Source organism: Cryptomeria japonica, chromosome 2 (genome assembly GCF_030272615.1).
Source record: "Cryptomeria japonica chromosome 2, Sugi_1.0, whole genome shotgun sequence".
Taxonomy (NCBI): domain Eukaryota; kingdom Viridiplantae; phylum Streptophyta; class Pinopsida; order Cupressales; family Cupressaceae; genus Cryptomeria; species Cryptomeria japonica.
In genome coordinates, this window is record NC_081406.1 from 580533270 (window position 1) to 580605358 (window position 72089).

At 37.9% G+C, this 72089-nt stretch overlaps 1 protein-coding gene across 1 annotated transcript; it reads left to right on the plus strand.

The window, feature by feature from the left end:
- Positions 1-22148: 22148 nt before the first annotated feature.
- LOC131051284 (transcription factor IBH1) lies at positions 22149-23387 on the plus strand. The gene has a single exon (XM_057985732.2). The coding sequence runs from the start codon at positions 22378-22380 to the stop codon at positions 22909-22911; it is 534 nt and encodes a 177-aa protein (XP_057841715.2). The 5' UTR covers positions 22149-22377; the 3' UTR covers positions 22912-23387.
- Positions 23388-72089: the final 48702 nt, after the last annotated feature.

Consider the following 72089-nt stretch of genomic DNA (forward strand, 5'->3'; position numbering starts at 1 on the left):
CCAAGGTATGCTACAGGAAGCTTTGCAAAAGATTTTGATACCTTCCTCTGTGAGACCAGCTGCTATGAATGCATTGATGGATCATATTCATGCAGATTCATCAAATATTACCTTTTATCCGCATGAACTCCCACCTCCCTAAGTGAGGAATTTAGCAGATCCATTAATGATCATTGCTCATGTAAATGGAATTGGTATTAGACGAATGCTTGTTCACACAGGTTCGACACTGAACGTTTGTGGTTTAGACATGTTACCAAAGTTCAAGGTGAACCCAAATTGTTGGGCAGCCTCCTCCTTGTTCATTTGAGGTTTTGATAACAGTGGTAAGAACAATGTGGGGTCTGTCATATTGTCCTTTAAGGTTGGACCAGTCACTATTCCAACCCTTGTGCGCGTTATGCCAGGCCCTTTATCATACAATCTTATTTTAGGAAGACCATGGCTACATGCTTTGGGAGTTGTTTCATCTACACTTCATGGATCCATGAATTTTGTGGCTAATAATCAATTTGTCGCGATTAAGGCTGATCCTGCGGATATGCACTTATGTCAAATATCTACAGTCGATTAGGCTTTTGTTACACCTTTGTATCAAAATTATGTACCCACTTTGTCTTCTTCGATCGTAACTTTTGCTTCTCTCTCATCCCCTAAAATGGAAGAACACAAGAAGGAAGAATTCACTAAGGAAGTTATTAAAAAGGAGAGATCACCTAAGAAGCAAGATTCTTCGAAAGAAAAATCCCCAAAGGTAGATACTCCTAAGGTGAAAATGCGGGAGTCTACACCCATAAAACCTTCCCCAACTATATCACCTTCTCTATCAAAAGTGAATGCATGTTTGGGTGATGATTGGGGTTCTTTGGATTTTACCGACTCTCATGTTGGTGAGTACAAAGTGGATCTTGTCCATTTAAGCTTTCCCAATATCTCATTCACCTCGGCTATGAAAGATGATTATGCATCTATAAAGACAGGTTATACTTATCATGTCAATCATCTCTTCTATACAAAACCGCCATCTTTCAAGGAATTACAAAACATCTATGGTCCCAGATACAAGCTTGTGTCTCATCTTGGATATGATGGAAAGGGTTTTGGACCTAATGAGCAAGGCATCTGAATTCCTTTAAAAGGCTAACCTCATTACCACAACACTGAACTAGGATACCGTCATATGGGTCGAAAGGAGAAACCATTGTTAACTATTAACATGATTTCAACTGATCCCCTTCCTTTAAAGCTTGTTCATCCAGAACTCATCGACGTTGGTGTATCATCTAACGAGATTCCATTGGATCATATTTCCCTTCAGAAGAATCCTTGAAGGAATTTTTGGGTGCATATGATAGGATGCCCTCTTATCATCATAAGCATCGATTCCCATATTTCTTGAATACCCAGGTATACTTTGGGGAATCCATTTCACAGGGGGCATCTCTATCTCACAATGAAGAAGAAATGTCTATACCTCATCTAGAAGACCGTAGTGTGCTCCTTAGTGGAGAAACTACTGACATTATCATGAGCAATAAGACTCTCGACAAGGTCATAAAAGTGGGAAAATGCTTATCCCCCGAAGAATTCAAATAATATTTCAACTTTCTACATCAATTCCCTGACATCTTTGATTGGTCTTATGAAGAGATGCCTGACATTGATGAGTCCATTGTGGTACACAACATTGTGCTTAGTCCTAAGGCTAAGTCGGTGAAGCAAAAGATTCGAAAGATGAATCCTAAGGTGGCTTTATTAGTCAAGTCCGAGATAGAGAAGCTCCTAAAAGCTGGCTTTATCCGCCCCATTGACTATTCACCTTGGATCTAGAACATTGTCTTCGTTAGAAAACCCGATGGTCGCATCCGTATTTACATTGATTTTCAGGATGTGAACAAAGCCTCCCTCAAGGATGACTTTCCTCTCTTGAAAATCGATATGATCATGGATTCAACCATGGGGTATGCTTCACTCTCATTCATGGATGACTTCTTGAGTTATAACCAAATCCATATTAACCTAGAAGATCAATATAAAAGTTCTTTCACAACCCCTTGGGGGACCTTTTTCTATATCATCATGTCGTTTGGGTTGAAGAACGCAAGAGCAACCTATCAAGGAGCCATGACCTTGATATTCCATGATTTCATCCAAAAGTTCTTAGAAGACTATGTTGATGATATCTTGGTAAAACCATTAGCATGTGAAATGCATATTGAAAATCTCCATCTTGTATTTGAAAGACTCTGGTTGTATAAAATGAGACTGAATCCTCTTAAGTGTGTCTTCGGTGTTGACGCCAGGAAGCTCCTAGGATTCATTATCTCCCACCGAGGAATCAAAATAGATATGGATAAGAATGATGCTATTGTGAACACGCCTCCACCTAAGAATATATCTTAGCTTCATAGCATGTAGGGGAAGATCCAGACCATTCGTCAGTTTATGGCACAATTGGCTGATCGTACCCTCCCTTTTACATGATTGCTGAAGAAAGATACCCATTTCAAATGGAATGAGGAATGTCAAAAGGCCTTTGATTCCATCCAGGATTACCTAGCTAATCCCCCTATCCTAATGTCATCTATGTTTGATAGACCTTTCTTCCTATATGTTTCAGCTTCATCTTACACTTTAGCAGCATTATTAGCCCAACACGATGATGAAGGGCAGGAAATAGCAATCTATTACATCAGCCACACTTTAATAGAATACAAAACCCGATATTCTACTATGGAAAAATAGTGCTTGGCCCTTGTCTTTGCGACTCTGAAGCTGAGACACTACATCCTCCATGCAAAAACATGGGTCATTGCTAAAAATGATATCCTCAAGCACCTCTTTGCAAAGTCTAATCTCTCAGGAAGGTTGGCCAAGTGGGTGATGCTACTCTTTGAATTTGACCTGCACTTCATAACTCAGAAGTCAATAAAAGGGAAAGTCATTTCCGATCAGTTAGCTGATGCTCCCTCAGAAAGGTCTTTTCCCACCTTAGACCTCTTCCTCAGTGAGGATGTTCTGATCATTAACCAAGACTCCATGTGGGACATGTATTTTGATGGTTCAAGGTGTCGAACTGGCTCAGGTGTAGGTGTGGTTTTCATCTCACCCAAAGAAAAGCCAGTTCCTCTCTCTCTCTCTCTCTTTTCATTTAGAATTTCATTGTACCAATAACATCGCTAAGTATGAGGCCCTAATTACAGGACTCCATGCTGCGATTGTCATGGGAGTAAAGAACATCCAGATCCATGGAGATTCTAAACTTATTATAAACCAAGTGACGGGTGGCTATCGAGTTAAGAAGTTGAAGTTGTCTCAGTATAAGGATTTTTTATTAACCATACTGAAGCAATTCACTACTTACACAATTGATAGCATCTCATGGAGGGAAAATCATCATGTGGATGCAATGGCATACAGATGCTTCCCTTGTAGACCCAGACTTTGGTCAAGATGAATACCGCTTTGTGGTATAATTCCTCCACTCTCCAGTCATATCTGATCAAACTCAATTCGATGACCTTATGTGTGCCCATGTTGATTCAGGAGAATGGTTTGCACACATTTTTAATTATCTAAAAACCATAATTTTTCTTGATGATGCCAGCAAAAGTTCGCACATGTGGATTTGGAATCTGGCCACTCGTTACATTCTCCTATCTAATGTGCTTTATAGGATACCATACAACAGTCTTCTTTTGTGATGTCTAACAAAAGCTAAGATCCCCCTTGCCCTTCAGAAAGCCCATTTAGGCTGTGGAGGTGGGTATTTTCGAGGAAAATCTTTGATACACAAACTAATTCACATGGGATACTATTGGCAAATGATGGAACAAGATTCCTTTGCCTTTGTCAAAAAGTGCCCCCAATGTCAAAAACATAGCAATCTGATTCAAGCCTCTATACAAGAGCTCTGTAGTTAGGTCTCTCCATAGCCTTTCCAGACTTGGGGATTGGACATCATTGGCAAGATATTTTCCCCTTCGTCTAAAGGTCACATCTTCATTATCACTGTTGCAGATTACTTCACGAAGTGGGTCGAGGAAATACCTCTCAGATTGACTACCACTTATATGATTTGTGGCTTCATCATGGATAACATCATTTCTCAATTTGGCTTGCCTGCTACACTTGTTTTTAATAATGGTACACCTTTTAAGAATAAGGAGGTTAAGTAGTTTCTTGAAAAAATTCACATTCAACACTGCTTTTCTACACCTTACTACCCGCAATATAATGGTCAAGAGGAAGCATCCAACAAAACCATTGAATAGATCTTATGCAAGACCGTCACTAAACATGGTAAAGATTGGCATTTGCAGTCAGTATACGTGTTATGGGCCTATCACATGAGTGTTCATACGTCTATAGGAATGACATCCTACAACCTTGTGTATGGTTTTGACACTATTATGCCTCTTGAATTGGAGATTCCCTCTTTGTGGGTCTCCTTAAAAGGGGTTATTGATGATGATTCCTATCACACTCCTCATTTAAACTAGCTTGAATTGTTGGATGAGAACCGCTTAAAGGCCCTTCAACATCTTCAATCTTATCAAAAGTCTCTATCCAAACAATATAACCAAAGTGTGCTAGCTCGGACCTTTAAGATAGATGTCTTGGTTCTTTATGAGAACCAGAAAAATGTTAATGCACTGCCTGACCAAAGAGGGAAATTTAGCCCGAATTGGTTAGGTTCATACATTGCCACCTCTATTTATGGTTCTAGTGCCTATGGTTTATCCTCCATGGATGACACTCCTCTTAAAATGTTGATCAATGTCACACACCTACGTAGATATTATGCGTAGAAGATGCGCAGTATGTTGGCATTGCATGAAGATTGCATTGATGAAGTATAATGTTGTCATTGATGTCAATAGCAACCGGTAATGAAGTTGTATTACAACTGGTAATGATGCAGCAAAGCAACCGGTAGTAAAGCAGTGAAGGAAATTGGTATTGGTATTTGAAACAGAGTGACCAATCGATAACCCTAACCAGTTGATATGCATAACCATAACCAATGAAGCTTGGTGAATCAGTTGTGCTGATCTATGATCAAATGGTGATCTCAGATGAAGATGCCACATAAGCATGATGCACGTGATGATTTTCAAAGTGGTTTTGGTGCGTGAAGATAACCATTTATCTTGGGAATGAGAAAATGCATAGCATGAAGTGAAAAACATGTGATGAGCTACAGGATCCAATGTGTGGTGATCAAGGAGCAATTGAAGTTGTCTAAAACAATGTGTAGTTGATTGCTATTGTAATCCAACGGTTATGATTGAACCGATATGTTTGTACTCTATGAGATTTGTAGGTTTTGTGTTGTGTTACCGACCTATTGTATTTGTATTTAAGGGTGATGAGTTGTTTTTAATTGTGTTGGCAAATTTGGTTAAGTATGGTAGTGTGATTATTGCTAAACCAGAAGGAGTATCTGCATAATGTTGTGAAGGCAAATAGAAGCTGAAAAGGATCTGATTAAGCAAGGAAGTGCTATTACCAAATCAACAAAAAACCTGTTGTTCTCTAACCATTACAATAGTTAAATCCCTTAACTGGGTAAGCTTTAACAGGCTTGGTGTTGTTTAAATCCTCTAACCAGGTGATCCATTAGCTTGGATTTGAAATCCTCTACTGAGGTTACTTCTAATAGGGTATTACCTTTAACAGGGTATTGTAGTCAATCCCTTAACTATGTGGTCCTTAACTGGATCTATTCTTAACAGGACATTATTGTATAAGCTTCTAACAAGGCTTGGCTCATAACAAGGCGAACTTCAGAAGAGTTAAAAATACTTGTGGATATTCATCCCCATCGTGGTTTTTCCCATTCGGGTTTCCACATGAAAAATCATTGTGTCAAGTGGTGAATGATTTTCTCACTATGTTTTGATATGGGTGATATGATTAACTGGTAAAGCCACTTAGATATGTTTAGATGACTGAAAGTGATCTTAAATGAGCTATTACTACTATTAGTAAAGTGGTTAAATGGTATTTGAGTTTTAGATTTGTTGCATTGTATCATTGATGTTTTGATCAACCGGTAAAGTTTGACAGTGCAATTGCAGTTTTTGATACAGTGTCTAAACCGGTTAGTTTAGCAAGTTGTTTCTAAGTTAAGATTAAGTTTGGTGAAATTTTAGGATATTTTCTATCTACTAATTCACACCCCTCTCAGTATTTGACTGGATCCTTATTATTTCATCATATTATCACAGTATGTGTCTTGCACGTGATACCTAGATGCCTATGAGAGGGGGGTCATGTCCTAACACATATCGTTCATTGACATGACATTCATCTTTGTGTTATGACATGACTATGCACTGTTAGATCCACGTGTGTGTGTGCATGTACATGTGTTGTATCTCTACATACCTCATCATAAGATTTAATCATGCATATGACCATATGTAACTTAAATCATGATAAACATTTACATCAAAATCATCCATCACATGAGCATATAAAATAACAACAACATCCATCAATGGGAACACAAGATGGAACCACAATATCGAATCTCACATATGTGTGTGTGTGTGTGTGTGTGTGTGTGTGTGTGTGAATGTATCATATGAATGTACATGTATCACATCACTACAAAAACACGTGATGTTGTCATATGTGTCTTTGATATACATAAATATATTTGTGTATATATACCAAAAACAAAACAATGGTGTACATGGAATGGATCAAAAGTGTGTCATGACTGCTCTCCTGGACGTGTCCCCGAGGTCACTAGCGCTAGCGGATCCTGGTCATGGCATGGAGGCTGTCTAATTGAGGTCGACTATGATCTCGTGGCAGTGGTGCTCAGCGATGGCAGACCCCTTAACTCTCCTTGTAACTCAATGATAATATCTTGTTGTGTCATCGACTCCTCTTGTGCTGCCATCTCTCACTAGCGTGATGCCTTGAGATCTCCCATCAAATGACGCACTCAGGGGTAGTCTAAATGACCTACAATGCCATATTGTGCGACATCCACCAGTCACTGGGGGTCATAGACCTAGCTCTGCAGAGCATCACGTGCCCTCTCGACACTCTCAACTCAAGTCATTGCATGTTCTCTATGTCTGAGTGCAATGCAAACCTTCTGCAAGGCCTAATCTTGCTGCCCCATCACAATGGCTAGTTGTGTTTCTCCCTACACAAGCTCCACTCAAACCTCTTCATATGTTGTTCGTAGTCGTGCTACAAGATTGAACAACTACACATGTCTCCCTGCTGATTGGAGGGGTCGATAGACGTCCAACACAGGACCTCAGGTCTGCACATCATGGATGACCTTTGTAAGTGCATAGAGGATGAATCTCAACCACTCGGCTATGCTCTCTGTAGGCACAAAACATTTTACATTAGTATCCATCATATCAAAGAACTTGTTGTTCTCTAACCATTACAATAGTTAAATCCCTTAACTAGGTAAGCTTTAATAGGCTTGGTGTTGTTTAAATCCTCTAACCAGGTGATCCATTAGCTTGGATTTGAAATCCTCTACTGAGGTTACTCCTAATAGAGTATTACCTTTAACAGGGTATTGTAGTCAATCCCTTAACTGGGTGGTCCTTAACTGGACTTGTTCTTAACAGGACATTACTGTATAATCTTCTAACAAGGCTTGGCTCCTAACAGGGCGAACTTCAGAAGAGTTAAAAATACTTGTGGGTATTCATCCCCATCATGGTCTTTCCCATTTGGGTTTCCACGTGAAAAATCATTGTGTCAAGTGGTGAATGATTTTGTCATTTCATTTTGATATGGGTGATATGATTAACTAGTAAAGCCACTTAGATATGTTTAGATGGTCGGAAGTGATCTGAAATGAGCTATTACTGTTATTAGTAAAGTGGTTTAATGGTTTGGTTAAATGGTATTTGAGTTTCAGATGTGTTGCATTGTATCATTGATGTTTTGGTCAATTGGTAAAATTTGACAGTGCAGTTGCAGTTTTTGATAAAATGTCTAAACCTGTTAGTTTAGCAAGTTGTTACTAAGTTAAGATTAAGTTTGGTGAAATTTTAGGATATTTTCTATCTACTGATTCACCCCCGCTCTTAGTATTTGACTGGATCCTTAATGTTTCATCATATTATCACAGTATGTGTCTTGCACATGATACGTAGATGCCAATGGGAGGGGGGGTCACGTCCTAACACATATCGCTCATTGACATGACATTCATCTTTGTGTTATGAAGTGACTATGCATTGTTAGATCCACGTGTGTGTGCACATGTACATGTGTTGTATCTCTACATACCTCATCATAAGATTTAATCATGCATATGGCCATATGTAACTTAAATCATGATAAGCATTTACATCAAAATCATCCATCGCATGAGCATATAAAATAACAACAACATCCATCAATGGGAACACAAGATAGAACCACAATGTTCAATCTCATATATATGTGTGTGTGTGTGTGTGTGTGTGTGTGTGTGTGTGTGTGTGTGTGTGTCAATGTATCATATCAATGTACATGTATCACATCACTACAAAAACATGTGATGTTGTCATATGTGTCTTTGATATACATAAATACATATGTGTATATATACCAAAAACAAAACAATGTTGTACATGGAATGAATCAAAAGTGTGTCATGATTGCTCTGTTGGATGTGTCCCCAAGGTCACTACCGCTAGCAAATCCTAGTCATGGCGTGGAGGCTGTCTAACTGAGGTCGACTGTGATCTCGTGGCAGTGGTGCTCAGTGATGGCAAACCCCTCAACTCTCCTTGTAACTCAACGATAACATCTCATTGTGTCACTAGCTCCTCTTGTGCTGTTATCTCTTGCTAGCGTGATGCCTTGAGATCTCCCATCAACTGACACACTCAGGGGTGGTCTAAGTGATCTGTGGCACCCTGTGCGACATCCACCAATCACCAGAGGTCATCGACCTATCTCTGCAGAGAATCATGTTCCCTCTCGACACTCTCAAATCGAGTCATTGCCTATTCTCTCTCTCTCTCTGAGAGCAATGCAGACCTCCTACAAGGCCTGATCTCGCTGCCCCATCACAATGGCTAGTTGTGTTGCTCCCTGCACAATAGCCACTCAAACCTCTTCATATGTTGTTTGTATTTGTGCTACATGATCGAACAACTACACATGTCTCCCTGCTGACTGGAGGGGGTCGGTAGATGTCCAACACAGGACCTCGGGTCTGCACATCACAGATGACCTCTGCAAGTGCCTAGAGGATGAAACTCAACCACTTGGCTACGCTCTCTACAGGCACAAAACATTTCACATTAGTATCCATTATGTCAAAAAAATCTCTACATCTATGCATATACAAAGAAAAGACTAAATTACATCTATTGAAACTACAAGTACATACTAGGATCGCCCCTCTGACAGTTTGGATCCTACGGAGGCACCCTGCTGGAGGATCCCTTTGCAACCACTATTGTTGCTAGTTGCACTCGTGGTGGGGCTAGTGGTGCAACTGGTGATGGTGGAAGAGCCTTAGTTGCCGATACAAGTCAGTCTATACTCTGACTCCTCATCCGTCATCTCTGTTGTGGCCTCTTGCCCTCATCACTCGTAGAGGCTTGGTTGTCCCTGTCTCCTCTAGAGCTCTAACGTCTCCTCCCTCTACATCTAGCAGAAAAGATCGATGTTGAACCTAATCTGCCCCACCAACTTGTGAACCGTGACGTGACTCTGACATCGTCTATATCAAGTTGTGGGGCAATTTCATTGTCATCAATCCCCTGCGAACTATCATGTACATCTCCAAGGGTAGGATGAGGCAGGTCCTGAGGTCACAATGCACTCTTGGCCGATCGTACGTAGTTAGGAATAGCAGGTGGAATATTCTGTACCTATTCGAACTACCACATAAATCATCGCCAGTAGTACGACATCACCACATGGTCCTGGTAGCTGAGTAGGAAATGGTCTCTCTACATCCACGAGAGTTGTGTGTGGTATGTGGTTCAGACCCCCATGTCTCGGTATGGCTGCCAGATCACATCTCCGATCCCAATTTGGTCGATGGTGACCCTCCAATAGGTGAGGTCCCTCCTCCACCATCCACCATGTCGTAATGGATGTGCATGTGCCCATGGCATGTCCAAGGGCATCGATGTCGAAAATCCAACTGGTCATGTGCAAGTGATGTGCTTGAATGCCTAGACCTATAGCAACATGCACATTGTCAAGCTCTAGTACTCGTGGTGCACGTACCGAGAGAGCTCGTAGAATAGATGGGCCAACATACTATGACCCCACGCGTACATTGTCTATCTCTCCTCCATCTCTCGGATCAAGGGGACAAAACCTACAGTCAACTCTGAACCATGACCATTTGTCAATACCTATCATGCAATGGTTGCGATCATAATGTGTCGTACCAAGGGAATTGACACTCATCCTTGGCCCAGCGCTCGCAATTACACATAACTTGTAGCGTCTATCCTCCACCCTAGGGCCCACTCCTGTTGTTTGACCAGCTCCGTTGAAAAAAGGATTGTTGGTGACACTCACTTCCCTCGGATGGGAAGCCGTAGAATGTGGTAGATTTAAATTAGTGTCACAATCATCTCTAATGTGGATATCTGGAATGACATGGTGTCCGCGTCCCACATTTGCATCAATGCCTGTAGCATCGAGGTGTGGAACTGAAACTCGGGCAACATGTATGTCCACCATAACCCTACTCTATGAAAGAGTCTGTTGGGACTAATTAAAACTGAGCCAAGTTTATAGGCCTATTTCAAAAAAATTTCTTTGTATGTCAGAAAGGCACCTAAATAAGTCTGTTTGAATGGCCTAGTTAGCAAGGGGGTAAAATGGAGCCAATTGATTTTCAGAGGGTAAGGCTCAGGATTCATGTCCCACACCTTTCATTTGGCCTATTCAGTGATGTGCAACTTTTAGAATTCAATTTGGATAAGTTTATGAGGTACCCAGTTTGAGGGGTGAGCTGAAAGTGCATTTTAGGCATCAAATGCAGATTTTATTGAGTAGCCCACTTTGAGCGATTACATCTTTTTCCCTATTGATCGTCATGGAGAAATTCAAAATGGATTCAATTGTATGCATTAATGTGAGTCAGCCTGCAAAATTTCAGGTCTTGAAGAATCCATTTGCTCAGTTTTTAAAGTCAAATCCGTTTGCAGTTTGTGTGGTTTGACTAGTCCCTGTTTCGACAGCTAGTCGGAGCCCTATTTCGCATAAGTGTAAAAGTTGCCTCAGTAAGAATCATGCCATAATGTTTGTTCCAGGCTAATGTTGGTATAAATGATGAGCTACAATTCAAATTTCAAGCCTCTACCAATCCGTTTGATCAGTTTTCAAAAGAGCTCATTTTTCCATCAAATACAGTTATCCGTACTTTCAGTGCTTTATCAGTTAATGTAGCCATTTTTGTGAGCGCGCCGTTTGCATCCTATCAGTCTGGTGATCGAACTGAGAATTCAAAGATTTAATATGTACTTCAAGGTACCTATGTTTCAAATTTGAGGGCCTACGGAGGTCGTTTGATATTTTTGAGAAAGGCATCATGTGTTGCCAGGACATTGACTTCATCAGGTCCGCAGTGTCGACAAAGCCAGTTGGGCATTTTTGAAAATTAATATGTCTTCGCTCGGGACTCGTCTTGAGAAACCGTTTGGTAGAAGTCATCCTTGTATATCAGAGTACACGCCTGTTAGTTGGCGAGCTCCATAAAGGTGTTTTGACAGGTTTGAAAATAACGTCTTCGCGATTAAATGCGAAAATTGTGGCGTAATTGCCTGAAGGATGTAAAATGCAATTTTATGATCCGAAAACGATGCCGATCATTCCCAGAGGTATATTTGAGGTCCGTGAAGATATTCCAGAGGCCAGTAGCTTGAAAACGAAATTTTTTTTAGTTGGACCCACTTTGGGGCCAGACCTGGCTCATGCCTGTGCCATATTATTTTATTGGCGACTTTGTTTAATAAAGGATTTTTAGAATATCTGAGTGTGGATTGTGATTACGAGACATGTCATGAGGTTTGAAAAGACTGTAGACTTCCAGGCAATTTGAAATTGGCGATTTTAATGCCAATTTCTCCTCCAGCAACAAATAAGAGATTTAAAAAAAAAAATGCAAATGTATTTTGGAAACAGTGTGGAATGGAGAGGGGATTGATCATTCAGCAAATATAATTCGCATAATGAATTCTCTTTCTTTTTGCTGTTCGCGTGGTGTTTGGGTTGAAGAGCCATTTGAAACTTAAGCAATGCTTTTGGCAAATGACTTTACCAGCAGCTCCCCTAAATTCCAGAGAAGGCAAAATAGCTTATGTTTGAATATGCTAGGCCAGATGTTTTACATTGCATGGGAAAGAGTTCATAGATAATGACTTCCTTCCTCCTTCACGTGGCATTGGCAGCCAGTTTTCTTTAAAAAAAAAGAGATGCATATCAGTTGATGTAAAGCCATCTTCCCAAGCTCAGAGGTAAATGTTGAAAGGGGGCAGTGATACCATGTTTTAAAACAAATGCCAATTGCCATGTGCACATGGTGTTGGAAGGGGATGATATTTACAGTTTTATAACTCCTCCAGCAGCCTCCTCCTCACGTTCTCTCCCTTTGTGTGAGTTAAACAGCATGGAAGCTTTCAAGAAAATACAAAATGCAGCAACCAAGCCCTAGCATGGAATGGCACAGGGTGTTGAAAACCTCAGACCCCCCCAGCCAATGTAAACATTTACTCAGTTCTTCCTCCTGTATGGTGCTTGGAAAGGATGTGGAAGTGTTCAAATGCAGCCCCTGCGTTAAATGGAGTGGGCATTCAAAATTCAAATAAACTCCATTAAATGGTGTGAAGCTACAGCTGCTTGGAGATTTAGAGAGTCCCAATGTTAAAAAGCAAATACAATTGGCAATAAAACTAAATCCTCAACTCCTCCCTCTGTGGTGTGGTGGAAAGGCATTGAAAGTTTTAAGCAATCTGGAAGTTGCCATTAAAATTTAGAGAGAAGGCTTAAAAGTGCAGCTACAAGCAAATCGCTTAATCCCACATTGGCTGGGCGGAGGTCTTCTTTAATATTTAAAAGCAAGAACGCACGCATATATAATGTCTAAGCCATAAAGGCTTTTGACGGATGGTGCTTGATGGCACCCAAGGTGGGCCCACATGCGAGCACGGATCCCGAGGCAATGGAGGAGGTGACTGGGCAACGACTAGGTGGACCCCACATAGGCACGCTTCCTGAGGCAGATAGGCAAAATTTTGCAGAGAAAAGCCGACTTAACCAGTGAGCAGGTTCGAGATGGATCGGACGGTCCGCGCGGTTTCGCAGGCCAAAGATGCTTGAATGTTAAACCCTGCGAAATGGCGAAAGGAAAATGGCGAAAATGCAGCATGGTAAAGGTCAAGCATGTTAGATCAAGATCGACGGCCTGCGCGATTTCGCGACCCAAAGATGCACGCCCATTAGAGGCCGCGAAATGGCGAAAGGAAAAAACGCGAAATGGTGAAGTCCAGGTGGCGTACACGTGGTAGGTACGGTTAGATGTCCAGCAGGCAGGTCCCGATGAGGTGGCGATGAGGTGGCACCTAGGTGGTGATAACGTGGCACTGAGGTGGTGTACACGTGGCAGCCAAGTGGCAGTGACAAAGCAAATGATGTGGTGATGATGAGGTGTCATCCAAGGTGGCGTTCGGTCAACCCCATCGACCAATCAGATCCCGCCATGTGGCAAAGCGTCAGGACCAAATGGAGGCAAAAATCAAATTTAAAATGAGTAAATGATATAGTTTAAACTATATTAAATTTCAAAAAATTTAAATGACTGAGCACATTGGGGAATTAATTCGCCCAGGGTCTCAATTTTGGCCAAAATATAAAGTGTTATATATTGTCGAAAAGCTCTCGGAATGAGAAATCTGGTCAGGTAGTTAATTTTGACAAATGTGGGATATTTTGGAAGCAGTTTCCATGGGAATGAAATTCAGTTAGAGAGGAGACACTTGGCAATTCAGTTGCAGATTTGATTTGGTTCCCTCTCTCTTTTTATTCTCAATTCTTCTCAGTTGTAAGGGTTCTAGAAATTTGGAAAATGCTCCAGATTTGATGGCTTCCATTTTCTGAAGATCTTGACCCAAGTTTGTAAATGCTTCTGTTTGGTTTCAGGGTATAGAGATTGCAATGCAGTGTTGTAAATATGGTTTTAGTTGCAGGTCTTGCTTGTGTCAGGCATGAGTAAATTCCTCACAGTATTGTCTCTAGGTATGCATTTCATTATCATAAATTGAATCCTCAAGGAGGATGAAGATTTGTCAATTTTGAGGAAATTGTGTGACTGTTTATAGGTATCCTTCAAGGAAGGTTTTAAATTCTATAGTCAGTCATAAATGATGAAATGTATTTCCAGATTTGATAAATTTGTGAATGAATCAAATAGTGCATTAATATAAGGTATTGGTGCATGAATATTTTGTTTAAGGAAAATAAGCTTGCATATATGATTCATATTTGTAGTTCTATCTGTGACTCTGTTGCCCAATGAACAAGGCACTGGTCTTTGCAAGTTTGGGGATGTTTTCAGATTAAACAAATTAAAAGATAAATCTATGTCCCTTTATGTTTAGGGGTTAATGTTCTATCCTTCCAAAGCTCTATTTCACCTATTATTTGTATAAGATCCAACCCATCTGTACATGTTACCTAATTTGGTGAGCTTGTGGAATGGTTTGTCTACTCATTGTTGATGCAGCCTTATGTTTATGATTGTTGTATTCAATGCATCAAAAGGGTGTCCCCCCTAGGTCTAGCAGAACCTGAAGTGCAGGAGGATCATTAGGATTCTATGTTATGTTGTCCAAGCCCTGAGGTGTTTCATTGATTGAGATTGGCTATCTCATAGATAGATTTACAGGTGTCCTGGGTTATCACTTTTGGTGAACAACAGAGTCATCTATCGTTAGCTAACAACTCATCTGCTCGACTCCACAACATCTGCAAATAGTGCCCTGATGTATGCTCCCGCATCTTGAGAAATGTCTGCACGCAAACAGTTTTCATTAGTTCTAGTTCCTCTTTATCAACTGATGCCTGCGTGCCCAGAAGACGGCATCACGTCTTCTGGATGCTAGCACCCTTTTAGGATGACAATGCATCGTCCAGACAAATGCGCTCGTCTAAGATGCAGGCACGCAGATTGGACGATAGCACATTCCAAGGATGCTTGCACAGTCATCTAAACAAAATTCTCCAAGAAAACACTAAAAATACAAAACAAGGTATGTTTTGAGTTGTACCTGGTTGGGCTCACTACCCTGCTCGACTGCAGTCCGCAACTTCTCGATCCTGCTAGCCCTAAGCTCTCATCTGCATGGAATTTTCACTTGGATTCTATTCAAATCTCAACTAGAACACCCGCAATGAGTAGTGACAATGACCCTTCTTGGGGCCCACTTTTGAGTATATAGCCTAATTTTTGCCCAAAATGGCTTTTGCCCATTTTTGGACAATTTTGGCTAATTTTTCAACATGTTTTCCTCGCCTTGCTAGGGGAAAAAACACAAGGGGGCATATACTCACATTCATCTAATTTTTCTCTTCTATCCGTACTAACGCTCTGTAAGCATTCTTCTCGCTGAAGTAGCTTCCTCTGTTTTCCGTGCTGACAACTTTTCTAGTCTTGCAGTATGGAATTCGTCAAACCAAATATTAGGTTTCCTCATGGATACTTGGGGGCCTTGCTCGTGATCGTTGACTTCACCTCTATGGTTTCTACAATATCCTTTTTGGATAAGTATTTATTGCATCTACTACGTTTATTGCACTGCATGAGCTTAATGAACATATCTTTCCAAACTACTTTAGTACAACTGATCCTTAAAGCCAACCAGTCCACTAAAGTGGGGGCAAAATATAGTGTCATAAATTACACCTGGTGCATTTATGACACTTATGCATGACACCTAGTGCATTTATGACAAATCCATGATCAAAATTATGTTATTTTGGCACCTTGGATTCAAAAGACAAATTGCCTCAGAATGCCTTAAAATCCCCTTTTCAGGCCTACTTTTGGATGGACGACAGCGTGTCGCGGGGACGTCTGTGTGCTGCGCTAACATCTTGAAAAGTTGATGGAATCTCAAATTTTGTAGTTAGTTGGACGCTGGTCGATGCGTGTCCCTTGGCTCGCGTTTCTCCATAATGGCTCTTCGTGTCCCTTTTCGGGTTTAAAAACCCTTCCTAGCTCATTTTGAAGCCTAGTTCCCACTTGGTTTCTTGGCTCTTGGACTTTGGTTTCACTCTCACACTCTAGTTGCTCTCTTTCTCTCTGCATGCTCTTGGATACACACTCTGCTAACATCAAGCTACAACTATCTTGTGGTGACTCTTACCAATGAATACTATTGTAGGATTCGTCACGCTCGCATCTTCAACAAAGAGGGGTTTGGCTTTACACCTTGTCTTCTCTTTTATCTATTTTCATTACATAAAATGAGTCCTTTGCATTATTGATTGTATCTATTATCTAGGTGAATTCATTATTTCCAATATTTCCAACATTTCCAATATTTAATGCATGCAATAGGGATTTTTCTTTCATTAGGTGAAGCATAGTTTCTATTAGCATCTATTTCCAATTTACCAAGCTATCAATTTAATTATCTATTTTCAATCTATCTATGTGGTTGTCTATGGCAATGGAAACACCTAAACGGGGGTCTGACTGAGGCAGGCCCATATACAACGCCAACAATTTTCCCTGTTTCGGTGTGTGCAGGTTATGGATAAATTCTGCGTGTAGGGCACTCTACACAAAACCAAATTTTGATATCTCTATCTGCAGGTCATACGGACAATAGCACGTCACGCTGGTGTCTGTGCTGCGCACTAGCATCCGAAACCCAAGAGATCCCCAATTGGAAGGTATAATCTCCTTTTGGTAATACACTATTTTGTAAACTCAGTTTTTGTATATTTATTATTCTTGCATTGCAATTCTATGTTTTAGTTAGTTTAGTTATTATCCCCTAGCTCATTTTGGCGCTAGTTTGAAGAGGTAGCAGTGCACTGATTTGCCTTTTGAGATTAATCATCTTGGAAGGGGGCAAATCTCCTCCCCTACAAGTATTATGACTCTTATTTGGTTGATATGTTCATATTGAGTGTATACTCCATGTTTGCTCTTGTGTGAGCCTATTACTTCCCTTGTATGAATGTTTGGGTCATGTGACTGTCTCCACAAGCATGGTTGGGTGGACCTAAGGCTACCATATGATCTGGTGGCATTGTCAACCACTATTGGGGATTGAAGGACTTGGATCAGATCGGCTTTGGAGAGAGTTCTTCATTCTTCCTCAACACTTGTTCCTTTTCACTCTTTCATTTCTTCCAAGTTGTATTCATTGTATATTGTATCAAGCATTATAATCATCGATGATTTGTATATTGAACAATGGAGAGTGGTGCTATAATAACCTATTGATATAGATTAGTGTAATCTTATGTGTTCCAGTGTTGGGATCGAACACGATCTATGACCTTGTATTAAATATTGATGTATGATGATGGTCGGTGCTTAAAAATGAACATAGATGTGGTTTATTCAGTCTCAAAGGTTTATTTAGTCATCTCCCATTGTGGTCATGACCTTGACCTGTTTAGTGTGATTTGGAGCATTTCAGAGCCATTATGGGCTCAACCAAGGCTACCCTTGGGGTGTCTCAAAATTGTTTCTTGGTGGTTTGAACATCCTTTAGTGTTGTGAAGTCGATTTTGGAAAGTTATGGGTGCAATAAGTATGTTTTGTGTTCACTTGATTCCTGACTAGTCTTGTAGGTGTCACCTGGTAACTCGGTGGCACTGAGTTTAACTCATTATCTCCCCTTTTTGCCCAATTATCTCAATTTGAGGATTGTATGGGTATTTTGACTTCATCAAGGGGTTTTGGGTGTCTGGGATGTTAAATTGTCCAACTATGAAGCTTGCTGATTTGGACAAACATACATCTGAGAGGATGACAGTGTGGGTTCACTAGTCTAAAGGACGCTAGTGCATCTTAGGGACTCTAGCACAAGTCAGGGACACTTGTGTGTCATGCTAGTATCCTCAAAATCCACTAGTTTCCTCTCAGGACACTTGTTTAGATTCTAGAAAACTATCCTTGGACACTTGCGCAAATTCCAAAAAACTATCTTTTGTTGTTTAGTCAAAAGAGGTTCCTAGGAGTTTGGGGTGTTTGTTTGACGCAATTTTGGATGTTTTGCAAAAGTAGCGACATCAAGGAACCTTTAGAGGTGGTTTGAGTGGGTTTGGTTGGTGTCAAGGGCATTCATTGATGACTAGGGTTTTGTCAAAGCTCATTCATGATGCCTAGGACCTAGTAGTTGGTCTTGTTTATCGATTTGAGCCTTGCAACCTTGGGGATGGTCTTGTGTGACCATAAACACCTCATGGACCTTGTCCTAATGTTTGGAAGACTTTTCCCCTTGTCTATTATTTTTTTGGATGTTTAATCAATTTCGCTTGTGCATTGTTGGTTATCAACAATTTGATCTTATCTTGAGGTTTGAGCATTATGCTTGTATATGTTATGCATGATAACACTTAATTACTTTAGAAAAAAAAAATCATGTATTGTATGTGTTTTTTTCTCTTATCCTCTAGGGTTCCTTGACAAGGAATTATAGAGCTAAAGGAATCATGATAATTGTTATGTTGTAGATTAAGACTAAAAGAGATGGGGAAGGGAGTGAAAGAAAGGAAGTGTGAGGTTAAAGAGACAAAGAAGATGGCATGAGACTAGCTATTAAAAGAAAGACAAATTATGAAGTATCCAACTATTCAAAAGTAAACAACTCGAAGGCTCCCCATGGATGGAGTGTTTGGGATTGGGATTCTCTCTCTTATGAACAAGTTGCCTAGTTTTTATAGCTACTTCAGTGTGATATGGGATAATTATTGTACTTATGGTTCAATTTTTGCTAGATTCATAGGGTTTTGGACTTGTAGGTTTGTTGGGAGACTTTTTTGGCTCCTCCTTGTTTTTCTTGTTGTGATAGCTATGACTAGATCTGCTAATCTCTTTGTATTATATTTGAAACCTTTGATTAATATATTTTAAAAATTTTACCAAATAATAATAATAATATAAAAACTACTTATATATATAATTTATAAAATATGTATTTGTTATAGAGTAATCCAAAAAGTCAAAAGAAAAAAAGTACTTATGAGCATGAAACAACATTATCTAAATATATCATGAGTCATGTGAACACTAATAAATATGATGTACATCATTCTTAAAATGATTTGTCAACAAGATGATAACTCATTTTGAAACTTAAAAGTAGGTAAGAAGGAATAATTTGCTCCTAACATGTATCCATTCAAACTTATTGTATCTATTCACTTTAAAATGAAACATGTATCTATTCAAACTATTGTAAAATATTAAAAGATATTTCACTTTAAAATCATCTATATATATATATATATATATAATGAATTGCATAGATGTTGACAAATTTGTCTTTATATAGTGAATTCCAACAATTTGAATAAACATGCATCTATGTTAGAAAATCTCCTCACTAATCATCAATAAACTATATTATATATTTAAGAACTATAAAAAAAATCTCTTTTTTTATAAAAACTCTTTCATTTTTACTTATAAAAACAAGTTTCCTTTACATCGATGTTAGCATCTTTGTCTTTAAATACCACAGTTTGAGTAGGGATGCATCTACTTTGGCTTTATATACAACAATTTGTGTATCTACCTTATAAATTCGCTTTCACCACCAAAAAAACCATGTACAAAGGAATCACATTCATCAAAGTTGCCAAAATATTAGGTCTTGAGCGTGCTTGTAGAAATTTGAACCTTAATGGACAAACTCTTCGATCACATATCATCGTGTTCATCAATTATACTCAACCAATCAAACTACACCCTAACGACAAAAATCTCACATTTACCTTCCCAAAATTAGAAAAAGGAAAGAATAATCCAGCCATACGGCTCTCAAATTCAGGCGTTTCCGTAAGCATTGCTCTCTGCAATTTCCAGATTCCATATCTGGCCTTTTCAGCTTCCAAAAAGGCATCATTTTTGAAGCGGGAAGTTCGATAAAGTTCATAATGAGGCGTGTTCGAGTCTCGTGAAGGCCTTACAGAAAAAAAAAAGACGTAAGTGTGAGCATGTAGTGACACAGTAGGTAAGAAAAAGGCAGTGATCTGAAAGGTATATAATTACGTGGAACAGGCGTGCTGAGGTCGATGTGGACTAACGCCTGGACCACGTCGACCATTTGTGGTGAATTAGGGCACGCGTCGCAGAAGCAGGTGTAGCATTCCTTTCAACAACGGCGGGCGGACAAAGACGGCTTAACAGATATTGGACGCCAAGTCTTTTATTTCACCTAAATTTTTCTCTACACTTGAATTTCACTGCATCAATTTCTTTTGGCATCATTACTAGGGCTCCATGCCCACTCATTGATGGATAATGAAAGGAGGAGAGGTCAATTCTGAAACCATGCTTCCATGTGCTTCCATGTGCACAGTCGTGGCCCTAGGCCCCACTTTCCACATGCAAATTATCATATAGTTTATAGTGACATCTTTGTTCCAAATGATTTGGGAGATAAGGGTAGGGGTTCAATCATCTTCCTGGTGTTCCTCTTCTATTATTATGGTTCATTTGTTAAAAGTTTTAGTGTGAGAGGAAGCTTATGAGTAGTCGTTATAGTTAACTTTGCACATCCACGCATTCTAAATGGTACATCAGATTTTGATGGCTTTTTTTTGGTTGTCTTTGTATGCAACTTAAGTGCTTATAGCTCTTGTTCTGGGTTTTGGATAGTAAGACGCATGCCGTAGGATCCGTTATGCAGGTAAGGGTAAAAAAGTACACATTTTAAAGTGTCATCCAATACCTACTTAAAGATGCCCCAATAACCATGGCCAACGACTAATCTCCACACAAAATGACACTGTAAAAAAACTCCCAGATCTACAAATCACAATGTTTTTTCACCCAATTTTTTGTGGTTTTACATCAATGGGGATGCAGATCATGAAGATTTAGCTACTAAAAATTTCGCAGAAATCCGTTGTGTTTTGCGGATTTCAAAATCCATACGGAGTGTTGTTTTGTGGAGATTAGCCGCGTCCATAACCATGAACTTAAAATTTTCAATACTTATGGACAAATACACCAATAGTCATAAACAAATGTTTCAGTAATCTTGCGCAAATGAACCAATTATGGTCGAAAAAAAGCTAAAAAGTGAGTGGCTATTGGTACATGTGAAATTTATTAATGGGCTTTGGGTTGACAAGGAGGAAAGGGTCCGATTATCGTTCATGATCAACTATCTACTCATTCGATTTCACCTATTAAAAGTCACTAAAAAATTATCTAGTGGGTCAATAGTTGTTCACTAGTATACTCACTAAAAGAAAAAGTTAGTAATTAGAAGAATTGTGCAACTTTATCATACCAATAGCATGTGAATTGTTGGGGAATGTGTACCTAAATATTGGATCAGTTGTGCAAATTTTATGGTGGTCAAAGTAAACAGTTAACGAGACAATATACCACTTTTTGACCCTTGCCCACATAACATATCTCATTACGTTCATTATAACTATCGAGAAGCCAAAACAATAGCTATAAGTACTTAAGTCGAATACAAAAAAACTCAAAAAACAATCATCAAAATCCAATGCATAGTTTAAGAGCTTAGGGTGCACAAAATTAGCTATAATGGTAATCATTAATTTTTTCATTTTTTTTCATTCTTTTTTCTTTCTTTAAATTCAATTTAACTTTCTCTCATTGTTCATTATCAAATGTTTTATTGTTGTTGTGGGGTTTTATATCAAGCCTACATAATTGTTTAGCTATCTCAATCACTTCGCTATTAGAGATGGGGATATAAGTCATCTAGGACACAATCTCGACCTCATCTCTTATGTGTGTTGGTTCAAGTCCTATTAGGTACAATCTCAACCTCATTCCCTACAATTTGCTTCATCCCTAATGAAATCAGGAACAACCATTCAACTTGACCAACAATTAAAAGACCTGTTAACTTAGTACATCTAACAATGATTGCTATATAATCTAGTTATTATATTTTTTTTTATAGTGGTTGGCATGATTGTAGATTAGCTTTAACACAGGGTATCCTTTTTTAAGTACCTCTTGAAAAGAACAAGATGTGGATAAATATATAGACGCAACTACCAAGAAGTGGTATCATTATATGTTGTAAGCTGCAGGTCCGCAAACGCAAAAATTACCTACCGAAGCTTGTTTGCCATATTTAGTTAATTAAGCTTCTGACAGGTTTCTGACACGAACCTGAATCGGATAAAGAAATGTCTGCATTTAAACAAATGTATTTATTTCGTCTGCTGCACGCACTGCACTGCGTGAGGCGTTCGAGCTTGTGGAACAAAATGCCGGCTTTCAGACGCCGGAAAAATATCAGAATGGCGGCGGATGTTTCTCTAGCTTTGACATGCAAGGGCTCCATGTGGAGCCGCGCTCTTTTTTCTCAGATTTCAAGCCCTAGAACTCGAAAAATGGCGGCCGCCGAGGGTATGAACAATATCCCCCCCCTGCGTCCAATTTGCCGCTCTCCGGGCCTCTGTTCAAGGCTAAGACAGCCCTTTTCTGTGAGAAAATTAGGATTTCGAAGATTCGGCGCTAAAACGGTGAAACGTGTAGATTCTTCGGCAATCGCAAGAAAGATTGATGGAAACCGAAAGGAGATTTTGCAGAGGCTTGTTCCTGGCGGAACATCTATGAATACCTGCCGTTTGCTCAAAGAAACTGCAGATTATATAGTTGCACTCCAAGCTCAGGTACAAATCATGCAATTTCTTGCTAATGCCGTTGTCCTAAACTGATCCATCCATCTGACCTGCAAATAAATAGACAGTATTTAATGTATTTGCTTCCACCGAGTCCGCAAAACATTACATTTAGCCCCCAGATCCAGAGAATTTATTGTACCAAACTGTAGGCTTCAGATTGCTTCAAACAGAAAAATACCTTTTCTTGGATTTAGGTCAAATATATCGGTGGTTTAACAGTAACTTCTTTTCAGACAAAATAAAATAACAGACTCCATTGTCCAATAAATTATCTTTAGCCATATTCTTATGTTGTTCTCTATCAGCTAGAGCTGCTGTAAATACACCCTTTGTTTTAGCATCTTGAGTACAAAAGTGTACATGATATATACCCCATGCTGACTTGTGGCAATCATGCTTTGTACTGGGCTATGATTATACTTTAAATGAGGCTTTCATTTCTCAGATTGTATTTGGTTCGACGTATATGAATGTATATGTGCAACTGGAATACTGTTTACATGCATTAATTTGATTGCACTTTTATTACTAGACGATGAACCAGTAAAATCCGGTAGAATACCTGCATATAACTTCACGTCTCCCAAGTAGAAACTTTTATTAGCAGTCAATTGCTGAAAATATGATTTCTGTTAACGTAAAGATCACAAGTTTTTTTGTTGGTCATATGTTTCTCAATATGTAAGAATGGGCCAAAACTTACAAACAAAATCCTATCTGATTGCATATTTTTTCAAAGTACATCATAACGTTAAGCATCATATTAAAAGAAAAGAAAAATACTGTATTAGCTCTACAGTATAAAGGTGTCTGGTTAGTATGTAGAGTGTATCCAGAAAGAAGAAAAAAGCAAATGCATCAAGAAGAACTAAAATCAGTAGACTTCACAGCTGCTGTGGAAGGGAAATGGGCAGTAGCACAATTCAGCCAGGCGCTGAGTTATAGAGGTGAACAGCTCCGTCACCTGGAAGATGATGGCATTCTCTTGGAAGGAATTTTGCTCAGTACAAGGGGTTGATCCCTCCTATACAAAGGAAAATGCATAAGTTTTCTCATCAGTTTAAAAACTAAAGTAAAATAAGGAAATTTCAGCCAAACATAATTGAAACTCTCTAAAAAAAATTCAAAAGTATTGGTAAACATAAATCCACCAAGAAAAAATCATTGTTATTTATTGGACGCATCCTTGTGCTCAACATCAGGTGTTGCATTCTTTTAATGGTTAAATTTGTATATCATTGTAAATTGACATTTAGTTTTGGGTGTTGCTTGGCTTCTTTGATCTTTCATCAACTCTGATTTATCCAGGCACCCACTTTTCATTTTTAGATTTATGTCTTTAGTCTTCAGATCACAATGTGTGGATTGATTTTCAAATTTCAAAAAATTTATATTCAGAATTTCTTATTTTCTATCTTTTCTTAGTCATTGGGAGTCAATTTGGTACACATTTGTATTATGTATTGTTCTATCTTTGTATTCAAAGGCATTCAATGTGCAATTAATTTATATAAAAAAAATATGTAAAAATAATTTTTTATTGTTTCAATTGTAGAGGGACACTTCAGTTTGGAAGCACTAAATGTGTGTATCTATATCTAGGAAACTTCATATTTCTGAGTAGCATCTTTAATATTTGTGCTGTAAAAATATTTGTTTATTGTTTCAATTGTAGAGGGACACTTCAGTTTGGAAGCACTAAATGTGTGTATCTATATCTAGGAAACTTCATATTTCTGAGTAGTATCTCTAATTGTGCAATTAATTTATATAAAAAATATATGTAAAAATATTTTTTTATTGTTTCAATTGTAGAGGGACACTTCAGTTTGGAAGCACTAAATGTGTGTATCTATATCTAGGAAACTTCATATTTCTGAGTAGTATCTTTAATATTCTTGCAATTAATTTATATAAAAAATATATGTAAAAATATTTTTTTATTGTTTCAATTGTAGAGGGACACTTCAGTTTGGAAGCACTAAATGTGTGTATCTATATCTAGGAAACTTCATATTTCTGAGTAGTATCTTTAATATTTAGCCAAAGTCATAAAATTGGTTTACCAATGGTTTTGCAAAATATTATCAAATGAAACATTTAATGTTCCAAATATAGTTCGAAATATGTTTATATTGATAATAAGAATTACACGTCTCTATCAAAAAAAAGAAATAGACTTCAAAATGAAATATATATTCTACAAAACTTTTAATAATAATAATTTGTTATTACACTTATTTACTGCACATAATATTGTATTAAAGGGGTTATAATGAGACTAAACATGGCTTTCAACTTTTAATTTAATTTCTTTCTACAAAGTAATTTTTTCAAGATATTAGTTGGATACTTTGTAGTTGGTGAATATATCAATTTGACATGACCATCTTTCATATAATGTTGAATCAAATTGAATTTTGTGTTGATGTGTTAAATTAACTTATAAAATATTAGATTTCTTCTCTTTTTTTATCAAGAGTGTTGTTGATAAAACCTAGTTTTTTTTTATAAGTTCTAAGAAATATTTCCGAGTCACGATAGTTTCCTTATTGACTCTAAAACTATCATATATTCTTTATTCTTTCTTGAAAAAAATTACTTCTTTTACTTCCAAGTGATGAATGATGAATATTGATCCAAAATTCATCTAGAAGCCTCAAGTAGATATTCTCATCTTTAAAATCGCCTACATAACATAAATATCAATGCACAACTAGTTGAATATGTTGGCTTAATGAATTTTAGCCCAAATATGTGAATTGCCTTAATGAATTTATAGCATCATTTGATATCAACTTCATTTGTTGTTTCATTTGTTGTTTCATAAGCATGTTGAATGGTTTATATTCTATAATTTTATTTTTTTATAAACTTTCACTAATATACTATTATGGTGTGATGAAAATGTATCCATCATTGAATTACTCATGTCATATTTATAGAGCACCTTTTATTATATCATATTATGAGAAATCACTCACATATACAACTTGGCATCAAAATCCTTTTAAGTTCATACTACTATAGTCCATCTTTAGTTTTTACCATATCGATTTGGAACAAGCCTTCTTTTTTGTTTATCAAATAAACCATCTACTTTTACATTTGTTTTTAAAGGTCCATTCACACTAACATTTTAGAATTAAGCGTAGATCAACTAACTCCAAGTTCCAATCTTAGGCATCATATTTAATTTTCATTTAAAGATAATATTTTCTAGCTTATCTTGAATATTTTCTAGGGGATTTATTTCTTTTTGTATGGATTTATATGTAATTCTAATATTTTTTTTTCCAAATTTACTAGTTGTAACATCTTCTAATGTTTATATGGCCTATTTTTGTATCTCTTCTATTTTCATGTGAAATAATTTTTACCTCATTTCTTTATTTAAAGCTAAAACATCTTTTAGATATTACTTTTAAAATATGTTTTAAGCGTTTGATTAAGTTTAATCTATTTATTAATATCCTTTTCAATTATTAAAGGAAAAGGAAAGATTAAATAGAATACAAACAATATATACTCTTTTATTGCTTATAATATCTATATTAATTTATTTGAAAATAGCATTTTTAAAATTTTCTCAAGTCAACTTAATTATTAATCAATGCTATCTATGTCTTTTTGTTGTTTTGTAGAAAACAAAATCTCTTTCAATGAGAAATTTATTAATACTTTCATCAAATTGTTTTGGTCTTTGAGGAGTCTAACTATCATAAAAGAATCCATTTTTCTACATTTATAGTCCAAATTTTTCCTTTCCTCCAGAATCAATACATAATATCTGAATCAAAATTTTGAAGATACCAAACTAATTGATGATAAATACAACAAATTCTAAATGGATTCTTCATTTGAAGAGTTATTGAAGGTGAATCATTATGGAGATGAACTACAATATAAGTTGCGTCTACCAAGAAATATAATTCACTCCTTTGAGATAAAGTTTTTATTGAACCTTGTTCATAGTAGTCATGTTTATTCTCTCAACTAATCTATATTGTGAGTGGACATGAGGTGATATTTGATCTATTTTTTCTGGAGATAAGATCCAAACACCTTTTATGTGAATTCACCACCATTATTATTCCTCAATGTTCCAATATGGGATCTTATTAGTACTTATTGTTAGGCTAGTACTATTGCAATCAATTGCACACAATTTTCATTAACTCGTGATTATTCAATTGCTTTTCTACCAATCATATTTATGAATTTTTTCATTTGATTCTTTTTTAAAAAATTTAAATAGTTAAGATGCAAGATTTTTAAGTTTTCAAATTACAAAAATTGTTTTTCTTGAATTTGATTGGCTCAAATGATTTGCATCTTATTACTAGATTTCCTGGATCCACTTTCTACATCAAATTTTTTAAAAGTTTTGAAAGATTCTATATCTTACTGAACAAATGATGGTTATGTCCATATTAAATTTTAGACATATCTAAATTTAGAGATGTGATAAAAAATGTAGCAACATAAACTATTAAATTGATATGTAAATGATGCAAGGTAAAAAAAAATTATCACAAAGGAACTTAAGAATGAAAAATTGGATGAAAGTATTTATTTTATGCTAAATTTTAACACAATCATAAAAAATATAGGGCATAAAAGTACTCCAATGATAAGATTGTAGGAAGGATTTGGCAGGTGAGATAAAAAAAATTATACAACCATTTGTATTTTATGTACTATAGTTGTACCAATAAAACAATAACCTAACCCACCAAAAGAAACCAGAGAAGATAACAATTAGAAAATCATGAGAAGATGGAAAAATGGCTACAACAATAAATGCAATTCTTACTATTAGGTGCTTATAAACACATGTAACCACATATTCATAATCCTTTGTATTATGACTCTTGTTCATACACTTCCCTCATGCGCATCTCAAATCTCATCTTGAGAAACCCTAGCTTTCACTTTTCCACCTAGTATCTATTGCACCATCTACAAAAATGGTCATCCCAATGCTCATTTTTATCTCTCAAAACTCTAGGCCAAAATACAAGAAGTTTTGATACAAGGCAATGGAGGTCGACAATGAGGAAGCATTCTAAAAAATTCTCACATATATTATTTATATAGAGGTTATTTATATAAATATATACATGCCCCTCTAAAAAATCATATCATACAAAATTTAAGAAGCTTTAGAAGATACTACTCTAGCCAAGAACAACAAATCATGCTTTTTTATATAATATTAATAGATATAGAAGAAAAACTAGATATGTGGAAAGACTTTCTATACTTCTCAAAAGAAGAGGGATGGATGAGGATAATATTGAGTAGGATTCATGATCTTAATACTTGTACCTAGATAAATCCTATTGCATCACTAAGCACATAATACAAGCAGTAATACACATTAGTGCAAAAGGAGATATTTTACTAAAGAAAGCCATCAATAATAGTGAAGCCCTACAAGAGCGACCCATTGAAAAAATTCATTGGACAAAGAATTGAAATTGTTAGTTCAGGTATGGAACTCTCCTCATCTATCTAATATTCTACTTTTAAAATGCATTGTTAGAATTATGGTATGCCAATAGGCTAGTAGCTACTTAAATCAATGATTATGCCAAAACTTCAAAGATATTGATGAGCTCTAGGATTGACCCTATTTTACTTGTTTTATCTCATATTTTACAAGACGTGTTTTATACTTTAAAGACATTGACTTGAACTTTATTAAGACTTTCTAAGTTTAATGGATCTAATATAGTCATATGATGAATGCATGTGTTTTTGTAAATATTTATGGATGACATAATTTTATGATGTTAGAAATGGTAGTAATGTGAATGAATTATTTTTGAGATGCTAACTTGTAGCAATAAGTTCAATTGTCAATACACAACCAAAGCAGATTACTTGTAGCATGTCATCCCCTATAGCTCGCAAGGCAATAGTTATGGCGGTATCGAATGTGATGCACTTGTCAAGTATGGAAGCAATTCAATGTTATTTATAGTGATGCAATTTGATAATAAATGCATTTGAAGGACATGGAGAAGCTTGTGAAACAAGGGGAATATGGTTCATAATGATATTTGCTTTATCTTGTACATTTCCTATTTTAACTATTTTTAAAATGTAATATGAGTCCAATTGGAATTGTGTTACCATCGACTCTTATTAGTTAGGTTGATTACTATTTATGGAGAAGAATAAGTTGTCCTCATTTTCATGAAGGATCAAAAGTTATTAGTGAGGTTGTTTAGAGTCCTAAGGTAATCCACTCTTGAGATTCATGTATAAATTCTAGATCTTGTCAGAGTTTGGGGATATTAGGAATATATTAGTCATTTAGTTGTTAGATTCAATCTAATAGTTTCTTGTCAAATTAGTGAGATCGTTATTATCAAATAATGTATATATTTTGAATATTTAATAGAGGGTGGAATATTGATGATATTATGAGTTAGACCAAGAATTGTTTACCAGAGATTACAACACTCAAGAACGGGTCACTTATGGTATTGTAACTCTCTTTGTAGTTTTGCTCGAAAATTTTTGATAGGTTTTGTAAGGACCATGGGATTGAGAAGAATAAGACAAGTCCATACACTCCTTAGAGAAATGAAGTTTTGGAGACGATGAATAGGACATTGATGGAGAGGGATCGGAGTATGCTTAGTGGTGCTAGCCTCAAATAAAAATTTTGGGCCGAAGCTGTATAGCCATTTCCTACTATCTAGTAAATAGATCTCCTACATTAGCACTTTTTGATAAGACACGTGTGGAGGTGTGGTCAAGAAAGAAGCCATTAATGAGGAATCTTAGAGTATTTGGTTGTGAAGCTCATGTTCATGTTCTAAGTGGAAAAATATCTAAGTTGGAGAACAAGCTAGTGAAGTGTATCTTTATTAGCTATGGTGTCAATATAAAAGGGTACAAGCTTTGAGATCTAGTGATAGAGAAGGTTCTCTAAAGCATCTAAATGTTATTTTTAGAGAGATGAAACCTTCCAGTGTTGAGCTATGGCTAGAGAAAGAGGAGAAATAAAATAAGGAGACATTTATGATTCCTTCTATTCCAAAGAGAATAACAACAAGCTATTAATAGACCTAATGATGATGAGAGCTCTAGTAGCTCTAAAAGTTTAGAAGAAGATAAAGAACCTCAACCTCAGCCTTTGGCAAGGACTATTAGAATAAGATAGCAACTAGATAGGTTTGGTTATTCATTGTTAGATTTCAACTATATTTTTTCTTTGATTACTAACACTGATGAACCTAGGATTGTTAGATAAGCTATCAATGGGTACAAAATGATGCAAAATCCTAGATGGAAGCCATGAACAATGAGATGGTATCTTCATAGAATAATTTAATACTTGGGACTTGGTACCTTTTCCTAAAGGACGTAAGCCTGTAGGATGCAAATGGGTGTTCAAGAAAAAGTTGGGACCTAATGGTAGTGTTGAGAAGCATAAAGCATTGTTGGTTGTGAAGGAGTATTCCTAAGTTGAGGGAATAGATTATGGTAAGATTTTCTCTCCCATTGCAAAGATGGCATCCATTCGGTTCTTATTATTACTAGCTATAGCTCATGATTGGTAAATCAAGCAAATTGATATGAAGACAACATTCCTTCATGGTGATTTGGAGGGAGATTTGTATCTCATGCAACCAAGGCATTTCATGGTGAAAGGTAAAGAAAATCTGATTTGCAAGTTGAAAAATTTGTCTTTGTATTATCTGAAACAGTCTCCTAGGATGTGGAAACAAAAATTTTATACCTATATGAACCGAGTTTGGGATTTTAGAGGTCGAAATATGATCATTGTCTTTATAATTTTAAAACTAATAATGGTTGCACTTCATTGGATTATATGTTACTATTTTGGAATGGATATTTGATTTCTAACTTAAAGTCTTAGTTGTTAGCACATCTTGAGATTTAAAAGATTTAGGTGTAGCTAGGTAAATTTAGAGAATGTAGATCAAAAGAGATTGATCTAATAGAAAGATTTGGTTAAGCTAGAGTAAGTATGTGAATTTAGTGTTGAAGAGATTTATCATGATAGCTTGTAGAACTACGATAGTTCATGTTGCACTATGAATGAAGTTATCTATGGAGGATTATCCAAAATCTCCTACTAAGGTAGAGGATATGGCCAATGTACCAAATGCAAGTGTTTTTGGTAGTATTATGCATACTATGGTTTGTACAAAACTAGACATTGTCCAAGCAGTGGGCTTTTTGAGTTGGTATATGGCTAATCCTTCACAAGTGTATTGGGATGCAATTAAGAGAGTGTTTGGATAATTGAGGGGTACTTTCAAGTATTCCTTGTGTTTTCATGGTTATCCTATTGGACCTTGATATTTTATGAGTATTTGTGGATATGCATATTCAAATTGGGTTCGTGACATTGACAACAAAAGATCCACTAGTGGTTATGTCTTTACTATGTATGGTGGTGCTCTTAGTTGGATGAGTAAATGGAAAGCTATAGTCACTTTGTCCATGACAAAAGCAGAGTATATAAGAGCTAGTCATGCTTGTAAGGAAGTCATTTGTCTTAGACTGTTATATTTAGATATTGGGTTTGATGCAAGATTGATTACTATTTGTTTTGACAACCAAACTGTTATTTTCTTAGCAAAGAATTTGACTTTCCATGCCAAAACAAAGCACATTGATGTTCAATTCCATTTTATTGTAGATATGGTGGAGGATGAAAAGGTAAATTTGGAGAAGGTTGACACTTTAGAAAATGTAGTAGATGTATTAATAAAACTAATAAGCACAGATAATTTCAAATGGTGTTCTAGTCGTTTGGTTCTTGAAAGGTCTTCGACAAGAAGGAGAATATTGGGATTAAGGTGTCTCAACCTTTCCAATTCCTAACATTGGTATTTGGTTTTATTCATCTATCATTTGGTTAATTTGTGAGCCTACAAAGACAATTTTGTTTGCACGTGCTATTTTATCATCTAGTGGGAGTTAGCATATTGACTTGTCATCCTATTGGGAAGGTGACATGGATTATTTTATCCTCACATGGAGGTAGGCATCCCACTTAGAGTACCTTGGACTTTTGTGGCATGGTGGATGAAAATTGTCATGTAATAAAATTTTTATGACAAACCTACCTTTGACAACTTTATGACACACCAACCTATGATAGTTTATGACATATTTTATGACCATGTTAAAGGAAAATTTGAATGGATAAAGTGGATGCTATAATTGGGATATGATAATGATGCAAGAGCATCCCTAGTTCTTGGCAATCTTGCATCAACCAAAAACATTTTTCTTTCAGTTTGTTTCCCATTTTGGAGTTTCAACATTTCATTATGAGTTTCTTGGAATTTGCTCACTAGATCTTGTGGAGCTGTATTTTGATTGTGGACATGGTCATCTACCTTATCCTAAGTTTGCAGGACATTTGGATCTTTTTTTAGAAAGTTATTGCTTTTGGAATCTGAGACAGTTTTCTAGCTTAGAACACTGGAACCACTCAGACCTATTAGCTATTGGTGGATCTTGCGGATCACTTTCGTAGCTTATGGAGCTTCAGTTTATTGTTTCCAATGTTCCTTGGTGTGTGGGCAACCTTCCCTTGGGTCCACACTAAATTCTATGAATTTTTCTAGAAGGATCTCTTTGGCGGGGGCCGACCTTGTTGTTTTACACGTTTAATCTTGTTCTTCAGAATTTGTTCCATCTTGGGCCAACACGGATCATTCTTGATCATATAAATCAATGTAATTGAGCATTAGAATTGAATGATTAGAATAGAGAAGATTAATTCTACGGTTAGGAGGTCCGAAGTTGGCTCACATTCTTGTTTGAGCATGAATGTTGCATAACACACATGTTTTATACTCAGGCATGTGAGCCGAATCTTGTGAGCCCACATGTTGTCGATAGTTTTTAATTGATTTCCAAGATATAATATAGTTTTTTCTGCATTTCCTCCTTCACATTGAGTTATTTTTGTTTTGTAACTCTTGTTGCACGGTCTAGACTATTCTCTTTGAGGACTCTCCCATCGTGACTGCACCAAGTGGTATCAGAGTGAGATTTCAAAGATTGCGTTGTCCTGTAGGATTTTGTAGTAGGGTGGCAGATTACGGAGCTGGCCTACAACTGCAAAGGACTTGCATGAAGCTGGTGTGAAGAGGAAATAGAAATGGTGGAGTGTGTGGAAATGCAAACCCTACTATGATGGAAATGTTGAGAGGAATTGCAGCCCAATTAGAAGCTATTTAAATGGCCCAGAGAAGAGGTTGAAATGTTGAAGATGTGAGTGATGATGAGGAAGAAGAATTAGTTCGAGAACAAGGAGAAAATCCACCGGCGAACGATCCAGATGAAGAAAGGTTTATAAGAGCATTTCTAAGAGTGAATACCAGACCATATTTAATCCAACCAGATTATGATGGCAAGTTGGATTCTAATGAATTGTTGGATTGGATCACGAAGATGGAAAAGTATTTTGATTATGAGGGTACAACAGAAGATAGGAAGGTGAGATATGCTTGCACTAAGTTGAAAGGTCATGCATCTCTTTGGTGGGAACATTTGCAGGTAGATAGACAGAGAAGAGGTAAAGAGAAGATCAAATCTTAGGAGTGGATGGTTAGTAAGTTGAAATCAAAGTTTATGCCTGTCAATTATCATGTGAACTTATTTTGAAAGTTGCAGAATCTAATGCAAAAGGAATCTAGTGCGAAGGAGTATACTAAAGCATTCTACAAGTTAAATATCAGATCCATACATACTGATGATGAGATTGAACAAGTGTCCAAGTATTTGAATGGGTTGTTGATGTCCATACAAGATGAACTCATTTTAATCAAGTTGTAGAGTGTTGAGGAAGCCTATCAATATGCCTTGAAGGAAAGATAAAAGTTGAACAAAAGACATGAGCAGAAGTAAAGAGGTAAAGGTGGAAGATTTTCCAGAGGAGGATTTCAAGGAGGAAGGATCTATTCTGAAGGAATAGGACTCGGTGCAGATCAGAATAAAGACAAAGAAGCTAGTAGAGATGGTAGTTCATACTGGAAGGATGATATAAATTTTTATTAGAGAAGAGAACCTGATGGATACTAGAATGAGATTTATGGAAAAGAAGACATAAGACAAGATAAAAGAGTGTTTAGAGGAACCTGCTTTAAGTGTGAAGGAGAAGGACATCATGCTTTTGAATGTAGGAAGATAGAGAACACCGGGAGAGAAACCTTGGTAGAAGAAGATCATACCAGATCAGCTAATAAACTGGAAGATGGATAATTGTTGGTGATGAGGAGAGCTTTGTGTCATACCGAAGAGGATGAAGAGCCCTTGCAGAGGAGGAATTTGTTCAAGACCAGATGTAAGGTATCTAGTAAGTGTTGTAAATTTATAATTGATAGTCATAGTTAAGATAATCTTGTTTTGGAGGAGATAGTGAATAACATGAGTCTGGAGAGATTGAAGAACCCTAAGCCTTATCTGATAGCATGGATTCAGGATGATCATAAGATACTAGTAAGTGAACAATGTTTGGTGAAATTGAAGATTGGATCTTATCATGATGAAGTTTTGTATGATATTATGCCTATGGATATTTGTCATATTTTGTTGGGAAGACCTTAGCAGTATGATAGAAAAGCAATACATGATGGGAGGAAGATCATATACCCTATTGTTGCAAATGGGATGAATCAAACCTTGTTGCCCTTGGAGGAGCCTTTGAAGAGTGAAGTTTGTACTAGTGCCAGAATTTGTTTGGTGGATGGAAGGAAATTCTTGGATGGGATGAGACATGAGAATGTGTGTTTTTCCTTGGTTCCTTAGAAGACTAACAATCCAGAGCATGAAGAAGAACAACCAGAGGAGATAAAGGAGTTGCTAACAGAACATGGAGACATCATTTCAAATAATGTACCTGATGGATTACCGCCCGTGAGAACTATCAGTCATTGCATGGACCTGATTCCTAGAGCCAGTTTGCCTCATAAAGCAACACACCGGATGACACCGGTAGAGAATGAGGAGCTGAATAGCCAAGTGCAGTAATTATTGAGGAAAGGTTTGATCAGAGAAAGTTTGAGTCCTTGTGCAGTGCCAGTAGTGTCAGCACCTAAGAAGAATAGAGAATGGAGGATGTTGGCATTATGGATGAATTGATTATGTGTTGCATTGATGTTTTGTCATTGATGTCACACTAGGTGATATGGATGGTTATCAGTAGATAGGTTTTGGTTACCGGTAGAAGATCTAGTGTTACCGGCAGAAGATATTATCTGTTGGACACTTCCGACATGTTTTGATCAGTGAAGTATGTTTAATGTCATGTGTTATATAATCCGTGAGAATGTTTTGGTCAGTTGGTATTGGCTTGGTATTGGATACTATCATACATTTTGGTAAACCCTTACCAGCATTGGTTTAAGGCTCTACCGACAGAGCTTTCACTAAGGAATCTTGACAGGATGCATAATTGGTGTTGGTGAAACTTCTCCATGGATTTTAGGATGCTGAAGATGTTCTTTGATCATGCTTCAACTACTTGAAGACATTGCTTTGGTGTGGTGGACCCAAAATAGGTCTGGTACCTATCTAGGTTATGGACCGGTATCATGATAACGTGTACTCTATACGTTACCAGGATGTTTCAGGAGGATTTATGGATTTGTTATTGTTGTTTTGGTCTTAAGATGACATGACATATCATTGTAATATGGATTTATGTAATGATCTTATTGTAATATCTTTTAGGTGGCCGACCTAATTGGTTTAGGTCTTAGCGTTTGTATAAAATGATGTAAGATCTCATTGTAGATCATAGCATGGGAATGGGGATTATGTGTCATGGTCTTAGAATGCAATATCATATGCGAAGGAGATTTGGTCAATCGTAGGTGATCAAATTGGGATTAAGGAAGAGGTCAAAGGCCTCCAGTATTGAGATTAACGAGGACTGTAATTAAGCATGGTAGATGCTATTTCTGGCAGCTCACTCTATTGGATTGTTGTCCATTTATCTTGAGGTGGTTTTAACCTTTGTAGTTAGGGAGACTCTTTTTGTAATGAGCACTACGCTCTAGGCAGTGTGCCTTCCTGCATGTGCAGGCCTCTCATTGTAACACATACTTTCTGCAGAAGTATCATTTGACTGTGGGTAGGCTTCCCACCGTGGTTTTTCCCTTTCCAAGTTTTCCACGTAAAATCATGGTGTTATGTGGTATGGTTGCTTTGCATTGATTATCAGGTTAATTGTTTACCGGTATCTGTTCCTACCGGCTTTTGTATGTGCTTTACTGGTACTTGATCTGTTTAAAGTTTATTAAGCATAATAAAAGTTATAATCTGTTAACAACTGATTCACCCCCCCCCCCTCTCAGTTGTTCACTAGTTATCCTAACAATTAGAATCAGAGCTTTGGTCCTCTTTTATAGAAGCTTAACCACTTGAGGTAGATCCTATGGCAGCTAACACTTCTAATCCATCGACAACTATTTTCAAAAGAGAAATCCCTAAGCTTGATGAAACAAATTATGGGATATGGAAAATTCGAATGGAAACTCATCTTAGATGTCTTGGCAAGGATATTTGGGAGATCACTGAGAAATGATACATACCTTATGATCCGACATCTGGCAATCCTGCTCCTGTAGACTTGGATAATAACATTGAGAATGATTATAGAGCTAGAGAAGCCCTCTTGTGTGCACTTATTGATCAGAAGATCATGGGATTAACTGATAAATCATTGGCTAAGGTTATGTGGGATAAATTGCAAACTATGAATGAAGGTGATCCTACTATCAAAATTGCTAAACTTGATGGTTGCCGGGTAAGATATGAAAACTTAAAGACGGAAGACAATGAAAGAATTGCCATGTTTATGGAAAAAGGAAATGAGATTGTTATGGGAATTCAATGTTGTGGAGGATTTCTAAGTGAAGATGAAATAGTTTCCAAAGTCTTGAGAGCCCTTCCACCGGCTTACAAGATGAAGGAAACTGCAATTAATGAGTTAAGAACAATGGCAAACACTTCAGTCAACAGAGACATTCTGATTGGGAAATTATCTTCTTTTGAGCTTGAAGAATTTGGATCTTCTAGAGTTGTAAACTTTGAACCTTCTTTTCATGCATCATCATCGTCATCATCTACCGACAAAAGTGATTGGAAAGACCTATATGCAAAAGAATTGGAAGACATGAAGAAAGAAGATGAATAACTTGAGCAACTTGGAGCCTTATTTGCTAGAAGAATACCTGAAGGACCAATTGGAAGTAAGTATGAAGGAAAAGCACCTTTTAAATGTTTTGCATGTAACAAGATTGGTCATTTTGCATCTAGATGTCTTGAAAGGAATGCAAGATTTGAGGAAAGAGTTAAGAAATCTTTTAAGCCTAACCCAAACAGATATAGATTCAAGAAAAGTAAACAATGCTACATAGTAGATGAGGAAGGAGTAATTGATGACTCTGGAGATGAACCGACATAAGACTCTGCTATTGGATCTGTCAATGGAAAGGAATGGGTGTTCTATGCTTTAAAGGAAGATGAAACGAAACCAGCTATAAAAAATGAAGAAAAGGCCTTGGCAGCAAAAGTTGAAGATAAGGATGAATGGGTAATTGATAGTGGATGCTCACATCATATGACTGGAGATAAAGGGAAATTTTTGTCCCTACAAGAATACAATGGCGGTCAAGTCAGATTTGGAGATGACAAAGCATGTATGATCAGAGGTAGAGGTATTATTTCTCTGGATGGTAAGAATAATACTGGTCATGTCTATTATGTAGAAGGTTTAAAGCATAATCTTTTGAGTATTGGTCAATTGGTTGATAAGGGTTTCCAACTTCAGTTTAAAGATAGAAAATACAAACCTATTAACAAGACTGGTTTGGAGATTGCAACCAGTATTCAAAATGGAGGTAATCTCTTTCACTTGAACACTGGTAACAAGACATGTTTGATTTCTCATATTGATGAGAGTTGGTTATGGCATAAGAGGTTGTGTCATGTTAATTTTGATTGTATTGTTAAGATCAGTTCAACTAAGGCAGTTAGAGATATACCTAAGATTATGAAGCCTCATAATCTGGTATGTAAGGAATGTCAATTGGGAAAGCAAGTTAAAAGTTCCTTTAAGAGCATACATGATAAATCTAATGATGTAATTGATTTTATTCACACTAACTTATGTGGTCCAGCAAGGACTAGAAGCTTTCAAGGTGATAGGTATTTTATGTTGATTATTGATGACTATTCTAGGATGATGTGGGTGACTTTTCTAAGGGAGAAGTTTGAAGCTTTTGAGAAATTCAAGATCTTTAAAGAAAAGGTTGAAACAAAAACTGGATTGAAAATCAAATGTCTAAGATCAGATCATGGCAGTGAGTTCACTTCTCATGAATTTAATAGTTATTATAAGACAAATGGAATCAGGAGACATTTATCTGCACCTCAGACTCCTCAGCAGAATGGAGTAGTTAAAAGAAAGAATAGAACCATTTTGGATGCAACGAGATCTATGATGATGGAAGCCAAATTGTCTCATATCTACTGGAGAGAAGTAGTGAGTACAACAGTCTACACATTCAACAAAGTTCACATCAAAGGTGAAACCGGTAAGACCCCTTATGAATTATGGTTTGGACATACACCTACTATTAAGTATTTCAAAATTTTTGGAAGTAAATGCTATATCAAAAGAGATGATTCAATTGGAAAGTTTGATCCTAAAATGTGATGAAGGGATATTTCTTGGGTATTCAATTGAAAGCAAAACATATAGATGTTATAACAAAAGATTGTAGAAAATTGTGGGAAGTGCTAATGTGAAAGTGGATGAATAGTACAAAAATTATTCTATATCGTATGATAGGGAATCGGTAGTGGAAATGTTCATAACTAAACCAGGAATGCCTCAACCAGTATAGGAAGATGAGACAGTTACACCGGCACAATCAAAAAATTTAATTGTGATTGATGATCAGAGAAGTGAACTTGAAGTTCAAAAGACACCAAGGTATGTAAGATTAAATCATTCTGAAGATCAAATTATTGGAGATAGGAACGAGGGAGTTATGACAAGAAGAAAAATAGCAAATGAAGAGCTATGTCTTATTTCTCAAGTTGAACCGGCAACTGTTATTGAAGCTTGTAAGGATAAACATTGGTTAAAGGATATGAAAGATGAATTAGATCAGATAGAGAAAAATGAGACTTGGTCTTTAGTTCCCCGGCCTAAAAATAAGAATGCTATTGGAACTAAATGGGTTTTTAGGAATAAACTGAATGAGGATGGTCAAGTTATAAGAAACAAGGCTAGATTGGTTTGTGAAGGATATTGAATTGATTATGGTGAGACATTTGCACCTGTAGCTAGAATTGAAGTTGTTAGATTATTTATTTCCTATGCAGCTTATAAGAACTATAAGGTTTATCAAATGGATGTTAAATGTGCATTTTTTAATGTTGAACTAGAGGAAGAAGTATACATTGAGAAACCTGATGGATTTTCACTGACAGATGATAAAGATATGGTTTCTAGACTGAAGAAAGCTTTATATGGATTGAAACAAGCTCCTAGAGCTTGGTATGCAAGGTTGGATAAATATCTTTTGAAGCTTGGTTTTACTAAAGGCAATGCTTGTAGTAATTTATATTATAAGATCATTGTTAATGATATTATAATTATTGAAGCATTTGTTGATGATATCATTTTTGGAGGAGAAGATAAATTGTGCATGTAATTTGCTAATAACATGAAGAATGAATTTTAAATGTCCATGATTGGTGAGATGATATTTTTCTTAGGTTTGCATATTACTCAAATTGACGAAGGCATTTTTATATGTCAAACTAAGTATCTGAGGGAGTTGTTGAAGAATTTTGGTATGGATAGTTCCAAACCGGTAAGTACTGCTATGGTGAGAAGTGAGAAATTATCTATCAAGGATACTTCTACATCGGTAAATCCGACAAAGTATAAGTCTATGATTGGTGGTCTGTTATATCTAACTCAGAATAGACCTGATATTATGAATGCAGTAAGTATTGTTTCAAGATATCAAAGTAATCCTAAAGAAAATCATGAATGTGCAGTAAAGAGGATATTCTGGTATTTGCAAGGAACAACAGAATATGGTTTATGGTATTCTAAAAATGGTGATTTAACTTTATGTGCATATACTAGCTCAGATTGGGTAGGAGATACTGATGATAGGAAGAGCACTTCTGGTGGAGATTTCTTTCTTGGAAAGAAACTGGTTTCATGGATCAGCAAAAAATAGTCATGCATTTCTTTATCTACTACAGAAGCTAAGTATGTTGCAGCAGCAACTAATTGCACTCAAGTCTTATGGATGAAACAAATGGTGAAGGATATCAGGGTAAATTATAGTGAACCTGTAGTTATCTACTTTGATAACTCTGTAGCTATTGACATGTCTAAGAATCCGGTATTTCACTCTAAGACTAAGAATATTTCAATAAAGTATAACTTTCTGGAAGGACAAGGTAGAAGCAAAGGAAGTCAAATTGGTTTATGTGAACACTAAAGAATAGATTGCAAGTATATTCACTAAACCGTTGTCTAAGGAATTATTTGAGTATTTGAGAGATAGGTTAGGGGTTTCTGCCCCTCCAACAGAGACTTGATTGATGCAGTTTGTCATCAGTCTGGCATGCCTTACCAGAGACATTATTCATTCCGGCACTAATGAGTGGTGCTACTACTCAGGGGGAGTAGTCAGCTTTGAGATATAGAGGTTTACATTATTGCTTTGATATTTTTGTCAGATTTATGGCATTGATGTTAAAGGGGGGGAAACATTGATGTGAAAATAAAGAAAAAGGAGTTGTATACATTAGGGGGAGAGATTTATTCAGAACTCCACAGAGATATCATTCACACAGATTTTTGGTTGTCTTCCACGGGGGGAGATTTGTTTGGCACTTAGATGTTTTTCACATCTAGTGTTGCCATCAATGCCAAAGGGGGAGATTGTTGGCATTATGGATGAATTGATTATGTGTTGCATTGATGTCAACAATAGCTTATATGGATGGTTACCAATAGACAGGTTTTGGTTACCAGTAGAAGATCTAGTGTTACCGACAAAAGAGATTATCTGTTGGACACTTCCGACATGTTTTGATCAATGAAATATGTTTGATTTTATGTGTTATATGCTCCATGAGCATGTTTTGGTCAGTCGGTATTGGCTTGTTATTGGATACTATCATACATTCTGGTAAACCCTTATCGACATTGGTTTAAGGCTCTACTGGCAAAGCTTTCACTAAGGAATCTTGACAAGACAGATAATTGGTTTGGTGCAACTTCTCATTGTAGATCGTAGCATGGGAATGGGGATTATGTGTCGTGGTCTTGGAATGAAATATCATATGAGAAGGAGATTTGGTCGATCATAGGTGATCGAATTGGGATTAAGGAAGAGGTCAAAGGCCTTCGGTATTGAGCTTAACCGGGACTGTAATCAGGCATGGTAGATGATATTTCTCACAGTTCACTCTATTGGATTGTTGTCCATTTATCTTGAGGTGGTTTTAACCTTTGTATTCAATGAGACTCTTTTTATAATGAGCAGTACGCTCTAGGCAGTGTGCCTTCCTACATGTGCATACCCCTCATTGTAACACATACTTCTGCAGAAGTATCATCTGACTTTGGGTAGGCTTTCCACTATGGTTTTTCCCTTTCTGGGTTTTCCATGTACAAATCATGGTGTTATGTGGTATGGTTTCTTTGCATTGATTATCTAGTTAATTGTTACTGGTATATGTTCCTACTGGCATTTGTATATTCTTTACCAGTACTTGATTTTTTTAAAGGTTATTAAGCAAATTAAAAGTTATAATCTATTAACAACTGATTCACCCCCCCCCCCCTCTCTCAGTTGTTCACCGGTTATCCTAACAGAGGATGTGTACTAATTCTAGAGCAATAAACAAGATCACTGTGAAGTACTGCTTTCCCTTGCCTAGGATGAATGACATAATGGATTGTTTGAGTGGAGTCAAATACTAGACAAAGATAGACTTGAAGAGTGGATACCACCAGATCAAAATCAGAGAAGGAGATGAGTGGAAAACAACATTCAAGACAAATGAAGGACTTGTTAATCTTAGAGGATCCGGTTAATACTGAGAGTGGGGGGTGAATCGGTATTAGCAACAATTTCAAACTCAAAACTTGAACTTATAAAACTTCTTCAAATCAAACATAAACCAGTAATAAACTCTTTACCATTACCAGTAATCACTGATAACCAATTGTTAAATTGGTTTATCAGAACAACTCATTAAGTGTTCATCAATATACATAAACTGAAAGTAAAACATAACAGCACATAAAAACATTCACCATATGAACACCATGTTTTACGCGTGGAAACCCAAATAGGGAAAAACCACGGTGGGAATTGGTACCCACAAAAATTGTGCACTCTTTTAGAATGCACCCTATTAGGAGCCTAGCCTGGTTAGAAGCTTACAATGATGCCCTAGTAGGAGGAGACCCTATTAGGAGTCACCTGGTTAAGGGATTTAGATGATGAGACCTATTAGGAGCTTTGACCTGTTAGGATCAACCTCGCAAGAAGATTTAACACTTCAGATATTGAGCTACCTAGTTAAGGGATTTACAATGTAAGGCTTGTTAGGACCTACACGGTTAAGGAATTTTGACTATTGCAGTTGTTAGAGAACAACAATGAATGATCTGGGTACAACACTTAACTTCTTGCTCGATCAGATCTAATTAAGCTCCAAATCTACTACTCTCTAGCAGATCTCATACTTTGGTTTAGCTTCACACTTTTCTCAAAACCACCGACACAACAAACATCAATTGTACCGACATAAATAACCTTTTCAACTTAGTCGGTTGCAAAACCCTAAGACTTACAACATAGATCATCACAAATCTCTTACAAATCATTACAAATCAACATTGATCATCATATAGATTATTACAATCAATTACAATCGTTGAATGATCATCACATCTCGATCTGATACAAAGTCAAACCCTTATAACACTCTGCTAGGAACTTTGCATATTCCCAAGAAATTCTCTCTCCAAATATGCCAAAACATCTTTCAAACACTTCACACGATTTGTACCATGTCATCACCAACATTTGAACTTTATGTAGATCACTGCCAAACCAAAATCATTCCCAATTAAGAGAATTCTTTACCGGTCCTTAAATCCTAGCAAAAATACAACATAAATCATAAACATGATTTCTGAAAACCAAAACATGATGCAGTTCCAGTCAGATACATATTACAATGATAAAATCTCACATTCCAAACCGCAACACTTCAATCATCACCAATCGCCAAATCAAATAAAAACATTCCTCGTTTACCAGTTAAGGTCCTAATTCCCAGTTCACTATCTATAATACCGATAAGGCATAACCGGTAGACCAAAAAGACTTAGATGAAAAAATAAAACATAGTAAACATCAGTTGCTATCAATGACAACACAAATAACTGATCAAAGTCGTTTGATCATGCAATCTCAATCTCTTCATCACAATGTCATCACAAACAATCCTTTACCGGTTCAGTCACCATTCTTCATCTGCATCAGTTATGCCAATCATGCCAACATTCTCCCCCTTTGGCATTGATGGAAATACCAACATAAACTCCAACATATTCAACTAAAATCATGCTGCTCAGTTTTGAAACTTCTCTACTATACTTCACTCTTCTGTCGGTTCTTCTATTTTCTTCTTCTCCTGGAACCGAATCTTCATTTCTTCTCCCCCTTTCTGTTACACATCTTCTCCTCCTTAGGCTAATAGATTTCTTCTCCCCCTTTGACACCAATGCTGAAGGTGCATATGCATCGCCAGTCATCAAATCTCATCTAAGATGCTCCCCCTGCAGAGTAGCCACCATTTCATCAATCATCAGTGAAAAATATTCAATAAGCCCACTAGAGTGATGCATCTCGTGCATCTTAGTTCTTCTTGTGTAGGGTTCTGACCCCTAATTTACCTCTGAGGTACTCAAAGGTAGTCTTCAACAATAGTTATATGAAAATGTTTGCAAGCTGCTCTTTGCTTATCACATACTCCATTATGACTTGTTTTTTTTGGCATTATGGATGAATTGATTATGTGTTGCATTGATGTTTTTTCATTGATGTCAACACTAGCTATTATGGTTGGTTACCGACACTAGCTGTTATGGTTGGTTACAAACAAACAAGTTTTGGTTACCGGTAGAAGATCTAGTGTTACCAGTAGAACAGACTATCTGTTGGACACTTCCGACATGTTTGGATCAATGGACTATGTTTTATTTTATGTGTTACATATTCCTGGAGCATGTTTTGGTCAATTGGTATTATTTGGGTGATTGGATGCTATCATACACTCTTGTAAACCCATATCGGCATTGGTTTAAGGTTTTACCGGCAGAGCTTTCACTAAGAAATCTTGGCAGGATGCATAAGTTGTGTTGGTGTATCTTTTAGGATGTTGAAGATGTTATTTGATTATGCTTCAACTAGGTGGAGACATTGTTTTGGCATGGTGGACCCAGAATAGGTCCAGTGCCTATCTAGGTTATGGACCGGTATCATATTAACGTGTACTCTATACATTACCGAGATGTTTCAGGATGTTCTATAGATTGGTTATTATTGTTTTGGTCTTAAGCTGACATGGCATATCATTGTAATATGGATTTATGTAATTATCTTATTGTAATATCTTTTAGGAGGTCGACCTAATTGGTTTAGACCTTAGGGTTGGTATAAAATGATGTAAGATCTCATTGTAGATCATGGGGAATAAGTGTTGTGGTCTTGAAATGCAATATCATATGCGAAAGAGATTTGGTCGATCATAGGTGATTGAATTGGGATTAATGAAGAGGTTAAAGGCCTTCGGTATTGAGCTTAACCAGAACTGTAATTAGGCATGGTAGATTCTATCTCTGATAGTTCACTACTCTGGATTGTTGTCCATTTATATTGAGGTAGTTATAACCTCTCTATAGTCAGTGAGACTCTTTTGTAATTAGCAGTGCGCTCTAGGCAGTGTGCCTTCCTGCATGTGTAGGCCCCTCATTGTATCACATACTTTCTGCAGAAGTATCATCTGACTTTGGGTAGGCTTCTCACCGTGGTTTTTCCCTTTCTGGGTTTTTCGCGTACAAATCATGGTGTTACGTGGTTTGGTTCCTTTGCATTGATTATCTATTTAATTGTTAAGCTGTATTGTTTACCAGTATTTGTTCCTACCGGCATCTATTTCTGCTTTACCGATACTTAATCTGGTTAAATGTTATTAAGTGGATTAAGTGATATAATTTGTTAACAACTGATTCACCCCCCCCTCTCAGTTGTTCACCAGTTATCCTAATAGTTTTTCTTGTACTCTCTCCCTTAGAAAGTGATATTTCAATTCTATGTTTTTTTACTTGCATGTAACACAAGATTTTTTGAAATATTAATAACACTTGTATTGTCATAATAAATAGTTACCGGTTTAGACATATCAAGTTTAAAACCTTCTAATACATGTCTCGTCCAGATTCCTGTGTGCAATTCATTGATGTTGCAACATACTCTTCCTCTGTTGTTGACTTTGATACACTTGTTTGCTTCTTACTTGTCCAAGCAACCAATCTACCTCCAAGAATAAAAGCTCCACTGGTAGTGCTTTTCTGGTCATCAACATTGCCTATCCAATCTGCATCAGTAAACACTTCAAAGAAAATATTTTTTTATAAGGATACCATAAAACATAATCTATTGTGCCTTTCAAGTACTGGAATATCCTTTTCACGGCTACCAAGTGAGTCTCCTTGAGATCCTTCTGAAATCTAGCAATCAAACCAACAACATGTGCAATATCAGGCCTACTATGAACAACATAATGCAACTTACCAATCATGGACCTGTATTATTTTTCTTCAATAGAGGGTGAATCATCTTGTTTAGACAGTTTACACCCTGTCACCATCGAAGTACCAACTAGTTTACAATCCCCCATTCCAAATGTTTTCAACACTTCCTTTACATACTTACTCTTACAGATAAATATTCCATCATCCAATTGTTGGACTTGCAACCTAATGAAAAACTTAATCTCACCAATAAGAGACATCTCAAATTATTTCTTCATCTCCTTAGCAAATGCCATACATAAATCATCATCACCTCCAAAAATTATATCATCTACAAATACTTCAGCTATCAACACTTTGTCTCCATCAGTCTTAAGATATATGTTACTTTCTTCACTGGTATGTTGGAATCCTATCTTGATCAGGTGTGCATGCAATCTTTCAAACCATGCCCTCAATGCCGGCTTCAATCCATAGAGTGCCTTATGTAACTTGTAAACTATATCTTTATCTTCAGTTAAAGCAAATCCATCTGGTTGTTCTATGTACACTTCTTCCTCAAGGACGCCACTACGAAAAGCAGATTTAACATCCATCTGGTAGACCTTAAATCCTTTAAATCCAGCATAAGCAAGTAACATTCTTACTCCTTCTAATCTCACCACTACTGCAAAGGTTTCTCCATTATTTTCTCCTTCTTCTTGTGCAAAGGTTTCCCCATAGTCTTCAACTTTTCTTTATTCCTCACAACCTTGCTTTCTTCATTCAACTTAATTCTAAAGACCCATTTAGTGTCGATCATATTCTTGTCTTATGGCAAGTGTCTATGTCTTGTTCTTCTCTATCTGATCCAATTCCTCATTCATGACATTAATCCAATCATCATCCTTCAATGCCTCTCTTACTGTTTTAGGCTCTATAGTTGAAATTAGACAGGAGTTTTCTCTGATTTTCCTTCTTGTTTGTAAACCAGCATTTTTATCTCCTATGATTTATTCTTCTGAATGATTCAATCTAACATATCTTGGTATTACTAGTTCCGGTGTTGTACCTTCTTCTTCACGTTCTTCATCTTCTTCATCACTCCCTTCATTTACCAGTTGAGCACCTATTTCTATATTTTCCTTCTCATCATTCTTTTGTACTTCCGGTTCAATGAACACAAGTTTTTCCCCATCTTTCTCAAGTTCAGATCTGCTAGTTTTATCATATTTCTCGGAGAGTTCATCTACCTTCATATTTTCACTCTCTATGATCCTGTTTGTTCTCTTGTTATAACATTTGAAAGCCTTACTCTTTGTAGAGTAACCAATAAAAATACCTTCATCAAACTTTCTAGTGTAATCATTACGTTTAATGAAACATTTACTCCCAAAAATTTTAAAGTAACTTACATTAGGAGTCTTTGTTAGTCCCAACCGGTGCTGAGACAGGAGGGGTGAATCAACATTTAATCAAAATTTCACAATTTAACTTTTATCTTAAATCTTCATTCATCTAAGATCCAACAATATACATAATCACTAAAGTAAATATGTAAGCATGAAAAGTTGACAGTGACACCACAAAGTTATCTCGTGGAAACCCAATAGGGAGAAAACCACGGTGTGAGTAGGAACTCACAAAATTTGCACTCTTCTGGAGTACACCTGGTTAAGAGCCATCCCTATTAGGAGATTAGAAAGACACTGTTAGGTGCCAGCTGGTTAAGGGATTTTGATCAAGGCTGGTTAGTGTCTTTACCCTATTAAAGGTAGCTTGGTTAGAGGACTTAAAACATCAGCTAAGATGTTACCCAGTTAAGGGATTTTACAATAGGGACTTGTTAAAGTCCACCCAGTTAAGGGATTTATGTTGCAGTTGTTAGAAAGAAACAGATGGATGATCTGCTAAATTAGCTACTGATATCTTGATCAGATCTCAATATTCATTCCACTCAATACACACTAGTTGTGTCTTCTCTACACAGTACCGGTTTCCTTCTTACACCTTTGGCTATTCACTCAACCGGTCACCTCTCCCTCGACATTGCACTCTGCCAGTCCACTGTCCTTGGGCTCTGCCCTCAACTGGTTCTCTATCCTTCAGTTCTGCACTCAACCGGTTCTCTGTATGTCGACTCTGCACTTAGTCGATCTACCTCGCACATACACTCAGCTATGCTAACACCTCTTATCACTTCCTCTCACTTTTCTCTTCACTTTGGATCACCTTCAACAAGATTTCCTTGTTTCAAATTTCACGATCAGAAACTTTCTGAAAGAGCTCAAGAACTCTTTATACATTTTTTGTTGACACCTTCAGGCATATCCTCAATCAAATCAATCAAGGATTCTGGAGGATTCCAATTTCAAAATCTCCCACTCTTTCTCTGTGTGCCTTACAACAATTCCACCAAGTGTTAAACCAATTCTGCCACCACATTTCCCAAAGATAGAAATTTCCAAGTCATGTTCACCCAAATAAATGCGAACCAGGGAATCAGCATGTAATCATGCTTGACTGCATGATAACTGAAGGTTAACCTTACCAACAAATGATTTGGTGTAGACACAGGCTTACCAACTCATCCTTTGCCACTGCAACTAAATAACTGATCACTGCTCTAATATTTATGGTGATCACCTATCTTCCTTCTATCATACCGGTGTACCGGTATGAAAATGCACTTCTTATATTACCGGTTCATCCTTTGATTTCCGGTTTGTTGTGCTAGAACCAAGTCTCTTCTCCTGTTTACCAGTGAGTTTCTGGTTGGTTAGAGCAAACAAGTTTCCTTGTCTGAGTCACCTTTTTTGACTTCACCACCACCAGAGTGACCAATCTTCCTGAATGATAGATCTGTTGAATTAATTTATCTTTCCTTGAGCTGAAGTAACCTTTGGTCATTCAATACCAATGTTGTTTCCATTCATTATTGCTTACTGAATAGCAACACCACTCTACCTATACCACTTCACCAGTTAATGTCTTCACCAATAAGTGTTGGACATCAATGACAAACCTTAGCACATATATCGGTTTTCTAGATTGACCGATTTTGTCAATACCAACAATCCAACAATCTCCCCCTTTGGCATTGATGGCAAACACTTCAAACTTTGGCTAATTAGATGCATGCTTCTTAATCTTTGTAATGGTCCAATTATTCTGCCCTAAGTGAAGAATATCTCCCCCTTTCATTGATATATGCCAATGCTTAAACACTTTAAGCATATCTCCCCCTTTGACAACAATGCTAAATATTCCATTCTGAACACTTAAAGGACTGCTCCCCCTAACCGGAGTAGTCCACACTCATCAATCTAGTTGTTTTTATTTGAAAAACTTGAAATTATACCACATTGATGTAGAACCCTGTTCGCTTACTTTACTGAATGGAGGGGCATAACCCCTAGCTTACCTTTGAGATAGTCAAAGGTGCCCTTCTATAGTGGATAGGTGAATATATCAGCCACCTACTCTTTTGTTGGTATGTACTCCAACATCACTTCCTTTTCTTGAACTTGTTCCCTTAGATAGTGATATTATATGGCTATATGCTTAGTTTTGGAGTACATCACCAGGTTATTAGATATGTCAATGGAACTGGTGATATCACAATGAATCACTACCAGTCCAACCACCTTTTCTTGAATTCCTTCCAGTAGTTGCTTGATCCAAACTATCTGTGTGCAGTTAATTACAGCAGCTACATACTCAAACTCAGTTGTAGATTGGGATATGCAGTTTTGTTTCTTACTTGTCCAAGATACAATCCTTTCTCCAAGAAAGAATGCTCCTCCACTGGTGCTCTTCCTGTCATCGATGTTTCTAGCCCAATCTGAATCAGTGAAGACACTTAAACTAAAATCTCCTTTGTGTGGATACCAGAGACCATACTCATCAGTCCCCTTTAGGTATCTGAATATTATTTTGACTGCCATCATGTGAGTTTCTTTCAGATTTGCAGAAAATCTGGCAACCAAGCCAACAACTTGTGCTATGTCTGGTCTGCTATGTACTGCATACTATAAATTACTGATCATGGACCGCTAAAGTGTCTCATTCACTTCTTCAGCCTCATCACATTTAGATAGCTTGCAACCTGTAATCATTGGAGTTCCAATAGGTTTTCAATCTTCCATTCCAAAAGTCTTAATGATTTCTCTTATGTACTTAGTCTGACTGATAAAGATGCCATTCTTTAATTGAGAGACTTGTAGGCCAATAAAGAACTTAGTCTCACCAATCATGGACATATCAAATTCTTGTTGCATTTGTCCTACAAAGCTTCTGTTCATCTCATCATCTCCCCCAAAGATGATGTCATCTACAAAGATCTCAACAATTAGGTGTTTTCCTTTAGCTCCACTATTCCGATATAGGTTACTGTTATAACTGGTTCTTTTGAACCCAATGCTTAGAAAATATGAGTGTAACCTCTCATACTAAGCTCTCGGTGCTTGTTTCAGCCCATACAGATCCTTCTGCAACCTGCATACCATATTCCTCCCATCTTCAGATGCAAACCCTTCCTTTTGCTCTATGTATACTTCTTTCTCTAGCACCCCATTTAAGAATTTTTATTTGACATCCATTTGGTATACTTTAAACCTTTTATAAGCAGCATAGGCCAACAGAATTCTAACCCCTTCTAGTCTGGCTACCAGTGCAAAGGTTTCTCCATAGTCTAAACCTTCTTCTTGAGCATAGCCCTTATAGACCAATCTTTCCTTGTTTCTTATTACCTTGTCGGTTTCATCCATCTTATTTCTGAACATCCACTTCGTGCCTATTACATTTTTATTTTCCGGTCTGGTACTAGATTCCCTGTATCATTTTTCTCTATTTGCTCCAGTTCTTCCATGGCTTTGACCCAGTCATCATCTTTCAGAGCCTCTTTTGTTGTTTTGGGCTAAAAAATGGAGAGCATACACTCATTCTCTCTTGCTCTTCTTCTAGTTAGAACTCCTGCATCCTTGTCATTGATGATATGTTCTACAAAGTGATTATTTCTGACATATTTAGCCAATACTGGTTCACTCCTTGGAACCTCTTCTACCGGTTGTGCAGGTTCTATCTCAGAGGTTTCTTCATTAGCTGCTTCAATAGGATCTTCTTCAATAGGTTCCACCAGTACATTGTACTCGAACCTTTTATAGTCCTCCGGTTCACTCTTATTGTCATGTTCATTTTTATCAAAGTACTCATCTACTCTAACATTTGCACTTTCCACAATCTTACCGGTCCTTTTGTTTAGACATCGATATGCCTTTCTCTTTGTTGAGTAACCTAAGAAGGTTCCCTCATCACTTTTGGGATCAAATTTTTCAGTGTACTCGTCCCTTTTGATGTATCACCTTCTTCCAAATACTTTGAAATAGCAAACATTAGGTGAGTAACCACTCCATAACTCATAAGGAGTTTTGTTTGTCCCCTTCTTTACCTGTATTTGGTTCAGAGTGTATACAACAGTGCTTATTGCTTATGTCTAGAAGGTATGTGCGATATCCTTCTATATCATTAGAGTTCTGGCACAAGCAATGAGAGTTATGTTTCTTCTTTCAGCAACTCCATTTTGCTGAGGAGTTCTGGGTGCAGACATTTGTCTCATGATTCTCTGTTCCTCACAGTAGTTCATGAACTCTTTAGAGGTGAACTCTCCTCCTCTGTATGTTCTTAGGCACTTCACATTCTTACCGGTTCCTCTTTCTACTCGATCCTTAAACATTTTAAACATATGAAAAGCTTCTAGTTTTTCTTTTAAAAATACAGCCCACATCATTCTTGAGAAGTCATCCACAAATAACATAAAATACCAGTCTCCATAGAAACTCTTGGTTCTCATGGGACCACACAGGTTTGTGTGAACTAAGTCCAGCACACTTTCAGATGAGAAAGTTTTACTGCTGAAGTTGGACCCAGTCAACTTCCCTAGTTGACACTCTTTGCACATAGCATTTTTCAGGTTTTACTATGTTAGACATACCTCTTACAGATTTTGCCTTACTGACTTTAGTTATGCTATCAAAATTAATATGACACAATCTTTTGTGCCATAACCAACTATCTTATACCTTAGCCACTAGACAATTACCTATGGTGGTCTCTAGATGAAACAAATTGCCTTTTGACTGTTTACCAGTGGCAATTAAACTTCCAGATTTGTCATTTATTTTACATATCCCTTTATTGAACTCTAACTGGTATCCTTTATTGTTAAGTTGTACAACACTTAACAAGCTATACTTTGATCCTTCTACCCAAAAGACATCATCACAATTTGTCTTATCATTCAAGGCTATAGACCCCTTACATCTTATTGCACATGGGGCATCATTTTTGAACCTCACTATTCCTCCATTGTACAATCCTCCATGTTGAGAAATTTGCTTCTGTCACCAATCATATGATGAGTGCAACCACTGTCGATCACCCATTCTCCATGCCATTTTTTGCTATAAATCAATGCCATATCTCCTTCCTCTATGTTGTCCTCTTTGACTACCACAATAGCAATGCCATCTTCATCAAATCTTTCTGATTCTTCATCAGTGACTCTTTCTTTTGCAAGATAACATTCCTTCTTTCTCTTGTCCCTGTAGCTTCTGAAATTGTCCTTCCTGTCTCTATCATTGTCAGGGAATCTTGAAGCAATATGACCTATCTTATTATAGGAGAAGCACTTTAAGGGTAATTTACCTTTGTATTTACCTTTACCTCTTAGCAATCTTCTTTCTAGTAGAGCTTCAATTTCATCTTGCTCCTGCTCCTTAGAGAGAAAATTGTCACTCTCATGGGAATGATCGGTTTTGGTAGTAGAGCTACTATCGGTTTCTTTCCTTCGCCTTGTGGGTGCATGCATCATGGATGCTTTGAAGGCAACATCAGTCTTCGGTATGTTGTCATAATTGCTTAATTCAAAAGCAGTCAACTTACCAATTAGTGAGTCAAGAGTTACACTAACTGTTCCCAAGGATCTAAGTTCCTGGATAATAGAGACCTTTATGGCATATTGTGGTAGTAGAGTTCTCAGGATTTTGCTAACCACATCATCCTCCTCGAGTTTTCCTCCTGCACTTTTAATGGAGTTTACTACATCCTTTATCCTCTTACTGTACTACTCTATGTTTTCACTTTCCTTCATTCTCATCTCATCATATTTTCCTCTTAGGCAATCTACTTTGGCTTTTTGAACATGAGGATCTCCCCCATAAATTGTTTTCATCTTATTCCATATCTGGAAATCTATTTTCAAATCTTGTACTTCAGCAAATTCATTATTTGAAAGAGTGCTAACAATCAGAGCCATAGCTGCAGTATTATCTTGCCTTTCCTTTATCTATTATGGAGTAAGAGTCCCTAAAGGTTCATTGTATTCTCTGATTACATGGTTCTAGTAGTGTTTACCTAGGGATCTTAGATCAAGTTTCATTCTTCCACACCATAAGGTGTAGTTCTCCTTTGAGAACTTGGGGCCCTCCTTATGCATCATCTTGGATCTCTCCCTAATCTAGTTAAGCTTCTTCTGATTTTAGGGACATGATGCTCTAATACCAACTATTAGTCCCAACCGGTGTTGAGAGGGGAGGGGTGAATAGCAACTTAATCAAAATTTCACAATTTAACTTTTATCTTAAATCTTCATTCATAAGATCCAACAATATACTTAATCACTAAAGTAAAATATGTAAGCATGAAAAGTTGACAGTGACACCAAGGAGTTATTTCATGGAAACCCAATAGGGATAAAACCACAGTGTGAGTAGGAACTCACAAAATTTGCACTGTTCTGGAGTACGCCCAGTTAAGAGCCATCCCTGTTAGGAGATTACAAAGACACTGTTAGGTGCCACCCGGTTAAGGGATTTTGATCAAGGCCGGTTAGTGCCTTTACCTTGTTAAAGGTAGCCTGGTTAGAGGACTTAAAACATCAGCTAAGATGTTGCCCGGTTAAGGGATTTTACAATGGGTACCTGTTAAAGTCCACCCAGTTAAGGGATTTATGTTGCAGTTGTTAGAAAGAAACATATGGATGATATGTTGAATTAGCTACTGATAGCTTGATTAGATCTCAATATGCATCCCACTCAATACATACCAATTGTGTCTTCTCTGCACAGCACCAGTTTCCTTCTTACACCTTCAGCTATTCACTTAGCTAGTCACCTCTCCCTCGACACTACATTTTGTTGGTCCACTGTCCTTCGACTCTGCCCTCAGCCAGTTCTTTGTCCTTCGGCTTTGCACTCAGCCGGTTCTCTATATGTTGACTTTGCACTTAGTCGATCTACCTCACGGATACACTTAACTGTGCTAACACCCCTTAGCACTTCCTCTCACTTTTCTCTTCACCTTGGATTGCCTTCAACAAGATATACTTGTTTCAAATTTCACGATCAGAAACTTTTTGAAAGAGCTCAAGAACTCTTTATACATTTTTTGTTGACACCTTTATGCATATCCTCAATTAAATCAATCAGGGATTCCAATTTCAAAATCTCCCACTCTTTCTCTGCACATCTTACAGCAATTCCGCCAAGTGTTCAACTAATTTTCCCATCACATCTCCTAAAGATAAAATCTTCTGAGTCATGTTCAACCAAATAAATGCAAACCAGTGAATCTGCATGTAATCATGCTTGACTACATGATAACTGAAGGTTAACCTTACAAACAAATGATTTGGTGTAGACACGGGCTTACCAACTCATCCTTTGCCACTGCAACTGAATAATCAATCACTGCTCTGAGATTTATGGTGATCACCTGTCTTCCTTTTGTCATACCGGTGTACTGGTATGCAACTGCACTTCTTATATTACCGGTTCATCCTTTGATTGTCGGTTTGTTGTGATAGCACCAAGTATCTTCCCGTGTTTGCCAGTGAGTTACCGGTTGGTTAGAGAAAACAAGTTTCCTTGCCTGAGTCACCTTTTGTGACTTCACCACCACCAGAGTGACCAATCTTCTTGATGATAGATCGATTGACTTAATTTATCTTTTCTTGAGCTGAAGTAAGCTTTGGTCATTCAATACCAATGTTGTTTCCATTCACTATTGCTTACTGAACAACAACACCACTTCACTGGTTAGTGTCTTGACCGGTAAGTGTTGGACATGAATGACAAACCTTAGCACATATACCGGTTTTCTAGATTGACCAGTTTTGTCAATTCCAACAATCCAACAGTCTTGCCATGTCATAATTCATAAGGTGTTTTTTTGTTACCTCTCTTGACAAGTACTCGGTTCAAAGTGTAGACAACAGTGCTAACTGCTTCTCTCCAAAATATTTTTCAGTACTTCACCTTGATTCAACATGGTTCTAGCAACTTTAACAATTGTTCTATTCATTCTCTCTGTTATCCCATTATGTTGTGGAGTTCTCAAAATGGACTCTTGATTCCCTGTTCATCACAAAACTTCACAAACTCATCGGAAGTAAATTCTCCTCCCCGGTCAGATCTCAAACATTTCAAATTCTTCCCAGTTTATTTCTTAACTAAAGATTTGAATGCTTTGAATTTACTGAATTCCTCAAACTTTTCTTTTAGAAAAGTTACCGACATCATCTTGGAAAAATCATTAGTGAAAATCATGAAATATCTATCACCAAAAGAGCTCTTAGTCCTCATAGGACCATAAAGATCAGTATGAACCTGATGCTGTGCAAAAAGGATGTTAGGAAACACACACACAAGACAAACAAGTCAAATGTTAGTGTTAGTAGCATAAACGAAATACGATCCTAAGCAAGCATATCAAGAGAGATATCAAACATTTAATGGAAAGCATGCAAAAATAAAAGAAAGACACAAGACCCCTCTAAATTCTTGCCAACATGTTCATAGCTACTACTCCCTTGTTTCTCTCCTCTCCAAGTTCCACATGAGTGTAGCTCTCAACGTTTTGCACTAATATGGAAGTCTTATGGAGATTCAAGATTTAAAAATGATTAAAAGATGCAAGTGCAAGCTAAATATGAGAAAGCACCTAATTAAGCTATATTGATTTTAACCAAAATAAAAATGTAGATTATGATTTGCTCCTAAAATGCTCTCTTAAATTTCACTATAGATTACATGCATACAAGATTTTTAGATCTGGATTATGAAGGAATGGGCTCTATTTATAGGAAAAATAGAGAAATGGATGGTTGAGATTGAATAATCTCAACAAGGGTAAAGATTGAAAGATTTATGATGCACGTGAAGGCTTTCAACCCAATCCCATGATGACAAATGTCAACCTGAGATGGTTTGGGAGGAGAGGGAAGAAGCATTAAATGCTTGAGATGACATGAAGGTTAGCTTGGGAGGTAAGGTTACGTTTGAGTTGAATGAATAAATCCTTTATCCAATGAATAATGCTTTTATCCAATGGACAAACTCTTGTGCAAGATTTTAATGGGGAAAACCATGGTCAAAGCAATGAATGCTTGAGGAGACACATGAGTTAAATGGAGGTTGAGTTAGAGGTAAAGCCTCTAACCATGTGGGCAAGTGGAATTAACCATTAATGGTTATGTAAGAGCCATAAATGATCATGTAAGAACCATTAATGGTTTGAAAGACTTTAGGGGCTAACTTGTTGGAGACATAAAGCATTTAATGATTTTCAAAGACTTTGGAGGCTTTGAGAAGTGACTTCAAGTTGCTTAGGGATGTGCCAATAATTAGGGGATGGGTTTAGGCTAATTAGGAATGGTTAAGAAGAATCTGGAATGGGTTTAGGATGCAAGTGGGTTTGGTGGGTGAGGGAAAATAGGATTTTAATTAAAATAAAATTACTTTATTTCAACAAAATAGGTGCAACTTGCATTTGTAAGAGAATGAAAATGGGGGGGGGGGGGGTAGTTTAGGGATTTAAATAAATATTTTATTATTTATTTAAAAGAAGAAAGGGGGTTAAATTAGAAAAATATGTTTTATTCATTTAATTGATTTTGAGTGTAGCTTAATGAATTAATTTAAATAAATTGAATAATTTATTTAAATAATAGAAGGGGTTGAGGATGAATTAATTAAATATTCATTTAATTAAGTGGACAGATTTATGTGACTACACTTGCCCCTCTTTGAGATAGTGCGGTTTATCGCATCATTTCAAAGAAAGAAGATAGGTGTGAAGAAATATGTCCCATAAATGTTAATTTAATGAGTGGTATGCCCCCTCAAGAGATGGGCCGAAAAATTTCAAAAAAATTAGGCCATCTCTCGAAAAAGAACAAGAAGTGGAGGGGAGGTAGAAAAAAAGAAATTAGCAATAATGGTGAAAAAATGGAAGAAATCGAAGTTAAAACGGAGAAATGGGAGGCGTTGGAAGTTCACAAGGACCACGGCAGTGAGCGGGGTGAATAAGGGTGAGGGCTGGAGGGTATATATGGGGGTGAAGCAGTAAAAACAAGCTCATTTGCATCTATCTCCCTAGCAGTTTGGAGCTCTGACAGTGACTTTTGGTGAAGGAGTGAGCAGCGATCATCATGCCTATGACTATAGCAGATCACCGGTTAGAGTGGATTCGTCGATTCCAGTGGCTAGATGACTACGGACCAGCAGTACACAAATTTTGAATTTTGTGTTTTGTGCATTTTTAGCATGCTTTTGCAAGCGTCAAGGTCCAATCAAGACAATAGTGCTAAAACTGTGTTTTAGTGCTTTTGTCGCCTAAAATAGCACTATTGTGCTGCAATAGTGCTATTGTATAGTAGTTGTAGCACATTTTTTAGGTTTAACACGTCCATTGTATAGTAATAGTGCTATTGTAGTATTAGGACATTTGTGTGTTTGTTGTAGTGCTTTTATTTTGAAATAGCGTTGTGGTGTAGTTGTTGTAGCGTTGTTGATTGTTTAGCGTTGTTGTGTAGTTGTTGTAGCGCGATTGTTAGTAGAATAGCGCTATTGTGATAAAAATTCTCCAGTGTTAAAGAACATAGCCTAATGCCTCAGTTGATTGTTTGATTGGTTGTTTTGATGAATTATAGTAGCCCCGTTGAGACTAGGTCATTACGATAAATGTCTGTTGTAGTCTAGGATTACCATAATCGATTGCCTGTTGAGATGCGAAGATACTTGATCAAAGCATCCATTGATAGTCTAGGCTAAAAAATTAAGAAATTTTGTAGCAAAACAACTGATGTATGTTGACATGTGTAGGAGGACCTGCCCATGTTACAGATGCAGGAGCGACATCCTGCCACACAATAGCTGACAGAGGCAGAGAGAGACTGCGTCGCTGTGACTAGTTTGTACGATATGATGTATCTTCCCATGATTCGAATGAATCGTAGACCGATGATAGCACTGGCTGAGCATTGGCATAGTGAGACATGTACCTTCCACCTAACAATGAGAGAGATGATGGTTACGCTAGAGGACGCGTGGAGGATACTGCACATCTAAATCAGAGAAGAGCTGGTGACTTATGATCGAGGACTAGGGACGGTGGCGGTATAGAGGATATTTGTTGATGATGTTTATATTGAGGACGATTCTATAGCCTGGGAGGACATAGCAACATTGTATGAGCCTTACTAGCAGTTTTATCAGGGATTGTCAAGGGTTTGCTATGCCTTGATCGACGTTCACATGGACTAGTCATTGGTTGGGGCTATGTGATTGAGTAGATGATGTCTGAGGGGACCCGCTATGCCTAGGGACCATGTGTGCTAGCACATCTTTACAGGGAGCTACATGAGGCAGTGTACCAAGAGATGAGATCACTAGCAATAGGGATCACATTACTACACATCTGGGCATGGGAGCACTTGCTAGTCACACAGCCAGTTTGCTTGAGATTTAGGGCGATAGATTAGCCCTATGTGTATATGTATGGAGGGATGATCAGCCAGCCCCACTTGGGGAAGTTGGAGTTTTGGTGAAGGGCTTTAGAGGACCTAGATACAGTGATATGGAGGCTTTATATCGAGTGTGAGCCCTGGGAGGATGATGTAGAGGCTCTACTATATGTATTCATGACATGCTTTTTGATTGGTCACACATCCTACCTTGTAGAGAGACAGGTGCTAGGGGGAGTGATGAGGCAGTTTGGACGGAGGTAGGATTGTCGAGAGGGTCAGGGGAGTATGCACGAGCAGTATGGGAGACATTTTAGTGGGGTCTAGTGTTACTGTATGATCAGGCCTTAGAAGAGTTCTGAACTTTACAGGCAAGACCATGGTATATGAGGTCTTAGATTGTGGATGTAGGGGTGATGGAGGAGTACACATAGTATCGTACCGCACATCTAATTGCATAGATATCATATCCGGTTGAGCCTATACCACCTTTTGAGGATGAGAGGAGATGATGACAGAGGAGGAGAGGAGGTAGAGGAGTAGGAGGAGATGGTGATGGAGGGTATGGGGGTGGTAGGGGAGGAGGAGATGGAGGTGGTGGAGGAGGATTTGGTGGAGTAGGAGGAGGAGGAGGAGAAGGAGGTTTCGGGGGTGGAGGGGGATTTGGAGGTGGGGGTGGTGGAGGAGGACGATTACAGAGGAGAGGTAGAGGGAGACAGTCATTGCGAATTTCACAGGGGGTTGCCAGAGTAGGAGGTAGGGATATTGGTGGAGGTGTAGTGCCTATGGAGATGGTAGAGGGAGCCACGGGTGGAGGAGAGGATCCTATGGAGGTGGGAGAGGGAGCGACAGGTGGAGGAGATGGAGATGTGTGGGAGTATATAATTTTACACTTGCAGACTCAGTTAGAGGATAGGGATGTGGAGATTGTAGCTAGAGATGTCCAGTTGTTTGCATGGGAGGCGGATATGACTATAGTGAGATGAGAGAGAGATGATCTAGTGGATAGGTTGATGGAGGTGCAGGATAGATTCCAAGTGCTGGAGGGAACACAAACACGAGGTCTGACCAAGGCGGTGTTGAGGGAGATGTAACGGGCGAGTGGTAAGATTGACTATTGGCAGGGACTATATGAGCAGGTTGTGCTAGTTATTCAACAAGTACTGAGCTATTCTTAGATGCGATAGGTGAGATCAGAGTGGTCACAGAGGGCCCAGAGCACTGGGGGTGTTATGGGTCCTCCCCGGCGGGATGGTGAGGGTGGTGCAGGAGGTAGTAGTAGTGTAGCATCTGGCCAGAGCACCATTTGAGAGATTTTATGTATTTGTTACATTGTTATTTTGGACTGTGACTTGCATGACTCTTGGTAGCCGATATATTTTGACATCATTGTACTTCGATACATGTATGCTTTTTTTTTTGAGATGCGATATATCATGTGATATTTGAGGAGATCCCATGTTTTTTGATGATATGATATGTATATGTATGATGACATGTATGTTGTTATGCAAGATGATGATTATGAGTTTATGCTTAGATTCATGTTATGGATGATTTGCTTTCTATATGTACATGTGGATGATATGATTTATATATGCATGCTATGGATGTTTTGGCTAATCATGTGGATGCGGGTAGAAGATGGATGATGCTTGTGTAATGATATAAATATGAGGTAATGATGATGATATATGCCAAATGATGAGGTGAGATAAAAATGATGACATTTGTGATAGATAATATTGTTGGCATTTTTGATGTTTATGTTGTGATTGTCATTGATGGACACACACTTGCATTAAGATCCTCTTTATATGTAATAGTTAGAGCACAACCGGTATTTGTTCCAACCGGTATGCTGAATTATAGTCTTTAGACTATTGATGTTTTGCAGAATGTGTTTCCCGGTCTGAAGTAGCATGTTGACCCCAAGCAGTACGAAGGACCAAAGCGGCATAACACATTTTTACTAGTCTTCATTTTTGTCAAACTGGCAACCGGCATTTTGTATGAACCAGTAATACTCTATGATGAGTTACCAACCAACATTTTGTGATGAGTTACCATCCACTGATTGTTTGACGGTGCCGACACATTAACGGTGCTTTTTGTGTCATGGTACCAAGTATGTCCAAGTTCATTGAACCTAGGAAATTGTAATGTAATCCTATTGGACCGACATGAAATCAGATTCCTTTATAAGGACATCATGTCTAGGGTTTTATGTTGTTGATGAGGTCGTAGTAAAAGTTTATATTGTTGCTAGGGTTTAAGGTGGTTGAGGAGTTGGAAAGAATATGAATGTGTAGAAGACTGTAGTAATGCAGGAGTGCATTAAGAACGAGCTATCAAGGATCTAACCGAGCAGTCTATGCTATTAGATAGATCAAACACTTGTTGTAGCCCTTAACCGGGTAGGCCCAAAATCCTTTTTGTAAATCCTCTAACAAGGTGGTTCACATCTGTGGATCTGAAATCCTCTAGCAAGGTAGTCTTTAATCAGACTTATCTCCTAACAGAGATTGAGATTCCTAACAAGATCTATTCTGGTAAAGAACATTGTAAGAACTTAACCGTTCTGACCTTAACCGGTCTAGTTCCTATTCTACAGATAGTTACTTGTGAGTTCCATCTCACTGTGGTTTTTCCCATTTGGGTTTCCACGTCAAAATCTATTGTGTTATGGTGTTTGTGCTTCTATGGGTGAATGCATTATTAGCTATTTGGTTTGCATGTTTGTTAACCGATTTGTCTGTTGAACTATTTTACCGGTTTACTGTTAGTCTTGCAAAGTGTTTAAGTGCAAAGATTTTTGGCATACTAATTCACCCCCCCCTCTTAGTATTTATCAAATACTTGCTTATGCTTTTGATGATATGAAATGAGTAAACAATGCATGTTTTAAGATGAATCTAAGTGAATCTAAGCGGCAAATGTTTATGTATGGAACTCGATGAATGCACTTCAAATGGATGAACAAATGTTGTGACAAACATTTATGTCTGAATGCACTTAAACAAATGTATCTAAATGATGTGATGTTTGTGAGATGTATCTAAAATGAATCTAAATGACTTAAAAATAGTGCCAAAATATAACTAAGTGCTAAATGAGATTGAAATGATAATGCAAATAAATGCAACTAAGGGATAAAGAATAACTGCACCTTAATGCAATAAAAAAAGGATAATGAATAACTGCACCTTAATGCAATTAAAGGATAATGCATGCATCTCATGAATCTAGATGAAATTAAATGGGGAAAAATGCACCTATGAAATGAATTCTAAATGAGCTTAAAGGATAATGAAAGGAATATATATTTAATGTCGTTAAAATGAATTCACTACATGGATGAATGAATGTTTTTGATAACAAATGCACTTAAATGAAATGCAAGTAAATGATAATAAATGCACCTGATGTGTTAAATGCCTCAATGGGATGAACAAGTGAATGCACTTAAATAAATATCTAAATGAATCTAAATGCAAGTAAATGATAATGAACTGATTGCATGTAATGCAACTAAATAATAATGACATGCCTTCATGATATATGAATGCAAGTTGGTGAGAATTTGCAGATGTGGAATGTAAAATGTGAGATGAAGTATCAGAGAACTCTGTCATGATTGTGTACCCAAGACAAACTATATTAGGTTCTTTCTTATATAAGCCTGCATTATTTGCATATAAACAATTGATATGAATAATGAATGAGCAAATGGATGGGTGATATGCAACAGAATGCAATATAAACAGATGAGATGGAATGACTATCCATAGACTATTCATAGTGCTTTATTTTCCTCATCGAGCATGGTAATATCATTCTTGGCTGAGGTAGCAGGAATCAAGTTTAGAGCATTTCACCTGTAAGCAAGCATTTACAGACAAGGAAAAGAAAGTGACCCTCCATTTTGGTTCATGCACAAATGGTCGAGGTATACGTTGTAGTCAGTAAGCCATAGTGATCCATGATTAGATTTTGCATATGATCACGTAGCTTAGTGAGCTTCCCACGTAGACACCATTAGTACATGCCCCAGAACTTCATTGGAACAATCCATAGACAACAAACAAATGATACTTTAGGAACCATCCCAGCTACTCTAATCACTTGTAGGAACCTGATATAAATGAATAAATAACTAACAAACCGACCAAATACTTGATAGCTTAAACATAGTTTTCTTGTCAAAGAAAATGTTACCATGTCTTTTTTTTGGTAAGGAAGGATGCATCCTTGTTAAGACAGTTGTCTGTATCTATTTTGATTGACTGGTTGATTTGATAAGTGATCATCGTTTGGGTAGCTCAAAATGTTTGTTTAGTGTTTATTGTGATGTGTATGTACAAAGGATTTTATGCGTTGTCATTTTTTTAATCGATTTTTTATGTTTTATCATGTTTTTGAATTTTGTGAGTGTTTTGAATGTTTTTGAGTTTTGAGTTTTTACAAATGTTTTTGGTATTATTTCAAGCCAATGTTGAATGAATAACTCAATGAATCACCAGTAATGTAGAATCCACTTCCATCAATAGGTTAAGAGTATTGCCCCCAGTTTAGACATCACTATGAAAAGTAGGATGCAAGACACATCAAATACTAACCCTGATTGCAGATCAATAACAAGTCATGGTTTGAATGATGGATGAATGGATGCAATGGATGTGATCACAACAAGTCTGAAAGAAAATGGAGCCATAGATTTTATGAGTGGAACCTGTTTGCCAAGTTTTCACCATCGCACTTACCCAAGGTGCCACCATAGTGGTTTTCACCATTTGGATGCATGGTTTATCTTTACTATTTTGATTTTTTTGTATTTTCTTTAGGACATTTTTCTGAATGTTTTTGGTTTTTTTTTCTGGTATGTGAGGGAGCTTGATGCTCTATATAGCTTATGTATGAAACCATTTGAGGTGCATTTTTTTTATCGGATCTACTAGAGGTTCTCCTTTTGAAGTTGCCAACTGGTATGGCCTAGACCCAAATACAATAGTGATAACATACGGACCCAGCCAATTTGATTCAAATTTTCCCTGATGTTCTCTATTTGGTTGGTTGTGAGGATTTTCCCTGAGAAAAAGATCACCTGCCTCAAATGTACGAGGTTTAACCTGACGATTATAGATTCTACTCATTCACTGCTGATAGGCTTTGAGGTGGTTGTATGCAGCTTATCGCCTTTCATCAAGTAGTTCCAAGTCTTGAAGACGTGAGACTCGGTATGCTTCATCATCTATTGGATTGTGCAAGGAAACCCATAGAGATGGTATCTCAACCTCAATAGGAAGGATGGCTTTTGCTCCATAGACCAGTGAGTAGGGAGTTGCACTTGTAGGGGTTCAAATGCTAGTTCAATACGCCCATAGTGTTGGATTTAATTGAACGTGCCAATCATGGCCATCATCATTGACTATCTTCTTGAGGATTCTCAATATGTTCTTGTTTGATGCTTTGACCTAACCATTTCCTTGTGGGTAATAGGGAGTGGAAAAGCAGTGTTGGATGTGAAACTTCTCACAAAGCTCACGAACATCCTAATTTTGAAAGAAGCCCATTATCTATGAAGATGGACATGGGTACACCATATCGACAGATGATGTAATTAAGGATGAATGAGGTGATTTTCTTGCCAGTGACTTGGGTAAGTGGAACAGCTTCGATCCACTTTGTGAAGTATTCGGTGGGGGTAATGATAAATTTGTAGCCATTGGATGAGGATGGATGAATTTTACCCACAAGGTCAAGTCCCCATTGACAAAAGGGCCATAGTGTTGTGATTGGTTGCAATTATTGTGCTGGTGCATGTATCAGGTCTCCGTGAACTTGGCACTTCTTGCATTTTCAAAAAAAATAGTAGGAGTCTTTTTCCATGGATGGCCAATAATATCCAGCGTGCATGATTTTCTTTGCTAAGGACCGCTTGAGTGAGCCCCACAAATTCCTTCATGTACCTCTTTCAAGGCCTTTGTTATTTCATCTTGTTCCAGACATTGAAGGAGAGTACCATCAAGACTTAGTCAGTATAGGGTTTCGGCAATGATGGTGTATCGAGCAGTTTGGCGGATGAAGATTTTCCATTGGTTAATGGATTGGTTGGGAGGAAGTGTGTGATCATGGAGGTAAGTGAAGAACTCACTGTACCATGGGGATTCAGAACCAACTAGGTGACATATCATTTCAGTTTAGGGGACATCATAAGAGGGGATCCAAAGTTGTTCTACCAAGAACTTGTAGCATGTGAAATTTTGTGGAAGATCCAGGAGAGATGCAATTGTAGCCATTGCATCAGCAGCTCAATTCTGATCTCTAGGTACTTGCTCAAAGGTGATAGTTGTAAATGATTCTTTGTAACTATCCACCATCCTTTTATATGGCATGAGCTTATCATCCTTAGTTTAATACTCATTGGTGACTTGTTGGATGACTAACTATGAATCTACATATACTTGTAGCTCTTTTAGATGCCACTTTATAGCCAATTTGAGTCCTGTGATCAAGGCCTCATATTCTGCTATGCTATTGGTACATGGGAAAGTGAGCCTATATGACTTCAGGATGTTGTCACCTTGAGGTGTAATGAAAAGAATGCATGTCCCCCGAGGCATGTCTAGTATATGAACCATCAAAGTAGAGCTTTCATGGTTGTGTCATTGTGATCATGAAGATCTCTTTGTCTAGAAAATTTGAAACAAGAGGATGGTCACCTGTGAGGGGTGCATCGGCCAACTGATCTACAATAACTTGCCCCTTGATAGCCTTGCGGTCCACACTCTTTATCAAATTTACTCAGGATCATAACCCATTTGGCCAAGCGGCCTGTTAATGCTACCTTGCTGAGTAGGTACTTGAGTGGATAGATTTTGGCAATGAGTTGTACCTTGTGTGTCAACATGTAGTGCCTCAGTTTGGTGGCTGCCAAGATAACTGCTAGGCAAGCTCGCTCAATAAGTGTGTAATTGACTTTGTAGCCCACCAATGTGCGAGAGATATAGCATAAAACACATTCTTTTCCTTTTGCATTGTGTTGTGCCAGCAATACTCCTAATGTTGTATTTGTAGCTGAAATATATAGCAATAGAGGTCTACTTGTATCTAGTGGGATCAACAACGGTGTATTCATCAACTAATCTTTAAGAATTTGGAATGCTTGCTGGCACTTTGTATCCCATTGAAAGCGGATATTAATGTGTAACAAATGCGTGAAGGGATGACACTTATCAACCAATTGCGCGATGAATCTGTGAATTGATTGTAGCTGCCCTTGTAGTGTCCTTAACTAACTGATGTTCTTGGGAGGTGGCACGTCTATGATTGCTTTGACTTTCGTTGGATCTACTTCAATGCCTTTTCTTGAGACAATGTATCCTAGGAGCTTCCCGGAATTTACTCCAAAGACACATGTTTTTGGATTAAGTCATACATGATATTTTCTTTAATTTATAAAAGATTTGACCCAGTATTTACAGATGACCTTCTCTTGTTAATGATTTAACTAGTAAATCATCGACATAATCTTCCATTATAGTGTTCATCAAGTCATGAAATATGGTATTCATAGCTCTTTGATAGGTTGCCCCTGCATTTTTCAAACCAAATGGCATCACATTCCAATAGTAGGTTCCCCATGGGCATCTGAAAGTAGTTTTATGTTGATCCTTTGGAGCAATCTTGATCTGGTTGTACCCTAAAAAGCCATCCATAAGAGAAAGAATTGCATGGCCCACTATAAGATCAACGATCATGCCAATGTTTGGTAAGGGTAAGTCATCCTTAGGGCATGCCTTGTTCAAATTTCTGAAGTCTGTACAGATATGGATCCCCCCATTAGGCTTGCCGATAGGTACAATATTGGAGATCCAATCAGCATAATCGATTGATCAGATGAAACCAACATATAAGACCTTTTTGAGTTCTGCCTTGACAAGTACAACAATCTGTGGGTGCATCTTTTTGAGCTTTTGTTTTACCAATTAGCTCCTTTTGCCACGGTGAGGTGATGCATGACTAAATCAGGATCTAAGCCAAGCATGTCTACATTAAACCATGCGAAGTTGATTTGACACTTCTAGAAGAATTCCACAAATTTTGGTTGTTCCTCTAGAGTTAGTAGAGATGCCAAATTTATTTGGTGAGGAGTCTCAGTGCCCCTGTCTTGGCAGGACCAGGGCGCCCAGCGCCCCTGTCCTAGTCTTCGGCTCTGCAATTTGATACAGAGTGCTGTCTCGACCTTCTCTCTCCGGATCTGTATCCCGCAGCGTCGTCTGAATCCCGAAACCTGCAGTGATATCTGAAAAAGGGTGTATGGGTGGCTATATAGGGTTTTGCCTTAGTCAAACCCCCACTTCGGTGATTTCCACCTCCATGAATAGCCAAGTTGTTTTGTAAAATGTATTGTGTGTGCAGACCTAGTGTGTGTGCAAGGTCCTAAAATGCAAGAAAGCAAACTAGAGCAACCTAGAAAGTAAACCCTAATTGCTTGTAAATGATAACGTAAATGCTCTAAATCAAGATGCAAAGTGATCTAAAGCATGAATAAATGATGTATTGAAGCTTATGTAAAGACATGAAAACAACATGAAATCATACCCAACCCTCAAGGGAGGAGTACAAGCCAATCTTCAGTCGGTAATCTCCTATTGTTCTTCAATGTCTTCCAAGCCCTAAGTGGAGTAATGAATTTGATAGATGCTTGATAGAAGGATGTTGTAAGATGTTGAAGTCTTCAAAGATCTGCTCTTTCGCTGCATATGAAGTTCCTGAAAACAAAATTCGGATCCCTTCAAATGAAGGAAGAGAGCTCTTATGTAGGAAACCCTAGATCGTAAATTCGTATTTTGGCCGACCTAGAGATTGAATATCCTGCCAATTTCTTGGGGTTAAGCTTTATTTTATGATTGGATCGCGCTCCTAAAATTTTGGGAAAAATGTCTGGGACCGTGTGCACTCCGGGCGCCACGGTCCCGACAACTTTTCACCAAATTTTCAGGGCCGTTAGACATGATGATTTTAGAGAGAATCCCGAAGTTACAGGTGATTTCGAGATGTTTTGACCCCCGAAACCAAGCCCCCAAGTTCGAAATAGGACTTAATTAGGGTTTTTGATTGAGTGATGTATTGGAGGAATAAAATGCGAAGGGCGCGCTTTAGTGAAAGGGCCCAACTTTATGATGTAGAAAATGATGAAATAGGACCTTAGACCTAATTAATCTGATTAATTAAGTGCTAAAGGAGAAATGCAATGTAGAATGCAACTGCGCCAAGGTGGGTGCTAAACTAGGTGTTAAATTATACTGCTTTAGCAAGTGCGTACAATTTATGACGCTACATTTAGCCCCCACTTTAGCGGTCATATGAGTACTACGTGCATATGCAAGCTAAAGTACAAAAAGTAAACATTATTTGAAAAAGGATATATCCATAAGTTGTCGGACGAAGCCCCCAATGGTATTTGCAGTACACAGTTAGGAACCGCACCCTACAAAACACACGTTAGATCACAAAAATCACCTAATGCTTACTAAGGAAAGTGATGAAATCTGTGAGTAGCTATATGCCCCCCCCTATTTCAACTTGCTTATTAGGGAGGTGAAACAGGGTAGCATGTTTACTTGCAACAAATTGTGTAAGGTAGTATTGATGAGGGGTGTTCACTAAATAGGCTTCATTAGAGCACTTTTTGGAACATCCCGAGAGTAGGGGAAGGAAAATACAATTCCAACACAACCAACGGCTCGAAAATCGCATCTCCCAAACCCAAGTTATGATAAAATGAATGGTAGAGGAAAATTAGGGTTTCAAAAAGTAAGAATAAACAAACGAGAGTATATACCTCGAAAGTGACACTTGTATTCGTCACTTTGTTGATTTCAGAATACTATTCAGTGCAGCGGAGCCCACATAGCCATCATCATGCCTTCAAGACGACCGGAGCATCCCACGAGGATCGAGATCCTGCGCCAGGCTGTGATCGACGACGAGCCACTGGACGAGGTGAGTTGACTGAACGTTTGACTTTTGATTTTTCACATGTTTGACTTTTCTGTGATCATATGCGGCCCTGAAGGCTGACCGGGGCCCACCCAAGGCGCCATGGTCCCTGTGGGGCGCCCTGGTCCCCCCAGGGCACCATGGTCCCTGACAGGGGCGCCATGGTCCCTTCAGGGCGCCATGGTCCCTGACAGGGCGCCATGGTCCCTGACAGGACACTATGGTCCCCAATCAGGGCCTGGCGAGGGGTTTCAGGACTAGCACACGATGTTCAACAGTTTGCATTAGCGATTTTGATGATCGAGTACTGATTACAGTTATGTTTTTGTGTTGCAGGGCCTTCCGTACATGAGAGAGCATACAGTGGGACATATTCTTCGCAGTTTACGAGATCAGATTCTGCAGCTTACTCAGTCAGAGAGAGACACACTGTCGATAGTAGGATTATGGTATGTGATCCTCATGCCAGCCATTCGGTTCCATCCTGCGATGCTGATGGCATTGATGGAGCGATGGGATCCTGACACATGCACATTTCACCTTCCAGTAGGAGAGCTGACAGTCACACTCGAGGATGTGTACCGTATACTTCGTCTTCCTATCAGAGGAGCGACTGTTACATACGCGACCGATCGGTCAGCGGAGGATCATCAGAGAGAGCAGGTGTATTGCATAGGGAGATTCATGCCGAGCGAGACGAGAGGTCGCATCATGGTCAGCTGGCTCTTACATCCTACAGGGGAGGTACCCCTTCTGAGACGCCTTATGATAGCCATCATAGCACTAGCCGTTTGCCCTAATGGGCGAGGGACACACATGCATGGGGGTCTCACATGGTGTATCAGAGTGATGGAGAGACACAGGAGAGTGTATGCTTGGGGTCGGAGCATGCTTGCACATCTCTATCATGACCTTGAGGAGTACGTATTTGGACAGGGTTTTAGTTTGATGACATGCACACTTTTGCAGGTGTGGATTTTAGAGCACTTCACATGCACCAGGCCCGTCGGCTTTCCGCTGAGTACAGCGAGCGAACGACCTAGGGTGTTCGCTTATCCACTTACCAGTGAGTGGAGATTTGGAGATTTGTTATATTGGAGAGTGATTTTTGACAGACTGATAGCCGAGGTGATAGTGTGGAGACCTTACCTACGGATGCATAGATGGGATGGGATGGAGAGACAGTTAGCATGCCTACAGAGGAACCACCTACTGCGGGGACGATATGCACACATCATAGTCCCTTTCTACTTTGACCGAGTACAGAGGCAGTTCGGATTAGAGCAGTGTGTTCCAGCCGATGTGCCCATCTATACTCGACACTCGCGGGTCCTTCCCAGACCTAGAGCAGTAGCGAGACCGTCGATAGATGACATCGAGACTACAGAGTTAGAGGGATCTGATCAGGATGTAGTCACTGATTATTCTGCAGAGCCTGGAGCACAGCGCAAGTATGTCTCATGGTTTATGAGATCATATCCAGGTCCTATCTTTCCACCAGATCATCCGACAGGCTATCCAGGCCCATGGAGACATGGAGACCAAGACGAGGACTAGGGATCCAGGTCAGAGGAGCCAGAGGAGGAAGAGGGTCATGAGGAGGCGGGAGATCCTGATCCACCTACAGGCGATCAGCCCAGTGCCGAGGAGGAGGAGGAGGATACAGATAGAGAGGAGGACGAGGGAGATGCAGGTGATGATGCAGATGAGGACGAGGATGAGGATGACGAGGAGGACGACGAGGAGGAGGATAGAGATGATGAGGAGGAGTCGGATGCAGCTCCCCACCATTCAGGAGACGATACCATAGCACTAGATCCACCTCTTATTCCCCAACAGGGGGAACATGAGGCGATACGGAGGCCTGTCCCTAGTACCGTCCAGCCTACACCCATCATGGATAGATTATTCGAGTGAGGGGAGCCTAGCGGTTCCCAGGCACAGATACTACCATATCATGATCCCTACTGGCGCGAGGGAGATCCAGGTATAGTAGGTTTATATTGATTGATTAATGTTTTGATGATATAGAATGGTACTAACAAAAAATCTGTTCTACTACCACAGCTAATGTGCAGGAATGGTGTTCCCTGATTCAGCAGGCAATGACAGATATTTCCATGATAGTACAGATCCCCAGTTCCTCACAGATTGCCTATAGGCCTCAGGGGAACGCAGGTCGGCATGAGGATTTGTTTTTCCCATTTCGAGTACAGGTAGATATATGGAGGGAGAGAGAGAGAGTCCTATTAGAGGACCTCTAGCAGGCGCGGCAGAGAGAGAGAGTCCTATCAGAGGACCTCCAGCAGGCGCGGCGAGATCTAGCAGCGGCTCAGACCGAGGCTACCACCTATCGTGCGATCCTTATGGATAGGGATCGCAGGAGTTCCTCTCGGAGTCACTCACGATCTGTATCGTGCTACACACCCATGGGTCCACCTTCACGGCCAGATCAGGAGGGAGCGTCCAGTCGACACTCTCCAACCACTAGCCCTAGGGATAGGAGATGATTTTATGATGTAGGAGAGGTCACATTTTGGATATACAGTGACCTATATTTGTATACGATCCACACATATATATGTATATATACATGCTTCTCTTTTGTCTCAAATGTGTTATCTTTAATGCTTAAAACAATGTATATTTTGTTTTGATTAAATCTAATACATCTGGTAAATGTACATCTATGTTCAGAATTTAATTTCCATGTGATTGATTTCTCAATGCTCCATGATTAAATTGATACATGTGTGACTTAATTAAATATTTAATCAAGTACAACATTGATGATAAGGAAGACATATGCATTAAGTCTAAGAATCATATAACTAATGTGATTTAATTTTTAATTTAAACACAACATGATACGATTCTACTTAACACATAAAGACACTGTATAATATGCTAGCATAATGGAATGTAAATCTTTCACAATTTACATAAATGAATTCAAGACAAACCATAAAGTAAGAAGACACGCTTGTCAGGAATGAAGCAATATAGATTAAACATCATAACATTTAATTCTATTTTGCTTTAATTAAGAGACACTAACATATTATCCAATGTTGAAAAATTGAAAAGAAGATAGATGAAGAATGAAGAATTAAGCATAATATCTACGCAAGTGCATAGCATTGATAGGTTCTTTAAGAGGCGTACCGTCTACATCCGCTATTTTGTAAGCACCTGATCCATAATCCTCAATAACGATATATGGTCCAAGCCAATTAGGACTGAATTTTCCCTTTTCTGTAGGTAAGGCATTCGCATTGCGCTAATTCTCATAGAGGACTAAGTCACCTACTGAGAAGGAACGTTGAATGACCCTATCATTATAGCTTCGTTGTAGAGTTTTGTGATACGCTTGAATATGCTCAAGAGCGTTTATACGTTGTTCATCAAGCATCTCAAGCTGTTGAAGTCGTTGTTCTCTATAAGAGTCATCATCTACTATACCTTTGAGAGAAACCCTAAGTGATGGAATCTCTAACTCTAAGGGCATAATAGCGTCAGCTCCATAAACAAGATTATAAG

What these genes read in the sequence shown, in the direction of transcription:
- LOC131051284 (XM_057985732.2), top strand. Translation starts at nt 22,378, where the DNA reads ATGTCTGCATTTAAACAAATGTATTTATTTCGTCTGCTGCACGCACTG.